The 72,089-nt window shown below is 40.1% G+C and overlaps 1 long non-coding RNA gene across 1 annotated transcript; it reads left to right on the top strand.

Moving 5' to 3' along the window:
- The first annotated feature begins 33,952 nt into the window (after positions 1-33,952).
- Positions 33,953-45,716, top strand: LOC134943868 (uncharacterized). The gene is made up of 4 exons (XR_010181798.1): positions 33,953-34,021; positions 38,569-38,637; positions 41,923-42,020; positions 45,089-45,716. It is a non-coding gene; the product is annotated as an uncharacterized LOC134943868 (long non-coding RNA).
- Positions 45,717-72,089: the final 26,373 nt, after the last annotated feature.

The raw sequence follows: 72,089 nt of genomic DNA, 5'->3' as shown, positions 1-72,089 counted from the left end.
TCCTGTGCCTCCTGCCCGGCACTCGCACCATAGTAACCCACCCACACCCAAAATACTGTCATCAGCAGGGGCAGTACAGGTGGCCGGTGCCCTCCCGGCTCTTGGAGCACATTAGTGTCAGGTAGAGGAGGAGCATAGAGCGGGAGATAGGGTCACAGAGGATCCCCAGTAGCTGCTGGTAACCTCCAATTCTCATGCCCCCGCAGGTAGTGGAAGCCAGTCACTGCAGATCCAGCGGGTTACACAGATCAGGCTACCCGCCGGCGAGCGCATGAATCACTAGTGCACAGCGCTGCTGGGAGCCTGGCCCAGGAACACTCTGCCGAGGTTGTCACTGCTGAGAGGCAGTCGTGATGGGGACAGGGGCGACTAGCTGCCCGCTCTGTCTTCCTGTCACATGTCTTGTGCTGCTGCTACTGTATGGCAGCTTCAGGTGCAGCAGTAACAGGGCGGCCGGCCAGGCAGCAATGTACACAGTCACATAGAGTAGAAGAGCACATTTGAATTTGCCGCCCCATCTGGCATTGCGGCACACACATGAATAAATTAAGTGACGTCATCTAAACTGCCTGGCCACGCTCACAGCATAATACGGATGTAATATATTTTTACTGACACGACACCATAACAAAAAAAAGACTCCGACAGCATCCACTCAGTCCCAAAACACCCCCCAATCATTTTGTATAATACATATAGATCTAATTATTTTTATAATCACAAAATAAATTGGCTATGTGAGGAGTGATCAGCCATATTGCTCCACTCAAGTGAAGCTACTCTCTGTACACCCCCTGCTGGCGGCCACTGCGCAGGCGCAACAAATTGAAAAGCCCTATCTTTAAAATGGGGCATATTTTACTTAATTAAAAAAAAACTATAACTTTCTCAAAAACCACAACCCCAAAAGGCACTACACTGGGACATACTCTGTCTAATAAAACAAACCCCAAGTCTTTCTTTGTCCTCTACCCTGAGTTATGCCTTCCCAAAAATCTCCTCATTCACTCTATAGGAAAACGTTGTCAAAAAGCCATACAGGAAGTTGCAGAAAAAAACTGACAGTTGGAAATTTAGGTTACTCCCAATTCCTCAGTTTTTATTATTTTGCCCTGAAATTTGGCATGCAGCACCGAGTGACGATTCTACGCGTCCATGCCAAATTTCAGCTCGGTACGTCTAATCACGTTTGAGGTGTAGCCCCTCAAACACCATGCCCCCATCTCTGAAGTTCCCTATGGGAGAATTCCGTTTGTTCGATTCAGCCTTAATATAAGGGCACGACCGTGCCCTTATAATATATATATATATATCATGATCTTTCTCTGCGATCAATTTTGTTGTGCCCCATACCCACTCATCTCTACTACAAACACACATACAGTAGCGTTTAATCCCTTACCAGCGCATGTGGATCCCAGATATATATGTGACTCTCCTGGATATAAATACTGCATAAAGTATGAACACTTAGAGGCAGATGTAACAATGAGTGATATTCTTGTTATCACTCGTTACGAATGATAAATGGTGCTCCAGCCAATCAACTGCTGTCATTTTTCAAACAAATGACAGTGATAACAAGAATATCATTCATTGTTAAACGTGTTGAACTTTAGCATTTTTTTAAGTTGGTACTTTTATTAATTGCATATACTGTATGTAAAAGTGTGTCAGTATGCAGCTGATAATAAAAGTGGGTACTCCCATCTGATTGGGGGTACAGATATTTAAAGAGCACTCTGCACTAAAACTAGATGGTCTTGTTTATGGAAAAACAGAATGTAAAAGAAAAAAGAATGTTATTAAAACAATTTTAAAATAAAGGGCCATACTGTAATAGACACTATAACATGTACTGCAGTTTCAGAATATACAATAAAAATACAAAGTACAAAAGTCCCAGTATCATCACCAAGTGTGTTTCTGCTGCTTCATTTTCATTTATTGGTCCGGCCTTTTTCAATTTGATTTGGATATTTGATTGGGTTGTATAAGTTCAGAAGAATGTTTAACATGCTGAATTAGATAAATGCACATTTAATTAAAAGAAATGTTGCAAAATTTGATGACCTCTTTTTGATGTCTTGGCTGTTTCTCTGTCACAAGGCTAACATGGTGGGATGATTTTTCTTTTAGATTTAGCCTTAACACAATGGTAGAACATTACACGTACTGTACATAACTACTGTGGGGCACTCTGGTTGAAGTTGATACCAAATTCAACGGTGCATGAAGTGTTAGGAATGGTTATATATTATCTGTAAAGCATTGCATGATATTGAACTTGTCTATATTTATTATTTATTTATTATTCAGTTATTTATATATAGCGCACACATATTCTACAGCGCTTTACAGAAAATATTTCTGCCCATTCCCAGTGGAGCTTACAATCTATATTCCCTACCGCAGGTACACGCACACACATTCACGCTATGGATAATTTTCTTGGGAGCCTATTAACCTACCAGTATATTTTTGGATTGTGGGAGGAAACCAGAGCATTTGGAGGAAACCCACACAACACAGGGAGAATATACAAACTCCACACAGTTAGGGCCATGGTGGGAAATGAACCCATGACCTCAGTGCTGTCAGACAGTAATGCTAACCATTACACCATCCATGCTGCCATACAGCTTTCAATAAGACAATAAAGGTGATAACTTTTATACGTTGTGCATGCAGTCCAATCATGTTGTATGTTAATAAGTATCTAGTTACTGTGTGATTGTTACATATTCTTTAATTTACAAATCTTTTTTAGACTGTTTTGTTTAATGAGTTTTATTTTTACTTCTACAATTTGCTTCTTTAAAGTAATATATGCGCACTTTGGGCCTTATTCAGCGTCAGTTACAAAATGGCAAAATCACAATTTGTACGATTATCGGCAGACAGCGCATGCGCTGAAAACGCATTACGGATGTGCAAATCCTAAATTGTGATTGCAATTTGATTGACAGGTAATGACCATTTGTGAGTGTGAACATGGTGTTTGTGGGGAGTGGTTAGAAAAATGCAGACAGGTCATGGCTGTTTTCGGGGCTTGTATCTGATGTCAGTTGCAATGGACTGCATTCTCATTATTCTGAGTAGCCCTGGGTCAACCGCAATTTTCGATGGTACTTGATTTCTGCGTATACATAACAATTTTTGGGTGGTTCTTCACATGCGATTTTTAGCTGAAGCAGGATTGAGAAAACCGCAATTTCTATCTCAATAGTGATCCAACCTGAATTAGGCCCTTTGCACTGTATGAGTTGGCTCCAGATGATAAATAACAAAGTACTGTTATAAACTCTTGACTTCTTGAACCACAAACTGAGGTCTATCAGCAACATACTGTAAATCTTCAAAACTGTATCTAATTTTAAAATCTATCAGTATTAAGCAAGGGTATGTCTATATTGTTTCTATAATTATGTTTTTATAATATGCAGACATATATAGTGGCAGATGCTCAATTAGCTTAGTGATATCATTCTGGTACTTGAAAGGGAAGGTTATTTCTAAGCAAGAAAAAAAGGGCATTTTGTTTCCCCCAGCACTCTGAATGATAACAGTAACCAGATTTAAATCCCACACAATATTAGAATTCAGAGATCTCGGTTACATATATTTGCGCAAATGTATAAATAAGCCCCAAAGCCGCATCAGGGCATCTCTGTATATTTGGGGTCCCTAGCGCTATATCTAGGTGCAGGGTGTGGCACCCCAAAACACCAGCATAAACCAGAAAGCCCAGGGAGGGCATACCAGTGAAACAACTATAGTGTTAATAAATCAGTGTTAGGAAGCCAAAGCTAAAAAGAAGGTGATACAAAAATGAGATGTAATTAAAATGGAAAAATAGTGTTGAAGAAATGAGTATGTGAAAAGTGTTAATAGAATGTAAAGGTATGCTACACTAAAGCCATCCAGCTCAGCCAGTCCAGAGGCTCCACACCCCACACCTCCATTACCCCAATCTGGGTCTATGATTAACCAGCAAGGAGCCACATGATAATGGCTCCTTACTTAAATATATATAAGCTAAGAGCTACCTACCTTGGAGCAACCCCATAAGGCTCCATATGGCATGTCAGGGCCTGCACCTCCTCCAAATGCAGGAACCTCTCTGCATCTCACAACAGACATATATAGTGGCAGATGCTCAATTAACTTAGTGATATCATTCAGGTGCTTGAAAGGGAGGGGTATTTCTAAGCAAGAAAAAAAGGGCATTTTGTTTCCCCCAGCACCCTGAATGATAACAGTAACCAGATTTAAGTCCCACACAATATTAGAATTCAGAGATCTCGGTTACATATATTTACGCAAATGTATGAATAAGCCCCAAAGCCGCATCAATGCATCTCTGTATATTTGGGGTCCCTAGTGCTATATCTAGGTGCAGAGGTGTGGAACCCCAAAACATCAGCATAAGCCAGAAAGCCCATGCCGATTTTAAAGATTGATCAGGTTGAGAATTATATGAATTTCCAGTGGGTTTTTGATTCCATAATTTCCACACTTTTATCCCTCCTGATTGGCCAGGCATTATTGGATATGTACTCATAGTGGATGATCCACTTTTTACCGATGTTCATATCCCAGAGCAAATGAAACCATTGATTGTTTGAGGCTTATTACTCAAATAAGATGTACCCCTGATGAAGTCTCTGTGAGAGACGAAACGCGTTGGTTTATCAGATTTGTTGTGATCTGACCTCCAATTTTCAATCCTTGAAGGAGGAGTTTGCAAAATAAATATTTGTACATCTGCTCTTATGTGGACCACCACTGGATCTTAGTGGTGGTTGAAATGTTTTATGGACAGTTATATCAATACAGTATCAGATGATCTTTTATAAATGTTAATACATTTTGTATATTGGAACACATTGTTTGTTTTTCTAAACAAGATTTTATTTGACAATAGGTAATTCTGTCACAAAAATACAGGTGTTATAACAACCCCAATGCGCCAATTACACTAATACTACATATTTGTTTTTTGGTTCCTCATAACAGGGAACCTAGTGTAATTAGGCAGCCAATCTTAATTATTGAATGTGAGCTCCTCCCTATTACTCTATTTTCAATCAGCGCAGAAAGAGGTTTTTTTTGTTATATACATATATATATATATATATATATATAAATATATATATATATATATATATATATCAATTAATACATTACAAAAACAATAGTGCATGTTAACATATTCTCATTTGAGCAAAGTTCTCACCCACTGGCACAATATGTTGAATTAAGTAGTCCTTCTTTTAAATGCCCATTCTTATAGTGCTCACAATTCCATGGATTAGTAGAAGAGTTTATTCCAAGAGCCAATTCACCTTTTATGGTAAGTATTTCCCACCCGAGGATCGCTCTCCTAGGCCAAATGCAGATAATAGGCTGGAGTCCTCAAGTCAATCGCGGTCTGGGCTCTCAATACTGTTTTACAGGATAGTTCAGCAAGTTCTATTTGATGGAGTGCAATCCCTGAAGGTTGATATCGGAGCTGGTTCAGGCAAAAGAGGTAGACAGTAGTCCAGTGGGTAGATATCCAATGCGTTTCGCTGATTCAGATGCAGCTTTATCAAGGTATCAATGCCAGTGACTGGCTACTTAGTCATGCGCATGCGCAATGTCCAATCTGCACATGTGCATGACTCTTTCACCTTGCGGGGACCCAGCAATGCCCAGAAGGCTTCTGTGAAGCCAAAAGGGCAGCGCTGGCTCCCCATTGCTGGCAGTGGGTACCATACCGCTCTCTCCAGCAGTAGCTGGTGAAAGCGGTACAGAGGCAAAGAGTGGTAAACCTAGTTTACAACTGTTTGATGAATACTGAATGGATGACAAAACCCCTTTAGCATCTCCTACAGTGTTTAAGCATTGTTGATAAATGGGGGCCTTAGAGAGGTGTTGGGAGATAAATTCCTTATTAAGCTAATCTTCAATATACAGATGTGTCCACATACATCTTTGCTATATCCCCACAAATACCATGTTCACACCCACAAACAGTCATTAGCTGTCAATCAAATTGCAATCGCATTTTAGCGTTTGCACATTCCATTGCATTTGCAGCGCATGCGCTGTGTGCCGATAATCGTCCGATTTGCGATTTTGCAATTTTGTAACTGAAGCTGTATACGGCCCAAAGTGCACACATATTGCTTTAAATAAGCAAATTGTAGAAGAGAAAATAAAACTCATTAAACAAAATATTCTCTTTATTTTATTCTAATGGTATTTATAGGAGATTGACTATCTCCATATAGCAGCTGCTTAAATAGAAACAATCCATAATAGCACCTGTAATATCTGCAGTACTTGGTAGAAATTGCTTATGTCACTGGCAGTGATAGGCTGCCGTAAGGAGAGCGGAGAACAGCGATGAGGAGTCAGACAGTGCCGGACCTCGCCGGAGAGAGAAGTATTGCTTAATGCCAGCTGCATTTTTGTTTATATCACAGTGCTACTAAATGAAAAATGCAGCTGGTGTTATTTTTCTTTAAAACATGGGTCTGTAAGTAGTTTATCCCACTCTTAAAGATTCACTCTGGACGTAGAAGGTGGCAAGATCCTAAGTGTCCAGAATCAAAAGTAAGACCCAAAATGGAAAGTTTCTTAACATTTCCAGCTCTAACTTAACCCAGAGATTGGCACTAGTGATACCAGTCCAATTGCTAATCTAATTAATTAAACAAGAAATTTGATACAATTCTAAATGAGGTATTCCTCCATATGATCTAGGCAGAATGCAGTAAGGTATTTTTTTGCCAATGTACATCTCTTAGTGTACCGAATATATCCATACACAGATATATAGCATGAAATCTTTGAAACCAGGAGGGAAGAAGATGTCTCAGAATAGAGCAGAAAAAGTACAATATTTTGGGGAGAAAGGACTTTTTAATGACCACCATTTGTCCCATTCAAGAAACCTTTTGATTCATCCCATTTTTCATATAGTCAGTGAGTTGTTGTAGTAACGGGCCATAATTATAGACAAGGAGAGTTTCCTCTGTAGCTGTGAGGGAGATATCCAGATATTTAAGGGAAAGAGATTTTCATGAATAAATACCTATATTTTGCTGTAAGAGACAACAATAATGAGGGTGGGATATTGATAGGGAGCACTTCAGTTTTGGATATGTTTAATTTATAATAAGAGGCTTTAGAGTAGACATCCAGGATATAATAATTGGCTGGGAGAGAGGTTTCTAGATGGAAAAAAAGAAGAGGAGAACATGATCAGAAAGTAAGAACATGCTATGTTGTTATGTGTCCATTTAAGGCAGACAGGGCTGGACCTCAACGGACCTCGCAGGAGAGGTAAGTACTGCTGAATACCAGCTGCCTTTTTTGTTTGTACCACAGTGATACTAAATGAAAAATGCCGCTGGTGTTATTTATCTTTGATAACTGGGGCCCATAGTACAGTATCTGCATCTACATATGGATGGAGGTGTAAAAGCAACTATTATATCAACATCATAACCTGAACTGAATCATAAAATGAATTTCCCTCTGCCAGTAATGTAACAATTGACAGAAACAGAAACATTTTTAATACAAGAAGAAATCTGTTCAATGTACAGTAAGTGATATCCATTGTTCTGCTTTTCTACTACATTCATGTGTGAGAAGCCACGAGGGTTCTATTCAGCACTTAGACAAGTACCTAGGCCAGGACAGTTCCTATTTCACCACAGTTAGATGGTCAGCATACTGTATATGTTGCTCTATTTTTACTTTTTTTTCCTATCTTTATTTTTCTTTTTCTTATTGTCTTTAGACAGGAGAACAAGAGCATGCAGGATGCAAAATTACTAATTTACAACAAAAGTTCTCATCCCTAACCCAACAATATGTCCCCAGCAGAGTAACCACTATAAGTAATACAGTAATAATGATTCTTTGCAGGTTAACCTCAATATAGCATGGAGAACAAGACCTATATTAAAGGATTCAACTTGGTACCATTTTCCGCAATATCTGGATATACATCATTAACTACCAGCATGATATTCTTTATATATATCTTTGAAGTGCTCGTCAATTCTAGTATAATAACAGTGATATGTTTTGATAACAAGTTACACACCCCCATGTATCTATTTCTCTGTAACCTGGCCTTTGTAGATATCTGTTATACAACCACTACTGTACCTAACCTGCTGCACATGTTACTATCTGGAGATAATACAGTGTCCTTCATACAGTGCTTCGCCCAGTTGCACTTTTATATTTTGGTTGGTAGCGTAGAAGAGACTCTAATTTTCATAATGGCATATGACCGACATATTGCTATATGTGATCCTTTACACTATAATGTTATCTTAAGTAGGAAACACTGTATCTTATTGGCATCTGCCACTTGGAGTCTAGGATTCATTAATGCATTTCTGTTTTCAATTCCAGCCTCACATTTGTCCTTCGTCCATTCTCGCACCATACACCAGTTTTTCTGTGAAGCAAAAGCTCTGATTGACATCTCCTGTGCTGGCATTGAGGAGTTTTATATTTTGTTCTATGTTGAATTTTTGTTATATGGATTTTTTTCAGTAATGTTCATTTTGACATCATACATAAAAATTATCAGGGTCATCTTGCAGATAAAATCTAAGGATGGTAGAAAGAAAGCCTTCTCCACCTGCTCATCCCACCTCACCGTTGTCATTATGTACTATATAACGGCTTTGTGTGTGTACATGATGCCACCATCAGAATATTCCGATGTCCTTGAACCAGTATTTACTTTACTGTACTCAGTTGTAACTCCCATGATAAACCCTCTGATCTACAGTCTACGGAATAATGATGTGAAAAGTGCTCTGCTGAGGCTACTGTTGGGAAGACAAAAGGAGAGATTCAATTCTTTTTTCACGTCTAATCTCCCGTTTAAAGTCATGTGAGATCAGAGGCGTGATATTCAATTAATTTTTTAATCTTGCACATCATGCCCAAAAAGACTGGGTTTAGCTACGTTACCCAACTAAACTAATGGGCATGACATGAAAAGTGGCATTTAGGCGCCAAAACGGATCACTTTTCACACATTTAATTTATCTTTCCCCGTGGGGTGCAATCTGAAATGCTGGCGCCAGCAGCTGTTCATGTCCAACAGGATCAACAATTAAATTTCTCTTTCCCATGCCCAGCAGCTGTCAGTGCCACAATACACAATTGAATCCCACCCTAAGTGTTGAACAGTAATGGAGAACGTGAAGATTTTTCTGCTTACCTGATCTCAACATCAGGATCCTCCAATGTCCTAGAGCAGGTGTTTATAGTAGTGGATACAGTTGTCACACCCATGACTAATCTTATAATATACAGTCTATGAAATAAAGAAATGAAAAGTGCTCTGCTAAGACTACTGGATATCAAATGAAGTGTTAATAATGTGATATCACTTTCATTTTGTGCAGCTTTTGTTATTACAAAATTATTAATAAATAATCATTTAGATTTGACACATTTTTCTAAGTTAAAACACATTTTATTTTATATTTGGATACATAAATAAACATAGCTATTTAACTTTCATGAAATGTATAATTTAAAGCAAGTTGATTAATAAACAACAGCATATATGAATATGAGAGATGTGCGGCGGACACTTTTCGTGTTTTGTGTTTTGGTTTTGGATCTGGAACCCCACTCGTGTTTTGGATCTGGATTGGTTTTGCCAAAACCACCCTTTCGGCTTTTGGTTTTGGATCTGGATGAGTTTTGAAAAAAACATTAAAACAGCTAAATCACTGAATTTGGGGGTAATTTTGATCCTATTGGTATTATTAACCTCAATAACATTCATTTCCAGTCTATTCTGAATACCTCACACCTCACAATATGGTTTTTATGCAAAAAGGTTGCACCAAGATCGCTGGATGACTAAGCTAAGCGACAAGAGTGGGTGGCACAACCACCTGGCCCATCTAGGAGTGGCACTGCAGTGGCAAACAGGATGGCAGTTTTAAAAACTAGGCCCCAAAGAGCACATAATGCAAAGAAAAAAAAGATGTGCAAAATGGAATTGCCCTTGGGCCCTCCCACCCACCCTTATGTTGTATAAACAGGACATTCACACTTTAACAAACCAATTATTTCAGCGACAGGGTTTGCCACAAGACTGTGGCTGAAATAATTGGTTTGTTTGGGCCCCCACAAAAAAAGAAACAATTAATCCCCCCACCAAAAAAGAAGCAATTAATCTCTCCTTGCACAAAATGGCTTTACAGAGGCAAGATGTTGTCCTCATCCTCATCTTCTGATTACTCACCCCTTTCAGTGTGTACATCCTCATCCTCACAGAGTATTAATTCGTCCCCATTGGAATCCACCATCACAGGTCCCTGTGTACTTTCTGGAGGCAATTACCGGTAAAGGTTTTCCTGGGGGAATTTATAATTCATTTTGATGAACATCAACTTCTCCACATTTTGTGGAAGTAACCTCTTACGCCGATCGCTGACAAGGTTACCAGCTGCACTAAACACTCTTTCAGAGTACACACTGGAGGGGGGGGGGCAACTTAGGAAAAGCCAGTTTGTGCAAGGGCCTCCAAATTACCTCTTTTTCTATACATACAGACTGTCTGACATGCCTACTTGGATACTGTCACCCTTATAATCCTCCACCATTCTTTCAATGGTGACAGCATCATATGAAGTGACAGTAGACATGTCAGTAATAGTTGGCAGATCCTTCAGTCCAGACCAGATATCAACACTTGCTCCTAATTGCCCTGCATCACCACCAGCGGGTGGGCTCAGAAATGTTATCCTTTTCCTTGCAGCCCCAGTTGCGGGAGAAAATGAAGGAGGAGCTGTTGATGGGTCACGTGCCGCTTGAGTTGACAATCTTCTCACCAGCAGGCCTTTGAACCTCTGCAGACTTGTGTCTGCAGGGAAGAGAGATACAACGTAATCTTTAAACCTAGGATCGAGCACGGTGGCCAAAATGTAGTGCTCTGATTTCAACAGATTGACCACCCTTGAATCCTGGCAAAGAGAATGAAGGGCTCCATCCACAAGTCCCACATACTTAGCGGAATCGCTCCATCTTAGCTCCTCTTCAATTTCTCCAGCTGCTTCTGCAAAAGCCTGATGAGGGGAATGACCTGACTCAAGCTGGCAGTGTCAGAACTGACTTCATGTGTGGCAAGTTCGAAGGGTTGGAGAACCTTGTACAAGACGGAAATCATTCTCCACTGTGCTTAAGTCATTCCTCTTCCTTTGCCTATATCGTAGGTGGGTGTATAGGCTTGAATGGCCTTTTACTTCTCCTTCATTCTCTGAAGCATATAGAGTGTTGAATTCCACCTCGTTACAATCTCTTCCTTCAGGTGAAGGCAGGGCAGGTTCAGGAGTGTTTTATTGCGCTCCAGTCTTCGGCATGCAGTCACTGAATGTCGAAAGTGGGCCGCAGTTTTTTGGGCCACCGACAGCATCTCCTGCACGAATCTGTAATTTAAAAAAAATTCTGCAGTACCAAATTAATTGTATGTGCAAAACATGGGACGTGCTGAAATTTGCCCAGATGTAATGCACACACAGTATTGGTGGCATTGTCAGATATCACAAATCCCCAGGAGAGTCTAAGTGGGGTAAGCCATTGGTGGTAATTCAGACCTGATCATAGCAGAAAATTTGTTAACAGTTGGGCAAAACCATGTGCACTGCACGGGGGGTGGGGCAGATATAACATTTGCAGAGAGAGTTAGATTTGGGTGGGATGTGTTCAAACTGAAATCTAAATTGCAGTGTAGAAATAAAGCAGCCAGTATTTACCCTGCTCAGAAACAATATAGCCCAAACCAAATCTAACTCTCTCTGCGCATGTTATATCTGTCCCCCTGCAGTGCACATGGTTTTGACCAACTGCTAACAAATGTGCTGCTACGATCAGGTCAGAATTACCTCCATTGTGTGATGTTGTCCCTCAATTTCCATAAGAGGTTGTCAGCGGTGGACCTCTTATGAAACAAATGGTGATACACAGATTCTTCCGCTTCCGGTTGCATGCAGAGCACAGCATGATCGTGCTCCTCCGTTCTATACCTGGCTATATCTACCTTTTAAAGGCTTATTTAGCCTCCATTGCCTCGCTATTTAGACTTCCTACCCTCTTGACACCCTGATGGAGAAATTCCTCGCTTCGCCGCCCGCTGCTAAGCCGTCGCAGACCCGTCAGGAGAAGCGCCGCGCGGACCCCATCATGGCGCCGGACACAGAAGCGGCTCACAACATCCCGGCTTCAAAGAAAGCTGCTGCTGAAGCGATAGCAGACGCAAACTCTCCGCAGGTACGACGTCCCCCTGACTCCCCTGCAACATATCAGGACATAGTGGATGCTATTAAGAACACTATGACCCCCCTGTTAACACAAGCTGTGACAGACATTACACAGCAGTTAAATCACCTGCAGGGGAGGGTCACTGACACTGAACATCGAGTAGCCTCAGTCTGCCATGATTTATCTGAAGCACAGCGTGCTATTCTAAAACTGCAAAAAGAAAATCACCAACTGTGGAACAAGGTTGATGATATAGAAAACCGTTCTAGGAGATCAAATATAAGGCTAGTAGGAATACCGGAATCTGTGAAGGGTCCAGCCCTTCTATCTTTTGTGTCTGTCACGCTCCCACAACTGCTGAAAATCGAAGCAGAGTGCAAAGATATAATAATAGAGAGAGTCCACAGAGTCGGTCCTCCTCCTAAACCTCATGATAAGAGACCACGTGTTGTGATCTTTAAATGCCTTAGCTATCTGCACAAGTTAGCCATATGGAAGGCATCTCGTCAGATCCAAGACCTTTCATGGGAAGGCAAACGCATTCATCTATTCCAAGATTTTTCAGTAGAGCTCACTAGAGCAAGAAAGGCCTTCTCTCCAGTTTGCTCAGCATTGGTGTCTGCTAAGCAGAAATTTGCTCTTATGTACCCGGCGCGTCTGCGCATATTCTTCTCAGATAAACATTATGATTTCAACTCACCTGAAGATGCGCAAGCTTTTCTGAACGAGGATCGGCAAACTCAAACTCAAGCTGAAGATATAACCGACACGCCTTCCGACTACTAGTAAATTTCTTTCCCTGTCCCGCTCGCAGCCTATATCCCACTACATTGAGCGGTGCCTTAAAATACGTCCCCTTTGCACAGTTCCACACCTTTTGAAATCTTCACACTGTTATATACCTCGATCTTACCACATGGACTCAGGTTCTCCACCCACCAATAATATGTCTTATATTAGAATAACTACTGTATGTTTGCAATGTGATTAATGTTTATATGGAGCTCCATATAAACATTAATCATATTATCTATATCTAGTGGAGCTGCTGAATTTATAGCGCAGTACCTTTTACCCTTTTTTTATGTTTGCAATGTATTAATATATGTATGGAATGTTCAGACCTTGCACTATCCGATATACATACTTCAGAGGCTTTATTACTATGTTGCTAGGGTAATGGAACGCATGCTATGCCCCGTTATGTAACTATACCACGTTTAAACACTGTGATTAGTGTTTTGTTCTTATATCTTTTTTTCTCCCTTTGGCGAAAGTATTATGCATGCCTGCATGCTAACACAACTGTTTATATGAGATTTGTAACCCTGAGATTCTTATATGCTTTATTGTCTCGTCTTCCCTATCCCTATTGTGTCTCCCTTATGTGTTTCCCCTTCCACTACAGGTTCTACCACATCCTCCTTGGTATGTCCTCCCACCCACAGATCCTCCTATGCCAAGAGCCGAGGTGACTATATTGAGGGTTGGCTCTGTGAACGTTGGGGGTTTTGGCACTCCTGCCAAGTGACGCAAGGTATTAACTTATTTGAACAGACAAAAACTGGATATTGTATTCATCCAGGAGACACACCTTACACCCCCTGAATCACTTAAGCTACAAATGCTTAACTGGCGCTTACTCGCCTCTTCCTCTTTTAACTCAAAATCCAGAGGGGTAGCGATTTTAATCACTAAATCACTCCCAATTGAGGTTATATCAACTGATAGCGATCCAGAGGGCAGGTATATTATCTCCACCATCAAACTATACTCTACTATCTACACTCTTTGCTTGCTCTATGCTCCTAATTCTTATTCTAAACTTTTCTTTCAATCTATTGTACGAAAACTACTACCTTACGCTTCTACCAACCTTATCTTGGGAGGAGACTTTAATTTAATCTCACATCCACATCTTGATAGATCCTACACTAGAAAAACCCCTAACTCCTTACCCAAATTAGGCGTCCCCTCGATTTTATCTATGCTACAACTAATAGATGTATGGAGGGCCTTACACCCTACTGAACGAGGATACACTTGTATGTCCTCAGCACACCACACATTATCCTCTCATAGACTACGTTACTCTATCTAATAATTTATTTACGCAAGTACTAGACTCAAGTATCGAACCAATCTCTATATCAGACCATGCCCTGGTGTGGCTTACACTGAAAACCCAAAATGAGAGATCTACACATAAGTCCTGGAGATTCCAAGCACACTTGACTAATACTCCCAGATTCACTAAACATGTAGAACACTCATGGGTCGAATATCATGAAAATAATAAGCAATATCTTGCCACTAATCCAACGCTATATTGGATGACGACAAAGGCGGTTTTGAGAGGCTCCATCTTGAGCTTTGAATCTGAGGAAAAAAAGAATCACTCCCAGTCCTATTTGTTATTACAACAATCTCTTTCTGAGGCTTATTCAAATTACAGCTTACATCCCACTCCTGCCAACAAATCCATATACCTAATAGCTAAAGTAAAATTTGAAGATATGCTCCAGGTCCTAACTGACAAATCACAGTTTTACTCTAATTACCGCTTTCATAGATACAGTAATAAAACCAGTAAGTTATTAACCAATATCCTTAATGGGTATGTAAACGTTAAAAAAAACGCGCTGAGCCTGGGATTTGAAATGCTTGAGCTGCTCCGTATATGATAGTACTTTTAAATGAATAAACCAAAGCGCTTGAAAATGATGTGAATGTAACAATGAGTGTGGTGGAATGGCTATATTGTAGCCAAATGAATAATGTAACTTAGTGCAATACCTGTGAATAAAACATTGGTTAAAATCAAACAAAAAAAAAAGATGCTGATGTTTACAGCCCTTTTGTGTAAATTGCTGGGATCTCCAAGTGATGTTAAATGATTGCGGGGGTTCCGTAATTAGCCGTGTAGGCCGGTCCGTGTGTTGATTGTCCCGAACACCTGACTCTCCCTATACTACCAACCTTGTTGTAGGTGACGTCCGTCTTCCTCCGGCTGGTTCCCCCGCTCCGACTTGTCCTCTTCTCCGGCCGCCGCTCACTTGCGCTGTGCAGCGCTCAGCGAGTCACCACAGTCCCGGTCTGTCAGGCGGCTGTAACAACGCGTTTCAGGCGCACTGCCCTTAATCATGGATGGATCCATGATTAAGAGCAGTACGCCTGAAACGCGTCAGAGGAAAGACTGGGAAACTAACAAAGAACCAAGCATTTTACTTTATTTGCTTCTCCTCGTCAGCATATAGCTGACCGTCTGGAAGCCGTTGTTACAGCCGCCTGACAGACCGGGACAGTGGTGACTCGCTGAGCGCTGCACAGCGCAAGTGAGCGGCGGCCGGAGAAGAGGACAAGTCGGAGCGGGGGAACCAGCCGGAGGAAGACGGACGTCACCTATAACAAGTTTGGTAGTATAGGGAGAGTCAGGTGTTCGGGACAATCAACACACGGACCGGCCTACACGGCTAATTACGGAACCCCCGCAATCATTTAACATCACTTGGAGATCCCAGCAATTTACACAAAAGGGCTGTAAACAGCAGCATCTTTTTTTTGTTTGATTTTAACCAATGTTTTATTCACAGGTATTGCACTAAGTTACATTGTTCATTTGGCTACAATATAGCCATTCCACCACACTCATTGTTACATTCACATAACTTTTAAGCGCTTTGGTTTATTCAATATCCTTAATGGAACTAGACTCCCTATGACAGTTCACCCCCTACTCCAAGCAGATGGCACACATACTACATCCAATAAATAATAAATAATCCCACATTATGCAACACTATTATGCAAACATATATTCTCACCCACAGGTTCCCTCGACTACTGATTCCTCTATACCTTTTCTTTGGGTGGTCTCCTGTTTGCCGGCGGTCGGGCTCCCGGCGCTCAGTATACCGGCGCCGGGAGCCCGACAGCCGGAATACCGACAATTATTTTCCCTCGTGGGGGTCCACGACCCCCATAGAGGGAGAATAAAATAGTGTGGCGCGCGTAGCGCGCCACCGTGCCCGTAGCGTGGCGAGCGCAGCGAGCCCGCAAGGGGCTCATTTGCGCTCGCCAAGCTGTCGGTAAGCCGGCGGTCGGGCTCCCGGCGCCGGGATGCTGGTCGCCGGGAGCCCGACCGCCGGCCAGCCGTAGTGAACCCCTTCTCTTTCCCTCAATTCCTCCCAATCCTTTTGGTCCTCACTACCTTACCCTCAAATACCGGACGATTATTTTCATGCATTGATACAACCGATCACACTCACAGAAGTCACACGGCCATTAAGTCGTTAAAATCAGCCAAAGCTCCAGGACCAGATGGTTTTAGTGGAGATTTCTATAAATTATTTGAAAATCGTCTTGCCCCAATATTAGTATTTGTCTTAAATTCTATCCTCTTTAATGCAGACCTTCCCTCTTACTTCAATTCGGCAATTATCAAACTAATACTCAAGCCTGGCAGAGATCCTGCTCTCTCTGCCTCATACAGGCCAATTTCCTTATTAAACTCAGATTATAAACTCCTTACAAAAATTTTAGCCACACGTCTCAACCCTATCCTCCCTTCAGTGATACATCACGACCAAACAGGTTTTATCAAGGGCAGGCATTCACTTACAAATATACGCAAAGTCTTAGCAGCAGTGCAGACATGTGGTGGGAGAACAGGTGGGTCCAGTGGAAAAATTATTCTCTCTATAGATGCTGAAAAAGCTTTTGATCTAGTACACTGGACTCACTTGTTCCTCACCATGGAACGATTTGGCTTCCCTCCCACTTTCATTTCGTTTATTAGAACAATATACACCACATCATCCTCACAAGTTTCATGCAATGGATTCTTATCTCCCCCCTTCCCATTTCAGAAAGGTTCGAGACAGGGATGCCCCCTGTCTCCACTTCTCTTTGCCCAAGCAATTGAGCCTCTAGCAATTGCCCTCCGCTCCGCACCTGATTTCATAGGCATTAACATTTCCGCTCTAGAATTAAAGGTCTCTCTTTGCAGACGACATGCTGCTTTTTATTTCAGATCCCGCTAAATCCTTCCCAGTTATTAGAGAAAATTTCATCATTCAGCCAGATAGCAGGATATAAAATTAATGTATCTAAATCAGAAATTCTTCCAATATCTATACAGACTCCCGAATTCCACTCCCTACCGGTTCTTTCCCAATTCCGTATACAATCCTCACAACTTAAATACTTAGGTATACAGATCACTAATAACCCTCACTCCCTGTACTCGGCTAATTTCGCTCCTCTCCTTACAAAAATCTTCTCTCAACTAGACGCTTGGTCAAAACTCCCCTTATCTTTACTAGGCAGAGCAGCCGTATTGAAGAGTGTCATTTTTCCTAAGATCTACTACCCCTTACAAATGCTGCCTTGCGCCCTAACCAAATATGACCTTGGTATTCTTGAGAAACGGATATCGCAGTTCTTGTGGCAGGGTAAACGACCGAGACTAGCTCTAAAGAAATTATACAAAGCAAAGAAAGATGGAGGTCTTAGCATCCCAAACTTTGCATTATATGCAATCACAACTCAATTTAGAATAATTACCGATTGGCTTATGGAAACTTCAAAGTTCACTGATAAATCCCTCGAACAATGCCTGTTCTATCCATTCTCACCTGGAGCACTTTTACACACCCCTGCTAACTTAATTCCTCAACGCCTTTTAAATCACTCCTTATTTCGAGATACCTATAGCAGTTGGATTTGGTTAAGTAAATCCCTCAAATTCCCGCATACATTCTCACCCTTCTCTCCATTATGGGGTAACCCCAATTTCGAACCCTCTCTCACTAACCCAGCTTTCCGCCTATGGTCTCAGAAAGGTCTTAATCTAGCTACAAAGCTCTTCGACCCTGGTGGTCATATACTCCCTTTCTCTTTTCTAAAAGACACCTATGATCTTCCTATTTCTCACTTTTATCTATATTTACAAGCTAGACACTATGCACAATCACTGCCATCCCTAAACTCTTCACCCAAGATGCCTCACCCTCTGGACGCTATCTTTAAATCCTCGAGTTTACCCAAGTTTACAACCAAACCACTATACTCTCTACTTATGGAACCATTAAATGACAACGGTTTAAATAACCTTGCGTCTGCTTGGAGTGCTGATATTCCTGGGGTTACAGGAGCTGACCTTATAATCACTGCACAGTATCAGAAAATAATGAGCGTACTCCACTCATCTTATCTTCAAGAAGTACACTTTAAGTCTATTCATAGAATGTATATATCTCCTGCACAAAGAAAACATATGATTTCCTCAGAATCTGGTTCTTGTTATAAATGCTCTATGGCTAATGCCAAATTTTTTCACTGTTTTTGGTCGTGCACTAAGATATTGAAATTTTGGCGTAAAATTATAGAATTCCTCAACTCGGCATTACAACTGAATCTAGATCTCAACCCACTCGCCTGTTTATGCCTAAACTTCAAAGATTGGAACTCTTCTACATCAGAGAACTTGCCTTCAGCATTTCTTATAAAAGCTCTCACTATGGCAAAGAAGCTCATTCTGGTACATTGGATACAAAAATCTGCCCCGACTATTCGAAAACTTCAGAACAGGATTCTACAATTAATCTATTATGATAAAAGAACTCTCTCGCTTAATCCAGATAGTTCATATGATAATTTTGTCCGAAAATGGGGAAAATATATCTCTTCTTTAGACTATTCTATACGCTCTGACATATGGAGAAATCTTGTGTAATACCAGTAGTTACAGTCAAAGAGGTCAGATATGACCTCATACCCTACGCTTTGATCTCCACTACCCTTCCTTCCTACCCTCACACCTCTGTCATGTCTGTATACCTTTACCCTACCCCCCCCACACCTTTTATTGGTTTATTGTTCAATGTGATATTCGGAAATATCCTCTATACACCTCGATTGGTTCTCACTGTATTATCCGTCAGTGATTATATTTCCTGATATGGATTACTTGCTTTTGTTAAGCGATGTACACATATACTTATATCTTTATGCTTATATTCTGTTTACTGAATCTCATGAACACTTAGTGTTAACAATTGATAAGATATCATATCTTCTTATGTGATGTATTACTTTTTTTGACAAAAATCAAATAAAAATCTTTCAATCAAAAATGGTGATACACAGCGTAGCCTGCCTAGGAACGAGTTGGCATTTGGGAAATGCTTCTACTGGTGCTGCTGCTGTTGTTACTGCGGGAGGCAATACATCTACCCAGTGGGCTGTCACAGTCATGAAGTCCTTAGTTTGGCATCCTCCACTTGTCCACATGTTCATGGTTAAGTGGACAGTGGGTACAACCGCATTTTTCAGTACACTGAGGACACTTTTCTTAATGTCCCTGTTCAGTTCGGGAATTGCTTTCCTAGTGAAGTGGAATCTAGATGGGATTTGGTACCGGGGACACAGTACGTCCATCAACTGTCTAAATCCCTCTGTACTTATGGTGGATACCGGATGCAAGTCTAACACCAGTATAGTTGTTATGGCGTCAGTAATCTGCTTTCAACAGGGTGACTGCTGTCATATTTCATCTTCCTCGCAAAGGACTATTGGACAGTCAAATGTTTAGTTGAAGTAGCACAAGTGGTCTTCCGACTTCCCCTCTGGGATGACAATCAACTCCAAGCAGCAACAACAGCAGTGGCAGCAGCAGTAGGCATAACACTCAAGGATCCTCCGGAGGAATCCCGGTTAGGAGAGTACTCATCAGTCATGCCAGTGACATGGCCTGCAGGACTACATACATTCCTGACTGAGGAGAAAATTTACATTGAGGGAGTTGGTAGGTGTGGCTTGCAGGAGCTTGGGTACAACAGGAAGATGAGATTTACGTGTCAGTGGACTGCTTTCGCTCTTACCCAAAGTTTCTGAACTTGACAATGACTTCTGATGAATGTGCTGCAGGTGACTTATAAGGGAGGATGTTCCTAGGTGGTTAATGTTCTTACCTCTACTTATTACGGATTGACAAAAGCAACACACGTCTTGACACCTGTTGTCCGGATTTGTGGAGAAATAATTCCACACCGAAGAGGTGGCTTTTTTGGTATTTTGCCCAGGCATGAGAATGGGCTTTCTAATCCATGGACAACAACTGTCTCCACTGGTGCCTTATTCAAACAAACCACATCACCATCAGAATCCTGATCGTCAACTTCCTCCTCAGCGTCCACTACACCAATATCCTCGTCATCCTGGTGTACGTCTACAATGACATCCTCAGTCTCAATATCAGCACCTGGTCTGGCGGTGCTTCTCCTAGCACTTGCAGGGGGCATGAAAATAATGGTAGGGGCCTCCTCTTTCCATGCAGTCTTGGCCTAGACATCGCAAAAGCAGACACACTTGGACTCTGCTTGGGAATTTGTGATATCTCTGAACGCACAGTTGTTTTTTCCTGTGCTTTACGAAGCTTAATATTTTACATTTTTTTGAGAGGGAGGAGGGCTTCCATCCTCATGAGAAGCTTAGCCACCAGTCATGAACATAGGCCAAGGCATTAGCCTTTCCTTGCCACTTTGTGTCATGAATGGCATATTGCCAATTTTACGTTTGTCATCAGATAATTTCTTTTTTTTCTGATTTTTAATTTTTGCTTCTTGGATTTTACATGCCCTCTATGACATTGGGCATCGGCCTTAGCAGACTGGTGGCAGCAGCTTCAGCACTAGTACTAGGAACTGGAAGTGGTTCCTGATCTTCCACTATTTTTTCCTCCAAATTGTTGTTCTCCATTTCACAGGACACCACCCCTTTATTATTATTATTATTATAACACACAGAACAGTGCACCTTTATTTTCACAGCACCCCTTTATGCTTACAGCATAAAGGAGAAGTGTACTTTTATTTTATTTTTATTTTTTCAAAATATTTTTATTGAAGCATCATCATGTCAGTTCAACAACATTGTGGTAAGTTGGTTTAACATTTTCGAAAGGTAGGTCCATCAACATGCAGTACCACATATATCAAATTATCGTTGTATCATTGAATAAAACATTTTCACAGTAATGTTGTAGAGCACATTTGTATTTACCTATCCACTTTGGGTGAGAATAAAAGTCAAATCAAATATAATCTATGTGAATGCCTGCCGTGCCACCAGAGCCCCACCCCTCCCCCCCGCCATCTCCCCGAACACAGCATGTTTTGCATAGAACACCCCATCCAAGATCTGATATTAACTAAAATGTAATATCACAGAGGGATTGGAGGGTCGTTAGCGACCACCTGCGACATGTACCAAACTGTATCCTTAAAGCTATTATGGATTTGGGTCCTTAACGGAAGTGACAAGGTAGCTATATATGACTCCCATGTTAGAAAGAACCTCTCAACTTTGTTTTCTCTATCCAGTACCACCTCCACCCACTGCATCCTAAATAGGTAGTGTAGTTTAGCTTTAAAAAGTGCCAACAGTGGCTGAGTGGGTTGTAACCAAGTTTGTAAAATGGTTTTGCAGGCCGCTGCTCCTATAGCCAGCAAGAGCCTCTTGCCCCCATGTGATGTACGAATATTATGGGGAAGCATACCAAACAGGGCCCATTCAGGTGTAATAGGGATGTAGTTGATCAAGCCATCAGTAGAATATTTCCTGACCTGAGTCCAAAAACCTTGAATTACGGGGCAATCCCAAAGACAGTGAAATAAATCTGCTGAGTTAGCTCCACATTTTTAACAGTTGGAATTTGGTGAATTGCCTATCAAGAAACTCCTGTTAGGGGACAAGTAAGCTCTATGCAGTATGTTTAGAAACATAATTGTATATGGAGAGTAAGGCAATTGAGCACATGCTCTGGTGTGAGAACGAAGTATATCGTTTGATGATATATTTGGAAGTCGTGAAAGCCATGGAGCTAGGTTCGTAGAAGATTTGTCTGGTATAAACACTTGTCGTATGCAGTTGTACGTTAAGGAAATGGCTTTTTGTGTCAAGCTTTGATTTTGTAGTAATGTGTCTAGTGGGTTGTTCCAGTCCAACATTGTGAAGGGCCGTATAATAGAGCTAATATAGTGTTGGGCCTGTAAGAATGCAATAGGGTGGGCCGCCATCCAGGGATGGCGTTCCCCAGCATCCCGGAACGTGGAAGGCCTCCTTGCCGATGCACAGACCAAATCTCTCACAGTCCTCACACCCTGGGCCTGCCAACTAGAAAATGAGTGGGAAGCCTGCCCATTCTGAAATTCAGGATTATCTACAAAGGTGAGAAAGAGGGATTTGTATGCATTTAATCCAAATTTGTGTCTTAGTACATGCCAAGTTTTCCTAGTATGCCAGAGCAATGGGTTATCACGTATTTCCGGTGAAATTTCGCAGTCATATACATGAAGAAAACTGGTAAGGTTAATTCCTCCCAAGAATTCCTTTTCTAGTGATGTGTTCGCATAAAGATCTCGGCCATTTAGCCAATCTTTAATGTATCTGGTGTGCGCTGCATATGAGTATAATTGAACGTCAGGAAAGTTTATTCCCCCATTATTTTTCATTTGTTGTAGCTTGTTTAGTCCTATCCTCGGATGTTTGCCCTTCCAAATAAATTGTCTAAAACTGCGGTTAATCGACTTTGCGTCTTTATTCGAGATCACATAAGGGAGTGCCTGTATTAAAAACATTAATTTTGGGAATTAAATCATTTTAATAAGGTTCGCTCTACCTAAGTATGATAACCATAGCCCCTTCCACCCATCTAACTCTGTTGCTATAGAGCGAATAACAGTGGAAAAGTTGAGACTGTAGAGGAGAAAAGGATTATGTGAGATTTTAACCCCAAGGTAAGTGAAGTGTTGATGTGCCCACATTATTGGGATAGTGGATTTAAAAGAAACGCGAGAGGAGGGAGTTCCAAGACGAAACGCCACCGATTTAGACGTATTGACTTCGAAGCCGGACACCCGTCCATACTTAGCCAAAAGAGAGAATATCTTATCCAGGGATTCTGCGGGGTCCCCAACAAACAGCAAAATGTCGTCTGCAAAAGCGGTCAACTTTATTTCCCTTTGACCAATCTGAATTCCCCTAAAGTAGTCTCCACCTTGGAAAAGTCTAAGCAATGGATCTATAGCTAAGTTAAATAATATAGGGGAAAGGGGGCAACCCTGTCTAGTACCCCTAGACATCACTATAGGGTTACTACTGTATCCATTTATTATCAGAGAGGTGGAGGGAGTAGTGTAGATGTATTTTATAAGATTAATGAACACTGGATCAAATTGCCGTGCATGAAGAATTCCAAACAAATGCGGCCATAAAACAGTATCAAACGCTTTGGTCGTATCTAGATTTAAAAGAATATTTTGGGTGTGTGATTCTCCATGAGATTTTACTACCGCTGCTATCATTGTTCGAATTCCTTTGACTAGATGTTTATGGCGAACAAATCCCAGCTGGTGGTCAGTGAGAATCTGCGGGTGCAGCAGCTGGAGTCTATCCGCCACAATTTTGGTTAGTATTTTAATGTCTGTATTAAGTAGCGTAATTGGTCTATACGAGTCAATTTGCTGGGGGTCGCGCTGTGGTTTGGGGATCATGATAGTGTGTGCGTTATTGAAATGAGGAAAGAATGTACTGTTGTGTAGAATTTCGTTAAACAGTTCACCCAAAGCAGGTGCTATGTGTCCCTGAAGTATTTTGTAATATTCGTTGGATAACCCATCTGGGCCTGGTGATTTATGTAATTTCAGCTTCGAAATAGCATTAGTTATTTCTTCAAGTGTGATATCCTGTTTGAATGTTTCATTTTGTGAACTAGACAATTTGGGAAGATTTGCTTCAGACAAAATACGGTCATATAATGTCTGATCAAATGGACGTGCATCGTACAAATTAGAAAAGTATGCTTTGAAGTGTGCTAGGATACGTGAGGTTGTTGTGTCAATTGAAGACGAGTTCGGGTCTTTAATGGCGGTAATCAATCTCTTTGGGGCGCTCAGTTTGGACATGGTGGCTAACAATCGTCCGGTTTTGTTGCCCCACCGAAAGTATTTAGATTTTGAGAAAGTCAGATCACGCTGTGCCTGAGACAGCAGAAAATCATCCAACATCTGTCTTGCATGTGTGTATGTCTGTCTATTATCTGGGGAAGGGGAGTCTATGTATGTTCGCAAAGCATCCGTTAATGAAGCATGAAGAGCTTGGTATTGCGCAGAGACTTTATTTTTCCGTTTGGAGATGTACTCCATTATGCTTCCTCTCATAGTAGCCTTAGATGCTCCCCAGAATATAGTCGGTTTCTCCCAAAAATCAATGTTGTCGTCAGTAAAAGTCATCCAACTATTTGTTAGAAATAGACGAATGTCTTCCGAATTATATAAGTAAGTCGGGAATCTCCAAGGCTTAAAGTTCCCAGCTGACGTAGGTCTGGCGAGATGAAGTGTAATTGGGGCATGGTCGGAGACCAGGATGTTATGAATGTCTACTTTTAGAACACGCGACACCAAGGGATTACTTATGAGAAAGGAGTCTATTCTAGACCATGAGCCATGTACTGCCGAAAAAAAGGTGAAGGAATGGTCGGTTGGGTTAAGGAGCCTCCAAATGTCACTAAGTTGTAGTGTTGTCTTGAGGAAATGCCTTTGTGTATAAGAAGCTGATGAAGGGTTCTGTGGGGCAGGCTGTTTATCAATCGTTGGGTCATCTACTGAATTAAAGTCTCCCGCAAGTACTAGGAGACCATTCTGTCGCTGCGCTAGGGTTTGAGCCAAAGATTGTAAGAACTCCGAGGTTGACACATTAGGTGCATAGATATTAACTAGTGTGTAATTTGTTCCCCATATGATTGCGTCTAAAATTATAAATCTTCCTTTTGAGTCAAGTATAGAATTAGTGATAGAGTATTGAACATCTTTCTGAAATAGGATCGACACTCCCCTGGTTTTATTGCGGAATTTAGATGAAACGCATTCGCCCAACCATGGAGCCCGCAGTGTCGATTCGCCTCCCGCCTCCCAATGGGTCTCCTGCAGAAATATAATGTCTGGATGAAATTTACGTAAGTGGTTCACCACTCTCCTTCTCTTAACGGGAGAATTGAGGCCTCCCACGTTCCAGGATATTAGCTTCAGAGGAGCAGGGGTATTCAAAGGAGGGATGGGTTGAGAATTAGATTGCATTATCCAACACCCAGTTTGGGAAACCGTCTTGCCGTGTGATATGTGCATGTTGGAAAAACCCCTCCATCCCAGCCATCGGAAGGGGTCGAATATCTAGGGGGACAGGGGGAGGGTGTAGGCCCCGGCAGCATCGACCTAACAAACAAACAATGCCTCAATCCACATTTTCTAAATTTTCCGTAACCGAACATCTTAAGAGTAGTCAATACGCTTAGAGCATTGACACCCATGATCCCACACCAAAAAAACATGAGAAATAGAAGAACAAAAACAAAATAAAAACCAAACATCAGATCATCTTGAGTAGCCTTGTAGTGTCTACTGGCATTACATCTTAATGTACATGGTAAAAAGCAACCACTTTATATTTAGCGATCAGATGGTCCCCCTGCATGAAATACCCTGTCAAAGTGTGTTTTAGCCAATGTCGGGTCAGAGAAAAATATGTCGCGGCCATTTTCCTGCACCCGCAGTTTAGCCGGGTACGATAGTTGGAATCGTGTACCGCTGTCATGGAGTAATTTGCATACCTCTACAAATTCCTTCCTTTTTTGGGAAACAGAGGCCGAAAAATCTTGGAAGATTAGAATTTTTGACCCATTTACCTCTAACCGTGAGATCTTACGATAAGCTCCCAGAGTTGCCTCTTTCATGCGGTAGTCTAAATATTTGGCTATGACAGGCCGTGGTCTAACCGCGGAATAGGGTCTTTCTGGTCCCAATCTATGTGCCCGTTCAATATGCACTAGGAACGGGGAATCTTGGGCCCCCAGTTCTTTGGGGAGGTCAACTGTGAGGAACTCAAGAAGTTTAGGGCCCCTAACCGTTTCGGGGATGCCAATGAAACGGAGATTATTTCGTATATGACGATTTTCCATATCATCAACCTTAGCCTGGAGATTTTGGATGGAGGAGGTCTGGGTATCCACTAGTCGTTGTAGTGAATCCGCACGGTCCTCCGAATCACTAGTCCGTTGCTCTAAGGAAGCAATACGGGTAGTATTGGTATCTATTTTAGTTAAGGCTGCATCAAATGCAGTTTGTAAGGTTTCCAGCTTTTTATCAATTAATGGCATAATGATTTTCGAGATTTCCTGGGCCGTTTCTGCGGCCGAGGGAACCTTTGGGACATGAGTGGGAGAGGAGGGGGCGCTTAAAGAATCTTCCTCTTCTGAGTTATGCACCGGAGAAGAAGGAGCAGTAGCTCGTCCTTGGTTGTTTTTGGATTTCCCCGTCCTTGTGTTCACAGAAGAGTGTTGGGACTTTTGGGAATTTGTTCTGTTATAATATTTATCCATTATTCTCTACCTCTGTCACAATTTGCTGTTAATTTGAGCAAAAAGAATATCTGCCTTTGCAGTAAATGTTTGCAGGTTTGAAAAAGGCTACTTGAAAGATTAAAGTTGGCCTACATGCCGCTTGAAGGATACATTGAATAAGAAATAACTCTTAATGAAAAAACTATAAGACTGTAGGATCACACTGCAGTTGCGTTATGTTTCAAACTCAATCAAATAATATACACAGCTATTTGTCAGAGAGACACTAGATGTCGCTGTTGCATAAGCTGTGTGCACTACCTGTTTATCCTATATAGTAAATTTTATAGCACTAGTACAGTTCAAACATGCATCCTTAATATCAGTCCATAATAAGTCAATGAGTGGGTTGTTGAAATTTTAGAGCCCTAGGCACACTGAAAAATCCTTTGTGCACAGTCTCCCAAATAGTGCTATCCTCACGTAACGGCTGAGTCACCATTTACTGTTAATTTGAGCAAAAAGATTATCTGCCTTTGCAATACGTGTGTGCAGGTTTGAAAAAGACCACTCAAAAGATTAAATTAGGCCTACATGCCGGGTGAAGGATACATTGAATAAGAAATAACTCTTAATGGAAAAACAATAAGACTGTAGGATCACACTGCAGTTGTGTTATGTTTCAAAATCAATCAAGCAATATACACAGCTATTTGTCAGAGAGACACTAGATGTCGCTGTTGCATAAGCTGTGTGCACTACCCGCTTATCCTATATAGTAAATTTTATAGCACTAGTACAGTTCAGACATGCATCCTTAATATCAGCCCATAATAAATTAATGAGTGGATTGTTGAAATTTTAAAACGCTAGGCACACTGAAAAATCCTTTGTGCACAGTCTCCCAAGTAGTGCTATCCGCCCATAGCGGCTGAGTCACCATTTACTGTTAATTTGAGCAAAAAGATTATCTGCCTTTGCAGTAAGTGTGTGCAGGTTTGAAAAAGTCTACTCAAAAGATTAAATTAGGCCTACATGCCGCGTGAAGGATACCTTGAATAAGAAATAACTCTTAATGGGAAAACAATAAGACTGTAGGATCACACTGCAGTTGTGTTATGTTTCAAAATTAATCAAGTAATATACACAGCTATTTGTCAGAGAGACACCAGATGTCGCTGTTGCATAAGCTGCGTGCACTACCTATATAACCTATATAGCAAACTTTATAGCACTAGTGAAGTTCAAACATGCATCCTTAATATCAGCTCACAATAAGTCAGTGAGTGGGTTGTTAATATTTAAAACTCTAGGTACACTGAAAAATCCTTTGTGCACAGTCCCCCAAAAAGTGCCATCCACCTGTAACGGCTGAGTGTGAATGAGCAAAGTAAGATATATGCAGTTCAACCTGTACCGAAAATGGGGTTATGTCTCTGTGTAGCACTGAACACCACCGTCACCCGACAGAGAAGGAAATCCAGGCGCATAAGGTGTGTCAAAAAGCCCAACAGTCAAACATGCCCAGATGTAGGTTTGGGCCAGAAGAACTAAAGTTTATGTCCAGGATCCTGAGATAACGGGGAAGGCAGCAGGGAGGGAAGATAGAGTATTTGGTAAGGGGGTATGAGGTGGGGTATGGTAAACACAATAGGTGGGGAGGTTCAAAGAAATGGGAAAGCAGAAAATAAGGGTGTTAGTGAGGAAAGAGATAGGGGTAAACAAACAGTATTAGTACCCTTCAGGAAGAGAGATGCCTCCAAGTGACCAGGGTCCTGCAGCGTCGCGTCAGCTCCCTGATGTCCAGCAGTACGACTCCGGGGGATGGTTCAGACTGAAGCCGATGTAGGAGCCGATGTAGGGACAGGCGGCTCTTCTCCTCCACTCCGATACTCCGTCAGCCCGATGATTTTCACCCAAGGCAGCCCGTCGGGTTGTTAGGGAGCACGGCGCGCACCGCGATCTTCCCAACCCTCTCTCCGGTCGACTCGGTTCCGTTGCCGCTTATCTCCTCCATGAGGCTGCCAGGACAGAGCCGTCCGAGTGTGCCACGTCGTCAGTCCCCCGTATTGGTAGGCCCAGGCCCGCACGCTGAAAACCGCGCGGGGAACAGTTCCAGTGGTTACCCCGACCAAGGCCCCCAGCGGCTCCAGCCAGGCCCCACACTCCCACGGAAGGTGATAGAGGAGCCTTGTGTCGCCTGCCAGCGATCAACTCAGCAGGCTCGGCCACCAACACAGACAGACCGCTGGAAGGCAAGGGCTCCGGTGAGTGGGGATAGGCAGCGTAGGGGAAATTGTCCCGTGGGCAGAGGCGCGAGACCACGCCACCAGGGTCCGGGAAGGCCTGAATCTTTGCAGGCAGGATTCCGGCTTTCGTAGAGCTCCACTCGCCCCAATTTGTATCTCCTCGGATAGAGCGATGTCTCCTTTGTAAAATACAGGCATAGAGTCCCAGTCTAGAGGAGTACAGCCTGGCGATGGGGATGGATTTCACCAGGGGGAGACGGAGCCATTGTAAAATGCTGCCATCGTGATGCGCCGCCCACCGGAAGTCCGTGTACTTTTATTTTAACAACAGCATCCCTGTATTTTTACAGCATACAAGACAGGGCCAGTACCCCTGTATTTTCACAGCATACAGGACCAGTGTGCTTTTATTTTAACAACTGCACCTCTGAATTTTCACAGCATACAGGACCAGTGTACTTTTATTTTAACAACTGCACCCCTGAATTTTTATCGCATATAAGACTGGGCTTGCACCCCTGTATTTTTCCAGCATACAGGACCAGTTTGCATTTATTCTAACAACTGCACCCCTGTATTTTCACAGCATACAGGACCAATGTGCTTTTATTTTAATAACTGCAACCCTAAATTTTTACAGCATGCAGGACCAGTGTGCTTTTATTTTAACAACAGCAGCACCCTAGAATTTTTACAGCATACAAGACTGGACCAGCACCCCTATATATTCACAGCATACAAGACCAACGTGCTTTTATTTTAACCACTGCACCCCTGAATTTTGACAACATACAGGGCCAGTGTACTTTTATTTTAACAACAGCACACCTGCATTTTTACAGCATACAATACTGGGCTAGCACCCCTGTATTTTTAGAGCATATAGGACCAGTGTGCCTTTATTTGAACAACTGCACACCTAAATTTTGACAGCATACAAGACTGGGCCAGTACCCCTGTATTTTCACAGCATACAGGACCAGTGTGCTTTGATTTTAACAACAGCAGCACCCCTGAATTTTAACAGCAGACAAGACTGGGCCAGCTCCCCTGTTTTTTCACACCATACAAAACCAGTGTGCTTTTATTTTAACAACTGCACCCCTGAATTTTTACAGCATGCAGGGCCAGTGTACTTTTATTTTAACAATAGCAGCACCCCTGTATTTTTACAGCATACAGGACCAATGTGCTTTTATTTTAACAACTACACCCCTGAATTTTTACAGCATGCAAGACAGGGCCTTCGCCCATGTATTTTTACAGTATACAGGACCAGTGTGCTTTTATTTTAACAACTGCACCCCTAATTTTTTAGAGCATACAGTTCCAGTGTGATTTTATTTTAACAACAACAGCACCCCTGAATTTTTACAGCATACAAGACTGAGCTAGCACACCTGCATTTTTAGAGCATACAGGACCAGTGTGTCTTTATTTTAACAACTGCACATCTAAATTTTTACAGCATACAAGACAGGACCATCACCCCTGTATTTTCACAGCGTGCAGGACCATGGTGCTTTTATTTTAACAACTGCACCCCTGAATTTTTACAGCATACAGGGCCAGTGTACTTTTATTTGAACAATAACAGCACCCCTAAGTTTTTACAGCATAAAAGACTGGGCCAGCACCCCTGTATTTTAACAGCATATGGACCAGTATGCCTTTATTTTAACAACTGCACTCCTGAATTTTTACCGCATACAAGACAGGGCCTGCACCCCTGTATTTTTACAGTATACATGACCTGTGTACTTTTATTTTAACAACTGCACTCCTGAATTTTTACAGCATACAGGGCCAGTGTACTTTTATTTTAACAACAGTACCTCTGAATTTTTACAGCATACAAGAATTGGCTATCACACCTGTATTTTTACAGCATATAGGACCAGTGTGCCTTTATTTTAACAATTGCACCCCTAAATGTTTACAGCATACAAGACAGGGCCAACACCCCTGTATTTTCAACCCATACAGGACCAGTGTGCTTTTATTTTAACAACTGCACATCTAAATTTTTACAGCATACAAGACAGGACCATCACCCCTGTATTTTCACAGCGTGCAGGACCATGGTGCTTTTATTTTAACAACTGCACCCCTGAATTTTTACAGCATACAGGGCCAGTGTACTTTTATTTGAACAATAACAGCACCCCTAAGTTTTTACAGCATAAAAGACTGGGCCAGCACCCCTGTATTTTAACAGCATATGGACCAGTATGCCTTTATTTTAACAACTGCACTCCTGAATTTTTACCACATACAAGACAGGGCCTGCACCCCTGTATTTTTACAGTATACATGACCTGTGTACTTTTATTTTAACAACTGCACTCCTGAATTTTTACAGCATACAGGGCCAGTGTACTTTTATTTTAACAACAGTACCTCTGAATTTTTACAGCATACAAGAATTGGCTATCACACCTGTATTTTTACAGCATATAGGACCAGTGTGCCTTTATTTTAACAATTGCACCCCTAAATGTTTACAGCATACAAGACAGGGCCAACACCCCTGTATTTTCAACCCATACAGGACCAGTGTGCTTTTATTTTAACAACTGCACATCTAAATTTTTACAGCATACAAGACAGGACCATCACCCCTGTATTTTCACAGCGTGCAGGACCATGGTGCTTTTATTTTAACAACTGCACCCCTGAATTTTTACAGCATACAGGGCCAGTGTACTTTTATTTGAACAATAACAGCACCCCTAAGTTTTTACAGCATAAAAGACTGGGCCAGCACCCCTGTATTTTAACAGCATATGGACCAGTATGCCTTTATTTTAACAACTGCACTCCTGAATTTTTACCACATACAAGACAGGGCCTGCACCCCTGTATTTTTACAGTATACATGACCTGTGTACTTTTATTTTAACAACTGCACTCCTGAATTTTTACAGCATACAGGGCCAGTGTACTTTTATTTTAACAACAGTACCTCTGAATTTTTACAGCATACAAGAATTGGCTATCACACCTGTATTTTTACAGCATATAGGACCAGTGTGCCTTTATTTTAACAATTGCACCCCTAAATGTTTACAGCATACAAGACAGGGCCAACACCCCTGTATTTTCAACCCATACAGGACCAGTGTGCTTTTATTTTAACAACTGCACCCCTGAATTTTTACTGCATACAGGACAAGTGTGCTTTTATTTTAACAACAGCAGCACCCCTGAATTTTTACAGCATACAAAACTTGGCCAGAACCACTGAATTTCACAGCATACAGGACCAGTGTGCTTTTATTTTAACAACTGCACCTCTGTATTTTTACAGCATACAGGGCCAGTGTACTTTTATTTTAACAACAGCAGCACCCCTGAATTTTTACAGTATACAAGACTGTTCCTGTATGCTGTAAAAATACAGGGGTGCTGGCCAGCACCCCTGTATTTTTACAGCAAACAGGAACAGTGGGCCTTTATTTCAATAGCTCCCCTGAATTTTTACAGCATACAAGACAGGGCCAGCACCCATGTATTTTCACAGTATATATGACCAGTGTGCTTTTATTTTAATAACTGCACACCTGAATTTTTACAGCATACAGGGCCAGTGTACTTTTATTTTAACAACAGCACCACTGAATTTTTACAGCATACAAGACTGGGCTAGCACCCCTGTATTTTTACAGCACCCAGTACCAGTGTTCCTTTATTTTAACAACTGCACCCCTGGGATGCCCAGAACCCCCCTTCTCCTGGCAAGTAGCTCAAATTTTGACAATAGCATTGGTATATAATACGATTATTAGAGCTGCTGCCACATCATGAAAGTTAAGAGACAGAGCAGAGCTGCCACACGTGCCCAGTGGTAGCAGCTTCATCTATCAAGTTTGCTGTGTGTGGATCTGAGCACTCAATCAGTGCACTGGACCAGAGAGTAGCTACCCGGAAGAAGAGACAGGAGCCTTATCATGAGGTGGCGGAATGTGCTTAGAAAGTGCAGTACTGGTTCCATTGTGTTAGCGTATTTATTTATTATATGTTTAACCTTTTCATGACCACTTATCTTATTAATATTATTTAAATGTTTGATACAGTCTATACTGTAAACCAGACATGTCCAAACTGCAGCCCTCCAGCTGTTGAGAAACTACACATCCCAGCATGCCCTGACACAGCTTTATCATTCTCTGACAGCAAAACTGTGTCAGGGCTTGCTGGGATATGTAGTTTAACTACAGCTGGAGGGCCGCAGTTTGGACATGCCTGCTCTAGACCATCTATAGTGTTGCATATTAATACTGTATTTCATGTTCTGCAGAGTGGTAGACTGTGGATTACATTTGGAAACCCTCCACCAGAAATTCTGTGTTTACCACAGAACATATCATATAATATACACTTATCCACCCTATTTCCAAAAACGTATTACAGTACCAAATGAGGCATGAAGCATGCATGTGTTTTGAATAAAATTCTCCTCTAATATAATGACTTTTGTTTCACCGCTCTTGTTGAAAACATGTGTGTCATGAAATACATTAAACTAACAGAATAGGAATGTTTTTGTCTAGATAAGTTGAGCCATAATGGTATCCTACGCAAAAAGCCATTGCGTTGCCAAGGACATTTCGGGAGTACTGTACATTGTCAAGTTTAATGGATGCTATAGTTGACCAGGCCAAATGTCATACTTGTTTCCGCCAAGTCTGTGGCATAAGTCTGTTGCATAAGTCTGCTACATAAGATATATGAACTATTTGGGTGGAGTTATGTTATTTTTGCAAGAAAGTATAAAAGTACCAATTCTAATAATAATAATTGTTTTTTTGCATTAAGTGAAGTACATTTCACTTAGTTAAGGGCTTGATCTTTTTATAAACAAATAGTCATTTCTTTATTCAACTTTAATTTACTTATTATTGAATTTGAGCAATAAATCAATTTTAACACTAATTAGGGCTTTCAGCTGTGTGGGTGTGTTAAAAAGGCTGCCAGCCTGATCATTGCTCTCTCACACTGCCTGGGGAAAGATGACAGACTATGGAGTATCATTGAGAGAGAGCTGCTGTTGAAAACCAGTGAGCTCTGCTTGGTAAACTTCTTTTTATTTTTTGTTAGTGAGTTAGGATTATTCTGTGTTTAGTTTGTGCCAGCCGGCAAGGAATTTTATTTTTGATGTTTATTTCTGTTTTGCTGCACAACAAAACTGTCTGAGGCCAGTTGCACCAAACAAACAGACTTGTGTGATCTCTCAGCTGCTGCACAATGCCATCTACTCCATGAGATGATACCTGTTCCCCTGACACTGTTACAGATAATAGTCTTTGAACTTTCTCTTTTTTATCCTTTTATTCTCTGAAATTTTCTCATAGGTTTGTTCTGTCTGCTACATTCTTTTTATTTGCATTTAATTACTAAGGCTGGAATAGATTGGGATTATTTGCTACTTTATTTCTTACTTGCCATTAGAGAGGTTCCCCAATCCTCCACAGGGGGTTTCACCTTTTGATTTGTTGTATGGGAGACACCCAAAGGGATTGCTGGACATTGCTAAGGAGACATGGGTGGGGCAATCCAGTCCTTGTAAAACTGTTATTCAGCATGTTTCTCAGATACAGGAAAGATTGGCTGCAGTGGTGATGATAGTAAGAGAGCACTTTGAACAGACCCAACAGGCACACCAGAGGGTGTACAAATACAATGCCCAGTTGCACATATTTGCTCCTGTGGACAGAGTGCTTGTTTTGGTTCCCACAGTAGAAAGTAAACTCTTGGTGAAGTGGCATGGACACTTTGAAATCCTAGAATAAGTAAAGGATTTTAAGCCTGGGAAAAGAAAGCCAGAGCTGATCTACCATGTAAATCTTATAAAACCATGGATGGATAGAGTAGCTATGTCAGCCACTCCAGTCCCTCCAGTAAACCCCGTACTTTTGTTTTCCAATGTAACAATAGCTAAAACCCTCTCAACTGTTCAAAAGCAGCAGCAACTGTTCAAAGGATGATGGATAGAATTCTACGACCCCATAGTCAGTATGCTACTGCTTATTTGGATGATATAGTCATCTGCCTGATTAGCAGTCTCACTTTTACTGTACTAGAAGGGTTGTTCCCATACAAGATGTTGCCATTTGGGTTACATGGGGCACCTGACACTTTTCAAAGGATGACAGTTGATGTACCAAGGAGAAGAAAGAAAGACCCTTTTGTTGGCGCACTCGTTAAGAACATAAGTAAATTAAAACCTAACTTTTATTAGTAACCATATAAAAATCGTTTTAGCAAAACTATTTAATAAGCCCTTTGTTCAATATACCATGCACAATTACATGTTCATTTTGTTTACTTGTACGTGAAAAACAGACAATCTGAAAATATTGATTAATTAGGGCAGAAATAACCCAATATGCAGCAGGATGCCAGTTAGACCCTGCATTAGGGAACTTAAAGTGTAGCGCCCTCAAAAAATATATGTATATTTTATAAATATAATAATCAGTAGCTTAAAAATTATTAACTGGTTCACAATTAGAACCAACACGTTCTAGTGGTAATAAGTATAAAAATAGAAAAAGACAGAAGTAAGAACATTTATGAATCTGTTGTCAACGTTAGACTGTATTTTAGATTTACATAAGACCTACTACACCAGATATTCTCTGGGGGTCACCCTCCAGGTACTGGTCCCGCCCAGCACTTTATCGCTTCCAAGATCGAAAAAGATTGGGCATTTTAAGTGTGGTTTGCTAGTAGAAACACCTCCCGTATCTTACCCAGGATCGTTGATGAGAGTTCATGATTAAGAGCAAAGGTAAAGTGTTTAGTGGAAGATAAAAAAAAGAGAGGATCTGCTTTTGGCGTTAGACTGTGAGCTGTCTGTCAGTTATCAACCAAACAGAACCTCACTGAGTCAACAATGAGAGTCCTGAATATAGAAAAGTCTGAGAATTTGAGTAAGTGGAAGTGTGTTGCTTCTCTTAATGAGGGAATATATCAGACATAATAGTACTGGTATCCATTTGACAGAATTGTTACCCTGCCAGGGGAATATCACAAAGATGTTTTACCAGACAGAACAACATGGATTACCAATCAAGTTTATAAATAAAACTGACTAAATCAGAGTAATAGATAGTAAAGCCAGCAAAATCGTTTAAGCACACCTGAAACAAATAACCGTGCAGTCACAATAGACATGAGTTGGCTATGAAAATCATGAGATTAAAGAGATATTACCTTCATTTGGCTCAAATTATTACACAGCACATGTATCAGAGATGTAGTATTACTCTTATTGAAGAGAGGATATCAAACAGGATAGTATTAAATATTAAACTGCAAGAATTGTTGCGCAGTTTTAGAAAAATGCCACAAAACACATGGGTTGATAAAGACGGTTTGTGAGTAATGCTGACTGAATCTAAATAATATATTAACCAGCCAATCAAATTATATATGCGCACCTGAGATTATACCAAATGGCACATTTTGAAAGCAAATAACAATATAGATGCAAAAAACATGAATTGACTATGTAGATCGTGAAATTACTGTCTAGCAGTTAGGGAAGTATTGCATCCAACTGGTTAAATTGTTGTATAGCTAGGAATGTTACAACATCATGAATAGAAACATACTGAGGGAGATTTGAAACAATAAATGCACTTGTATCCTTTATTCTAGTAAGATTGACATATAACTTCTTGTCTAAGATTTATAGTCCTGGTTTGGCAAGAAGGGAAGATGCTTCACAACTACTGGTTTTCAGTTAATGTTTCATGCTTATTAATATTTATGCTATGACACCTTATCACTTATTTAATTTCACGCCACTCCAAAATATATCCACATCTATATAATCATAATAGGCAGTGGCTTCAATTGGATCATCAACCTGGTAAATGATTCTTCAGTTATCCCCTATAGACCCTCTTCTTGGGATCTCTGTAATATAAGAGGTTTACTTGAACACCAACTGGCAAATACCTGAAGAATCCAAGACACAGTAGACATGGATTACTGATTTTTTTCTAACCCCACCATCCTCTTTTTAAAAATATTTTTTTCCCCTATTAAGTTGTTGCCATGTTCACCTGTCACATTTGATCCATTATGGGGTTTGACCATGCCTCTATATGGTACTCTGTATGTCAATGCTTTGTTGTGAAAGAAAGGCCTTTGTTAGGTTTGTCAGTTCATGCTGGTCCACTTGGGACTAATTGCTTCCTTACTCTTGTCCATTTATGTAAAACTATGGGCAATCATCTCAGATCATTTGTTATCACAAATTATATAAACTAAGGGTCCACTTTGTCTTCCATGAAATTTATCCTTTGTATGGAAGCAAGTTCTTGGAGACCATTCCTATTTTGTAGTTAACTAATATACTGATATAAACAAATCCAGAGCCTGCAGTTTGCTTTTCAATGACAAATATTAAATACTTAGGCACCTACAGTATGTCACTAAAATTATGGATTGCCTCTTTGGCTCTAAGTCCTCTCCTAAACTTGCTGACATATGAGCATGAAGACAGAATACTTTCTCATGGCTGGATAGAATTAATGTCACAAATATGAAAATCTTACTCAAACTTCTTTGTCTCCAACAAACTCTCCCCCTGAAATTCCTCTTTATTTTTTTCAGGGAAGTGTACACTCAGGTACAGTATTCAACTTTGTTTGGCATGGTCAGAAATATGTTACATACTGTAGATACAGACACCAGTGAGGCCTGCAACAGCCACATTTTCATGTTTACTGCCAGTCAGTCATCCTGGTCAGAGTAATGGAATAGATGCCTCATGCATGTTTACAATAAAATCTGGTCAGGAGTTCAATAGTTAGAATGGCTACACTGTTTTGTCAACAGTGGAATGCAAGTTACAGTTGTAATGTTACTACTAACTAACAGTGTTGAAATCGGGTGTGGTATTGAAGGTCGACAGTAACTAGGTCGACAATGTCTAGGTCGTCCACTATTGGTCGACAGTAACTATGTTGACAGGGTGTCTAGGTCGACAGGGTCTTTAGGTCGACATGTTCTAGGTCGACAGGTCAAAAGGTCGACATGAGTTTTTTATGGGTTTTTTGGTGTCGTTTTATTCGTAGAGTGACCGGAAACCCCAGTTAGTGCACCATGTCCCCTCGCATGGCTCGCTTTGCTCGCCATGCTTTGGCCAAGGTGCCTCGCTCCACTACCGCTTCGCTCGTTACAGATTACCGTTCCAATCGTAGTCCACGTGGATCGCTAAGTATGAAAAGGTTCAAAAAAAGAAAAAAATTGTGAAAAACTCATGTCGACCTTATGACCTGTCAACCTGGAACATGTCGACCTAAAGAACCTGTCGACCTAGACACCCTGTCGACCTAGTTACTGTCGACCAATAGTGGTCGACCTAGACATTGTCGACCTAGTTACTGTTGACTTAGAGACCGGATCCCGTTGAAATCATGAAATGTGACTATGATAGATCATTAAAATATGTTGTGACTCTTTCCTCTATTTGAACTTTAAGAAGTGCCTAACGTCAATATTTGTTATTGTTGGTCTTTAATAGTACGTATTAATAGTTTAAGTGCAAGACACAGGTCACACAGTATTTAAAGTCTGGGGCTTTCTATATTATACATTTTATAGTTATTAGAAGTTACCAGCGAGTCCTGTGACCAGGGATTTGAGCTGCTATACAGATCATCGAAATTTAAGGTAAATGCAAATATATTGACATTTATATCTCTACAGTATATCATTTTTTTATAACATCCTAAAAGGCCAAAATAAACTTTTTGATTCAGTACTAAGCATTGTCCAGCATACTGTATCATAAATTATTGGAAACATTAATAAGATTGAAGAACAAAATGTGAATTATTCTGTGTGAAGTACAGTAGGTGAGATTGAAAGTTATGCTATGCTGAGCCATGGGCCATGTACAGACGCATCCCTAAATCCTGACTTTATGCCACACTCCCCCATAAATTTACCCATTTTCATATGAAATACATAAATCTGCATAAATACTGTTACTGTACATCTGGGGTTCAGTGACATGCAGTGAGGTAAATGGTTGAGGAGGCACCAGCTAGTACCAGAGTCAAAGGGAGCATGTGGGCATTATACACAGGTGCAGCAGTATATACATGTGGGCATTATACACATCTGCAGGAGTATATACATGTGGGCATTATACACAGGTGCAGAGCCGGCCCTAGCCAATATGATGCCCTAGGCAAGATTTTGGCTGGTGCCCCCTAGCACAGGCACTAGTTCCGCCTCTGACCCTGTACCCCTTTCCCAGCAGTATCACCCCTCACCCATAGCAGTCCTCATTTTGGTGCTCCTACCCCTTTTTTTAGGAACAGTGAGCACATTCGGTGCGCAGGCCAAAAACGGGGCGTGTTCTTGCTGGGAAGGGGCACGGCCACACAATAATACCCCAGTTGAAATTACTCTACACAGTACTGCAACTTTATTCACATTATATCATGCAATAGTGTCTCTTATTCACGTTACATCACACAATAGTACCACGTTACTCCTCACAGTAGAGCCCCTTATTCACATTATACCACACCATATTCACATTATACCACACCATATTGCTCTTTATTCACATTAGACCACACATTAGTGCCCTTTCTATACGTTATGCCACAAAGTAGTACACCTTATACACATAATGCCGCACATTAGAAATGCATTTTGTATGCAGATAGAGCCGCAGTCACACACAGAATATAGGCATGCTGCATATCATTTTAATCAGCAGAAGCTGCTTGTGCCCCTGGGCATTTCAAATGCCCTAGGCATTTGCCTAGTTTGCCTATGCCTAGGGCCAGCTCTGCACAGGTGCAGCAGTATATACATGTGGGCATTATACACAAGTGCAGCAGTATATACATGTAGGCATTATACACAGGTGCTGCAGTATATACATGTGGGAATTATACACAGGTGCAGCAGTATATACATGCGGGCATTATACACAGGTGCAGCAGTATATACATGTGGGCATTATACACAGGTGCAGCAGTATATACTTGTGGGCATTATACACAGGTACAGCAGTATATACATGTGAGCATTATACAGGTGCAGCAGTATATACATGTGGGCATTATATACAGGTGCAGCAGTATATACATGTGGGCAGGTGCAGCAGTATATACTGCTAGAAATTTGGTGAGCTTTGATTAGATATGTGCAAAAAGATACCACTGCCTCACCTGCCATAGACTTTTTACTCCAGAGTTTTGACTATAAAAATGTTTCGAATAACACAAAGAATAAATTTCTAATATGTTCTTTGTATTTTTCATGTACTTTTTATACTGTAGTCATAACTCTGGCATATACAATTGTATGACCGGAAAGGCTCTGGCTTACCTGCCTTACCACACCGCGTGTCATTGATGTAGGTGGAGGGGGTTAAAAGTTTGAGCTTTTCAGTGGGTGGCACTGGAGAAGTCAGGTCAGTCCCAGCTACAGTGTAAGTGGGGGACAGGTGAATACATCAAATTGTATCTACATTCAGGGAGAGCACATTTACAAGGCATTAACTGGTTAATTGGCAGATTCAGAAATTTTTCCCCTATGAAGGTGTTTAGGGGGTAAAAGCAATGACATATTGAAGTGAGTTAAATAAATAATCTAGGCAAATAGTGAGTGAAAAATTCACTATTCTACTAGTTTAAAAGAACACAATACAAAATATTAGCAAAAATGTGACAATACCAGAGGGTTCACCATATTACATATTGCACATACAGTTTTGCTCCTATACCACACAGCATCATGATGTGCTCTCTGCACACTTGGTAACAATTAAGAAGGTAATTCGGACCTGATCGCTGCTGTGCGTTTACGTAAAGCGGGTGATCAGGTCTGAATTGCGCATGCGTATGCACCACAATGCGCAGGCGCGATGGAGCGCAGCAACGGGGTTTGTGCGAAAATTATGAACGCACCAGTGAACGCAAGGAGATTGACAGGAAGAGTGCGTTTTTGGGTGGCAACTGACTGTTATCAGGGAGTGTCCGGAAAAACGCAGGAGTGTCCAGGTGTTTGGAGGGAGGGTGTCTGATGTAATCTCCGGCCCCGATTATCGCAGCAGCATAGTAATTCCTGGGCTGTGCAGAAACTGCACAAACTGATGTGCGATTGCACACCAGCACACAGTAAATATACCCTCCTCCTGTAGTCAGCGACTACTTGATCGCAGGGATACAAAAAACACACCCTAGCGATCAGGTCTGAATTACCTCCTAAGTATGATGTACATTATCTTCTTGCATTTAGTGGTTAGACAAACTAACAAGTCCATGGAGGCTCCTCCATACATTTTTAGTAATTTCTCATATTCTGCATCATCCTCCTGGCTGATTTAATTGCCCTTTGCACAGTGCTATCAGAGTCATTACCCTACACTGACATTGAAAAGATTAGGTCTACTGTACAAACCCCCAGCACACTGTGACTACTGTATGTTTTTTTAAAACCCTACTAGTCTTGAAGTGACCTCTTCAGCATTCCTCTTATCATGGTAATCATGTGTGGCCAATATGACTCAATGGTATGCCCACTAAATGAATTAAAGTGAGATGGGGTTGTCCAGTGTGCTAAACTTTTATTCTTAATGCCTCTCACCACAAATTTAAGCATAATAAGACACTGTTCATTTCTTGAAAATATATTGTTTTCTATTAAATTAAATAATTGAATTAACATTTTGAATACTGTCAAAATAAAAAAATGACACAAATAAACAGAATCTGAGGAAATGCACACTATACACTTGTGAAACAATTTAAAGTATCTAAATGTTTTGCAGTTTTCTGACTGAAACCATTGCCACAATGTTATAACATAATCAAAGTGAAAAATAGTAATGTGCAAAAAGAGAAATTAAAAATATTTCTAAAATATTTATAATTAAACTCCAAGGGAAATTTAAAGGTGACTTAATAACATGATGTCTTCTATTCCTCATAGTACTGTGACATTTTAATTAATTGCATAGAGGATTGGAAACCACGCTTTATAAGTAAGATTCTTTCCCCTCCTGTGTTCAGCTTTATGACATTATAAAGGTGAGTTTTGATACATTAGTTTGTGATCCAGCTACTACATTTCAATAAATATTCAATACATTTCTGTTATAACAGATCTCTGTATCTGGTGGTGCACTTTGATGTTAGTGAGATATAAGTTGACATACTGTGGAAAACTGAGAATTTTGCACTGTACAGAAGCTACTTTTTGGTTTTGTCTAGCACACCTAAAAAATACCGTGAATAAGAATCTTAATGGAGATTAAAAAAAATAATAATAATTTTTATTATTATTATTAATAATCAAAATTTGTGGGGGGGTTTCAATCCTTTAGTTAGATACCATATATAAGTATAGTAATCCCCCAATAACTTATTCATTTTGATACTGCATAAATGTAATTAACAGTGTAACAACAACAAGGTGACAAATCAGAGGTAAGTCTATCCATTGTTTTTATTGGTTCTACCATGTAATGGAAAATGACTTGAGTTACTGTAAATATATTACAAAAAAAGCATTTTCTTTGTTGTCAAAATAAATGCTTATAAATTTGTTTAATCAGATATACATTCAGAAAATGTATATGAAAAATGTGTATGATAATAATTTCTACATCGGCTTTTAAAACCATTTATTTATTCAAAACAAAAGTAATAATTTTTGTGTTATGTAAATAAAGTGGACAATTTACTGATACTGACACTAAGCTGCATAAGACGTGAATATGACAGACCATTAGTAAATGGTGTGGGACTTTTTCTATGGGCTGAATTTGAAGATTCCATAAACACAAATTGTTACTGCTTTTTTTAAATTATCATTTGTTATTGTAGGCTTACACATGAAAGAAATGCATGATTATTGAATGAATGCACTTAGATAACATTTTGCATTCTACATATTGTTATATTACCTATAAACTGCCATGTTTGTTGTTTTGTGGTGCACTGCCTTTAATAAATTATGCAGATATCAGAGGTTATCCAGGAGTCCTGGGACCACATGCAAGTGCAAGGATGAGGGCTACTATACAGGACACAAAAACTTATTTGAGTTGGAAGATGTGTTGGTACAATTAAATAGATGTTACTGGTGTAGATTCGTTGATGATATTTTATGATGAGCCACTGCATTCAGAATAGTGGTGAAAGTCTGCTTAGATGAAGATCAGTTAGAAGGGGATTTCAATAGTCAGTGTGAGAGATAATGAGGGTTATCAATCCAGGACAGATGCTTTTCAGAGCAGCTGTCCCAGCACCGTTGGTGGCTCCAGAGGAGGGGCTGCAGGTCAGTTCAAATTTCAAATAGGGGAGCCACACCAGATGTCACCAACTGCCATTTCAAACTGACTGACTGGCAGTTGGTGTAGCTCCCATATTTACATTTTGAACTGAGCTGCAGCCCCACCTCTAGAGTCACCCCTCCCTGGCACCAGAGCCATATAGAATTGCTGCTATAGTTTTCGATATCTTGCCGCAAATCACTGTGAGGAGGATCCTTAACTTGCATGAGACAAATTAAATTTTTAATAACTAGACCCTTAAAGCCAAAGTGTTTAAGATGATAAATGTTTTCTCAAAGACACTGACTTGAGCCCCATTGTTTCCATCAGTTGTACAGTATCTGTACAACATATTACTTGTCTTACCTGCGCTACATCTTTATCACATAAACAAGGGAAATGGCTCTAGACTGCACACCCTAGCTCATGTAATGAGAATAGCTATCTTGCTGAGATTAATAGTGCTACGCATAGAAGAAATGGGTGCAGATGCACTCTGCAATCTTCAATCTCAAAATGTAAATATCTATTACAATAAAATATAATATAAGAGGTTGTTGGCATATATTTGGTCAAAGATATGGCCTGCCCACCAATATCCATGTCACCTCTGTCGAGTAAGTCCCTAACACTCTGGGGTTCATGTTTGGGGTGCATGGCACTCCTAAACAAGCCCAGCCAAACCCCTCCCATAGGGCATCATACTAGTGAAAGATAGCAGTGGAGTGTTACAGAACATCAGGTGCGTGAAAGCCGCTACTCAGTGTTGAGAGTTTTGCAGGAATAAATAATATGCGAAAAATACATGGATACAAAACACAAAGAAAGTGATATAAAATGTTGTATAAGTGGTGATACCCTGAAGTTGCCCAGCCAGAACAGCTCTGGGGGCCCAACAGCCCAACATTAATTCTAAAAACCAAGACTATATAAATATAAAAAAGGTTTACTTTGGATTATGCCTACATCTTCATCACATCTGCATGTGCCAATCCATCTGTCTACCAACATTAACTTTTATTCCATGAGATAAGAAAAACAGAGCTACAGCTGTGTGATTGACCTAATGAGGATATTACCATTACACAGCCATGTACATGGGTTAAAGTAATAATTAAGTTTCTTTCTAGAATACCTTGAATATGACATGGAGAACCAGACTTACATGAAAAAATTCCTCTTGTTGCCGTTTTATGCTAAATCTGATTACACATTATTAGCTGCCAGCATGTTTTTCTCCCTATATATATATTTGGAGTGCTTATCAATTCTATTATAGTTACAGTAATATATGTTGATGCTCAGTTACACACTCCCATGTATCTATTTCTCTGTAACCTGGCCTTAATAGATATCTGTTATACAACCACTACTGTCCCTAAACTGCTTTACATGTTACTATCTGGAGATTATACAATATCCTTAGAAAAGTGCTTTACACAGATGTACTTTTTTCTTTTGGTCGGTCTCACTGAGGATCTTCTAATATTCATTATGGCATATGACCGATATGTTGCTATATGTGACCCTTTACACTATCACTATATCTTAAATAGTAAAAATTGTTTGTTATTTGCAACTGGCATTTGGATAGCAGGAGGTTTAAATTCACTGTTGTTTACAATCCCAGTGTCACTCATGTCCTTCTGTCATTCTCGCACTATACACCAGTTTTTCTGTGATACTAAAGCTCTTATTAACATCTCATGTGGGGTCACTGAAGATTTTTATATTGTTTTCTATATGCAACTATTATTATTTGCATTTTTCCCAGTCGTGTTCAGTTTGACGTCCTATATAAAATTATCAGTCATCTTGCAGATAAAATCTAAAGATGGAAGAAAAAAAGCCTTCTCCACCTGCTCATCCCACCTCATCATTGTCATTATGTACTATACAACAGGGGTGTCTGTGTACATGATGCCACCATCAGAATACTCTGATGTCCTTGAACCCGTCTTTACTGCACTGTACTCAGTTGTTACACCCATGATCAACCCTTTGATATACAGTCTACGGAATAGAGATGTGAAAAGGTCTCTCCAAAAATTACTGGGGGTGAAACATTTTATTATATTGCAACAAAGCATTTGCAAGAAGTTAAAATAACACAATATGTACAATGATATCTGAATTTTGATGATTTGAGACTGTGAATTGCAAAAAAATACTGTACCTCACCAATACAGCAACATAGCAGATTTCTTATAAATCTCTATGGAGAGTGAGGAGAAATCTGGGATTTTCGAAATTCTCAAGGTGCCACAGGAACTTGTGGAATTCCAGCATATTTTGACATTGCAATTATATACACACCTTTGGATCTACTCTTACTGATTTTTAAAATTGTGAAGCTTTTCTTGCTGTCATGCTCTGTCTGCCTACATCCCTTTAATTGACTAATAACATTCATCCTAAAAAAAAGTTTTTATTTTATTTTTTTACTCAAAAGAGCCATTTTCAGTGGTTTTCTCAGTTTATGAAAAATATTATTTGTTTTCATTTTAAATAATTATGTTCTTTGGTGATATGTCCCCACATGTTATCTCTATTAGAACCTAGAGCTTTTGATCCTGATCTTATATGGTTATTTATTTCATTTTTATTTATCACTATTAATAAATTGGGTAATCGGGGAAAGAATTGTAATGGGCAGAGGTATGCACAAGGTGATGCCAGCTTTATTCATTACTTTTCAATCTTTTCCTTTATCCACTTTTGAGGATAACATAGGCTTGATTCCTGTGATATCGGCTTGTGCTGATGATTTTCTCCTTTGTGTACTGTAGCTTGACTCTTACTGTATATTAAATAAAATTCATAAATATGTCAGTGTCTCTGGACTAGTTGTTCTTGCATCTTGCATCTTGCATCAGTTGCATCTTGCATCAGTTGGGATGATGCTAGGCCCAGGTCACTCAATCATTGACTAGCGTGGCTCAGTCCAATACAATGAGCTGCTTCTTCTCATCTGAGTTACCTGGAAATCACTCTTTCTGTAAACCCTTTACATTCTATAGACTGAATGTATCACAAGTAATTAAACAACATTACTGAGGAGCTCAAGGTATGGCATCATCTTACCCTTTCATATCTTGGAAGAGTTCATTTGATCAAGATGGCCACATGCCCCATACTGCTCTACTTATTTTAGGTTTTACATCTTCTCCATTCAAAAAAAGGATGTTAAATTAATGTGCACAATTTCACCATTTTATTTGGCATGGTGTAAGGCATGGGTCTTCAACCTGCGGCCCTCCAGCTGCTGTGGAACTACACATCCCAGCATGCCCTGTCACAGTTTTGCTGTTAAGGCATGCTACAACTGAGGCAGGGCATGCTGGGATGTGTAGTTCCACAACTGCTAGAGGGCCGCAGGTTGAAGACCCATATTATTGATCTAAACTGAGATCAAATGAGGGCATTGATTTTCCTGATTTAGAGCGATAGAACTACATAGCCCAATTGCATTATTTAATTGATTGCCTTCGTTATCTGTGTTTATATGCCAATACCTCACTACTGTGCAATTCCTAATTTTAGACAATGTCAATATTACTTGGTTTATACACTTACATAACCAGACATGATAAAATTTTAAAGATAACCCCCTCCTTTGGTCAAAAATAAAATGTTTGCACATTCTTTGATACCAGTTAAGTTCATTATCCTTTACACTATCACAATATTTTAAACAGGAAACCCTCTTATTGGCACCTGGCACTTGGATATCAGGAAAAATCCATTCGCACGGGCGTTCGCAAGGTGATTGAAAGGAAGAGGCCATTTGTGGGTGGGAACTGAGCGTTTACAGGGAGTGTCCTGAAAAATGCAGGCATTACCAAGTATTTGCAAGGAGGGTGTCAGATGTAAGCTACGGCCCCGATCAGCCTGTTCCCATCGCACTGGAGTAGTTTGTCCTGGGTTGCGCACAGACTGCACACACTGGATTTTCGCAGCTCGACATACACATACCATTGCACATATGCACTGTGAATTTACACTCCCCCTGGAGGCAGCGACTATCTGATTGCAGGACAGCAAAATTAGCAGCCCAGCGATCAGATCTGAATTACCCCCACAGATGTGTCCACTTACACCTTTTTTATTTTGCTCAATTTTGCATTCCATGCATTGCACTACTAATCTTTTTTCTCCAAGTAACAGGTGGATTTATTTTTACGTTTTGGAAAGCCTTGTGTTGTGTACTCCCTTTTTATCTTGTTAAGCTACTTGAAATAGATTTTGCCAATAGGCTGTCATCCAGCCCAGCACCAATACATCAAGGGAGAGAGCGGCTGCCTGGATAAGAGGAGGATATAAGGGGTCTGGGACTCAGGGTCAACACCAATTAGGTTGACATCACTTAGGTCGACACACTTTAGGTTGACATGGACAAGAGGTCGACATGAACAAGGTCAACATAGAAAAAGGTCGACATGAGTTTTTAATGTTTTTTTGGTGTTGTTTTCTCCGTAATGTGACCGGAACCCCAATTAGTACACCGTGTCCCCTAGCATGTCTCGCTTCACTCTCCATGCTTTGGGCAAGGTGCCTTGCTTTGCCCGGCACAGGTTACTATTCCCAATCATAGTCCGTGTGGATCGTTAGGTATGAAAAAGTTCAAAAAATGAAGAAAACAAAATGTGAAAAACTCATGTCGACCTTTTTCCATGTCAACCTTGTTCATATTGACCTTTTGTCCATGTCGACCTAAGGTGTGTCGACCAATTGGTGTCAACCTAAGTTTTATTTTAAAATTAATAAAATAACACAATCGTTAGCAGTGTACCTCACACAGCGGTGTATGATGCACACCAAGTCAGGTTTCTGTACAAAGTTTTTAGTGTACCTCCCTAAATGTCAATCCACCATCTGAGTCCTAGAGTGGGTCAGCTGTCACTGCAAAGTGTCCACACCAATGCATTTTAGCTTCTTAGAGCCTTTCTTAAGGTGTACTGGGCTATGGTACTAGTGGTGATATATACAGTAAAACCCCTCATTAGATCTCACTGGTGGATCCATTAGGGGGAGTGTCCTTCACATTAACAATTGTTTATTTGCAATTTGTATATCTTTACAATATAGATATAACATCCTGTATCAGCTGGCTCCTCAACTTTATTTTTGTTATATTACTGTATTTCTTTACCTGTTTTAAGGAAAGGTGAGTGCTACCATCAGTCCTGTGTCATGCCAACAATAAAGCATCCTGAGACACAGCCAAGGCATTGGGCTTACTCACAATTTTACCTAAGAACACAGCCATGAATAAAGAATGGTGGACAAACAAAAACTCTCACATTCTGACAAACTCCAAGCATAGATAAGGCAAGAATGGGTGGCCATCAGTAAGTATGTGGCCCAGAAGTTGATTGACAGCATGCTAAGCCGAATTGCAGAGGTCTTGAAAAAGAAGGGTCAACACTACAAACTTTGACTCTTTGCATAAACTTGATGTAATTGTCAATAAAAGCATTTGACACTTATGAAATGCTTGCAATTTAACTTCAGCAAATGATAGTAACATGTGACAAAAAGGTGTAAAAACACTGAAACAGCAAACTTTGTGAAAACCAATACTTGTGTCATTCTCAAAACTTTTACCCATGGCTGTTTGGAATAAATTTAGTTTTTCAGATTCATTTTTAATTTGTAATGGAAGTAGACAAGGATGTCCTTTGACCTCAATGATTTACTTTTTCTATATGGATTTACTGGTTAGAGATATAATAGTAAATTGATACATTATAGATATTAAAGTTGTAAAGTGATACATAAAGAATATTAGCTGTATTTGCTGAACAGGTTAACTTTAATTTGAAATCCTGAAATCTCTATCATAGATTTGGACAATTACCTAGTTTTAAAATTAATTATGCAAACAAAATATTTAGGGGATTTTACAACCCAAGATAACATACTGTAGACCTTTATAAAGAAGATGTATAACTAGCCCCAAGAAAACATGACTGGAATTAAAAGAATTGTAAAACCTTATAGTATCATACTGTATATTGGTAGGATGAAGGTAATCCAAATAAATATTCTCCCTAAAATACTATATTTCTTATGAAGCTTATTATCAGTATTGACCCTACCCTACCGGTCTTTCAGTGATTACCTGTGATCTCCCCCAGCATTTATGTTATTGTGATTATCATTTTTGGCCACATACAAGTCAGAAGGATGCCTGTTGAATGCATTCAGGTGGTGTGAATAGGTTGTCCAGTGGGCTAAACTGTTATTCTCAATAAGCTATTATTCTGTACCTTATACACCTTATAAGATACATGTTATAAACTATTTATCCTCCATCAGGCTGCACACAGCATATCTACCTAATCAGGACACGTTTGGAATTAAATCAAAGCTATTACTTATACAGTAAGTGGGATTTGAGTGCTGTATTGAAGACCTATCACTAACAACAATTGGAACTACAGTAATATATCAGTTTGGACATTTTTCTGCCTGTCACTCCAAGTGGTTTGTGACTATAGAATTATATGCTGTCTGATTTTATGAATCCTGATTTTACTTATGGCAATACAGTTGAAGTAATTATATTGTAGATAGCATAAATGCATATCTATTTGATTATATATTCAAAATGGTCACAACTGTTGATGCAAGAAACATCTATGGACTTATTTTGACAATTAATACTACTAAACTTGAGTGCAGGACCTGACACTTCTATCTTATCACTGTTTCATGTGTGCTGTCTCATACTTATAAATATATATATTAGAGATGAGGGGGTTCGGTTCTCAGAGAACCGAATGCCCCCGAACTTTACATTTTGAGTCCAGCTTGGGATTTCTTGCTGGACTTGAAAACCAGAATGAGGCAAAACATCATCATACCGCTGTCAAATGCTCACGAGTTTTGGATTCCATATAAACAACCGCGTGTCATGGACATTTTCAATCCGGACTTGCAGAGTGAGGGAGACAGACCCCTGTCTCTCTCTGTGGGTGGTGGCATTGGGTGGGGTCAGTGTGTGCTCTGTAGGGGTGCTTTTCATGTCACTGTGGTGTCCCTGTGTTGTTAAGAGTGCTGTCCTGGCTGTCACTGGTGTTTCATGTGCAGTTAGGGGTGCTGCAGCAGTACACGGGTGTTTATTTCCTGGCTATCACAGTGTGTTCAGGGGCACTGTCCTCTTGTATGTAGTGAAAATATATGGGTGCTGTCTGTACAAATTCAGGGGTTCTGCTGTTAAAATAAAGTACACTATTCCTGTATGCTGTAAAAATACAGGGGTGAGGCTGTAAAATAAAAGTACACTGGTCCTGTATGCTTTAAAAATACAGAGATGCTGCTGTTAAAATAAAAGTACACTTTCCTGTATGCTGTAAAAATACAGGGGTGCTGCTGTTAAAATAAAAGTACACTGGTCCTGTATGCTGTTAAAATACAGGGTGCTACTGTTTATAATAATAATAATAATTTTATTTATATAGCGCTCTTTCTCCAATAGGACTCAAGGCGCTTAACAGATACATAGCATAATATAGTACAGAAAATAATGAAGTATATTTTTATAAAATACAGAAGCATGAAATACTAAAAGGGACATTATGGAAATGCTTGAGTAAACAGAAAAGTCTTGAGTCTACTTTTGAAGGATTCTATAGTTGGGGCCTCTCACACTGTGCGGGGAAGTGAGTTCCATAGAGTTGGAGCCACATGACTAAATGACTAAAAGCTCGACCCCCAGATGAATTACTGGAGATTCTAGGTACTGCTAAAAGTCCTTCATATACAGATCGCAGTAATCGAGTGGGCAATATGGGGTCAGAAGCTGCTTCAGGTACCTTGGGCCCTGGTCATGTAATGCTTTGAAACTCAGTAAGCCAATCTTGAAGATGATTCGCTATCTTACAGGCAGACAGTGAAGGGAGTAGAGGATGGGTGTTATGTGGCTAGAATGGGGCTGGTTGGTTAATAGCCTGGTAGTTGTGTTTTGCACCAGCTGTAAGCGTTGCAATTCTTTTGCTGGGAGACCAAGGTAGAGGGCATTATAGTAGTCTAATCAAGATGATACAAATGCATGTATGACTTTTGGCTGAACATCTGGGGGAATTAAGTGTTTAATTCTGGCTATGCTCCTTAGGTTAAAGAATGAGGCTTTGATTGTGGCTGATATCTGATGTTTAAGTGTCAAGCCACCATCCAGGCCAACGCTGAGATTTCGCACACGATCAGTGGTCTGTAATTCTGAATCCCCGAGTGTAAGTCTAGTTGGTTAGCTATGCTGCAGTCTTGTCCTTTGATGTTGCAGTCGTATCATAAGGACCTCTGTTTTATCCGGGTTCAGTCGCAGCCAACTGGCGCTCATCCACTCCTGGAGCTCAGCTAGACAGCAATTTAGGGTTGCTAATGGGTTATCAGTGCCCGGAGCAAAGGACAAGTACAGTTGTGGATCATCTGCACAGCAGTGGTAGACCAGGCCATGGTGCCTGATTATTTCACCCAATGGGAGCATGTATACTGCAAAAAGCATGGGGGATAGTATAGAACCTTGTGGGACACCACTTGGCAATGGCACTGATGGTGATGAGTATACTCCAGTTGATACTCTCCGTGACCTGCCAGTGAGAAATTTTATTTGAACCAGCTTAGGACTGTGCCATCCAGACCACAGAAATTTATCAGTCGCTCAATCAGAAGCCCATGGTCCACGGTATCAAATACTGCAGAGAGATCCAGAAGGAATAATATTGAACAGTCACCTCTGTCTCTTGCCATCAGAATATCATTTAACACACACACCAGGGCTGTTTCAGTGCTTTTATCTTCTCCTGAATAATGATTGTAATGGATCATAAATATCATGGGTTGTCAGGCGGGTTTCCAGTTAATTTGCAACCTGTAAACCGGACCCGTATGCTATAAAAATACAGGGGTGCTGCTATTTAAATAAATGTACACTGGTCCTGTATGCTGTAAAAATACAGGAGTGCTGCTGTTAAAGAAAGTACACTGATCCTGTATTCTGTAAAAATACAGAGCTGCTCTTTTTAAAATTAAAGTACACTGGTCCTGTGTGCTGTAAAATTACAGGGGTGTTGTGAAAATACAGGGGTGCTGGCACTGTCTGCGGTTGCGATGTCTAGGCCTGACCTTCACAACACAGTATGGGAAGCGGATGTTCCTACCACCATTTGCACGCCCTCTGCAAGTGCTGGGAGAAGCACCACCAGTGCAGTTGCTGATATTGAGATTGAGGATGTCACTGTAGAAATACACCAGGATGAGGAGAATATTGGTATAGCTGGCACTGACAAGGAAGTTGACGAAGAGGATTCTGATAGTGATGTGGTTTGTTTGAATAAGGCACCAGTGGAGACAGTTGTTGTCCATGGGATGAAAAAGCTCATTGTCGTGCCTGGGCAAAATACCAAAAAAGCCATCTCTTTGGTGTGGAATTATTTCTCCACAAATCCAGAAAACAGGTTTCAAGCCATGTGTTGTCTTTGTCAATTCATAATAAGTAGGGGTGGGGACGCTACCCACCTAAGAACATCCTCCCTTATACGTCACCTGCAGCGCATTCATCATAAGTCATTGTCAAGTTTAGAAACTTTGGGTAATAGCGTAAGCAGTTCACTGACACCTAAATGATGTAGTTTGTTTGAATATTATTTCTCTGTGATGATGAGGATGTAAACACTGAAGGTGGGGGGAACTGAGGATGAGGATGACATCTTGCCTCTGTAGAGCCAGCTTGTGCAAGGAGAGATTAAGTGCTTCTATTTAGAAGGGAGCGCAAACATACCAATCATTTCAGCCACAGACATGTGGCAGACCATGTTGTTGAAATGATTGGTTTGTTAAAGTGTGCATGTCCTGTTTATACAACATAAGGGTGCCCAAGGACAATTCCATCTTGCACATCTTTTCTTTGCCACATCATTACAGGGGTGCTGCCCTATATGGGGTGCTGCCCCTCTGCCCTATCAGTACAGGGGTGCAGCCCCACTGCCGTTTAATTCCAGGGGTACTGTTGACTGTCTGCTGTGCTGTGTTATTCATCAGGAGTGCTTTCTATGCTGTATAAGTCCAGGGGTGCTGCCGTATAATTCCAGGGGTGCTGCTGTACTTTATCCTAGGTTTAAATTACAGTCTAGAGCAGATATAAAACAAGCTTCAACATAACAAACAGATTTGTGAAAACAAAGCCACAAAGGAGGAAATGGAAATTGCCATTTTGACTAAGTGTTTTCCAATGAGACCACATTTCTGGCCAAAGTCAGTCAGACTCAGAAGAGACAGAATCATAATCCAGTGCAACTACCGGATATGTAAAAAAAAGTTTTTCTGCAAGAGCATTAGAGAGAGGTTCTTCTCAATTATGCCATGTCAGGGACTCACTCAAATTAATGGCTCCAATTAGTCAACCTTAATTTTGATTTATTATCAATGTGCCACATTTTGGGATTTTTTATTTACAAGATGTGCATTTGTTGTACAGGGTTCTTTTCCTAAGGGCTGCATAAGGTTATCGCAAGACCTTGCGGTGTTAGAAGAACAGAGTTTCAGTGATCTTGCATTGCATCAGCTTTCCATTGCACTGCAGCACTAGATGGGCCAGGAGCTCCTGTAAGGCATAAACAGTTACTGAATAAGCCCCAGTATGAAGTCTCATGGTGGCTTACAGCCAGGAAGATGTCTGGCTTGCCAGGCTGAGGCATGATGTGGGCACAGAGGTTATCATTGCTTCATCCCATAGTCCTATTTATAGTATGAAATTAGTTTCGACTGTAGAGTGGTTAGCTCCACTGGAATAGGGGCTCAAGAACAAAATATTCACTGCACAGTCCTGCTTAGTAATGTACCAAACCCACCCGAACTCAACTTGCCCCATCCGGGGCTGATGTGGGGGCTCAGGAGGGGCTACTAAAACATTTAAGGGACTTCTTTATTTCAAAATGACATATGAAAAAAATAAACAAGACACCCAGGTATGCTCACATGTGTGTAACTGGGACACACAGGTATGCTCACATGCGTGTAACTGGGAGCTGTGAAAAACAAAAATAAGGCATCTGCCACAAAATATGTAAATAAAAATGCAATAAAAAAATGGAAAAAAAGAAACCCACAAGATTTTCACAAACTATGTCTCCAGTCTCCGTGGAGGGGAAAATATCCAATCTTGATCCTGTTGTATACACCAGTTTATTTGCATCCCAGCATTAAATCCGAGATTATCGTAATCTCTAAAAATGGAGAATGGGGTACAAATTCAGAAGCTTTGGCCCCTAGTTTTTCAGTTTGTCCAGTAATGTAGTAATTATATATTTGCTTGGTTGAAGATCTTTCCATTCCACATCAATATAGGAGTGGAGTTGAAAGCCTGTGTGTTGTTCCTAATTGCGTGTGCCTCTTTAATTTTTAATCACCTTCTTGACACTGTACTCTTCCTCTTGCCTTTTCTCATAATGTGAAAAGTAATAAAAGAAGGAGGTGGTATGTTTGTTGCTAGCTATGATTCAGACAACTTGGCAAGCTTTTTCAGGGGGACCACCTGTCGCTGAAATGATGGGTTTATTAAACTGTGAATGTCCTGTTTAAACAACATAAGGGTGGGTGGGAGGTCCAAGGACAATTCCATCTTGAGCCTCTTTTTTTTCTTTGCATGATGTGCTCTTAGGGGCATATTGTTTAAAACTGCCATCCTGTCTGCAACTGCAGTGCCACTCCTAGATGGGCCAGCTGTTTGTGCCACCCACTTGTGTCACTTAACTTAGTCATCCAGCTACCTCGGTGCAGCCTTTTGGCCTAAAAACTATATTGTGAGGTGTTCAGAATAGTCTGGAAATGAGTGGAAATTAATGTTATTGAAGTTAATAATACCGTAGGATCAAAATTACCCCCAAATTCTGTGATTTTAGCTGTTTTTATCATTTAAAAAAAAACAACCTTCCAGATCCAAAACCAAAACCCAAAAGGGTTGTTTTGGCAAAACCAATCCAGATCCAAAAAAAGAACAGAGATCCAAATAAAAAAAAAAACAAAACCTGAAAAGTGTCCGCCTCACATCTCTAATATATATATATATATATATATATACAGTATAGTCAGTATATTAGAGATGAGTGAGTTCGGATTTAATGCCAGAATTAACGCCAGTTCAGTTTTATCCGGATTTTTCTTATTGGCTGTTTAAAACACGTGACATCCGTGAACCAATAAGATGCCATTTTGAGATCCGGGCAAATCCAACTAACAACGAGTAACACTGAACCCACTTATCTCTCCACTGTATATATATATATATATATATATATATATATATGTACTGTATATATATATATACAATATAGTTATCAGTATGAAGGTAAATTGTATTGCTGACACATGTTCAGAGTGTGGCAGGTGCGATCGGCCCACAATGAAGAAAAGGGAGGTGTTACCACACCTAATGTCTGCAGAGAGGAGACAGTAAGGGTGGGAGTGTACAGACATGTGAAGCTGCTGCCTGAGTTTCCATTCCAAGTGGGATTGTGTGTGTCACCCTTGTGGAAGTGGTTCAATCAGAGTGGGACAGGCCCAGTTACCAAGGTCAGACCTGGATGATACAGGTAGATCCCTAATCCTCTGACATATATGTATAATAATTGTGTGTGTGTGTGTATATATATATATATATATATATATATAAATATATATATATATATATATATATATATATATATATATATAAAATGTATGTTAGTATAATACATTTCTGGTTATTTAAAGAAAAGGCATTTCTTGGCCACCATTTCTGTGAACAAACCTACTATTGTTCCAAATATTAAATATTTTTAGCTATCACTGATGCAACCTATTTTTAAGGCAGTTTTATAGTATTTTAAATATTGTCAAAATTTAAAAACTATAGAAACTATAGAAACACACAGCATATCACAAAATGTTGAATATCTGCCTGTGAAACAGTTTGAAGTATCTAAATATTTTGCTGTATTTTGACTAAAATATTGCCACAATGCTATAACATAAAAACACTTTATTACTTAAAGCATTATGATCAATCTCCAAGGGAAATTTAAGAATAACTTAACAACATAATTTATTTTCTTCCACATACAGTAGTAACATCCTAATTAATTGCACATGGAATTGGGATCCACCTAATATAAATATGATTTGTTTTTTCCTACTGTGTACTGTTTATGACAAGCTAAAGGTAAATTGTGATCTATCTGCCACATTACAATATACAATGTTATATAATTGTAACAAATGGATAGTTTGGAGGTGATCTATTGAACCACATTTTGTGGATTTCTTTTCTTTTTGCATTATTGCTTCAGTTATTTATTTTTTTATTTTTAGAAAAAGAAAAACAATTTATCTGCACCTTTTGATAAGACCAAATTTCTAAAATAAACATCTAAAAATATCAGGAAGTTTTAATTCAATATAATATTGTGTCTCTGGGGGAAGAACATTACCCTCTTTTAGTTTTATGAGGATCTCTGTAGGTCTTGAATTAGTACTGTATAAGATAGAATACACAGAATATGGGATGGGATGTTATGCATTCTGTGTTTGCCAAAGGTGCAGGATTCCAGCCGAATTCAAAAGTTTTTTTAAAAGCAGCAATTATTAACAAGGCAAAACCATGCTTTGTAAATGAGAGTTGCTTTAAAAAAATGTCCAAGTTCGGCTGGCATCCCGCACCTCCAGCCAACTCAGATGGCATTTCATCCAGCTCATTATGTTTGCACTAAACTGCACAGTGAAAGTAAATCAAATTATGCCAAATGCATTTTTATTCTAAAATTCTAATTATACTATATATATATATATATATATATATATATATATAATGTGCACACAATTATATAATATACTTATTGAATTCTTTTAATTTCCACAATACACTTTAGACAAAAAATATTTGATGTTTATACAGGAATTTTCTCAGCAGTAATTTCTTCATCACATATTATAACATAGTTCAACATCTGGCTTAAATCTTGAGGGCTTGATAAACATACTCTATACATCAGAACATAAATACATAATGTGGTTTTAGTTCATGGATAGTACAATGCATTTAAGCTTCCAGCCCAACTTCATGGGACCCCATCTCACTGCATGTCCTACTCTATCACCTTGACTTTTAAAACCTGGCCATTGCTATCATATCAGTGACAAATTAAAATTGTGGTTCCAAGTTTTAAGCTCACCTGCCAACTAACTTATGGCTTTTAAAGTTGAGTCATTCACCTACACAGCTTACAAATTACCACTAGGGAAGCAACCCCATTATTTATTAATTTTCTGATTTATAGAGGTGAATGAGCTTACTAAGGTGAGTGCTGGGCTCTGGTGTAATATTATTTAAGCAATGTGATCACAGACCATTGCACCCCGGCCTGCAGTTGGTGAGTGCAGGTGTGCACCTAATTTCTGGGTATGGCGAGTTTGGTGGTTTCCTGTATATGTGGTCAATTATATATAATATTATATATAATATGAATTCCGGTCCCGGCATGGGAGAGTGAGCAGCATCTCCCGACAGCTCCGCTCCTCAACTCACCCGACACTGCCGTAACCCTGTTTGCCAAGGGAAGACACCGCTCCCGATCCCCACGTAGGATAGAGGGGACGATGGACAAGTTCCTGAGCACATCCTCCTCTCCTAAGGTGCTCCCGCCGCCACAGCCGCCGCGACAAGAGAAGCGCCGGGGAGACCACAACATGGCGCCGGACGGCGATAATGCGCCGGGGACGCCGGAACATAAGAAACCTATAGCAGAACCTGTGTCGGACTCATCTCTGGCTACGGGCTGTTCAGATACTTTCTCTTCCTCTTATGAGGATATGGTTCTTGCTATTCAGTCCACTATGGTGCCTTTGCTACAAAAGGCAGTATCTGATATCACGTCTCGGTTGCAAGCTCTATCCAGCCGTGTCTCAGACACAGAAAGGCATTTAAGTGATACTATGGATGATGTTACTATTTTACAAAAATCTGTTCGGGCCCTGGAGATTGATAATAAACGCTTGGCAGAAAAGCTTGATAGTTTTGAAAACAGAGCCAGACGGAAAAACCTAAGAATTACAGGTTTCCCTGAATCACTTAAAGGAATCCCTTTGGAACAATTTGTCCGTACTACCCTTCCTAAGTTGTTGCACGTGGAAGCAGCATGTGCTGATATTTCTATAGAATGTGTTCACAGAGTGGGTGATATTTCGAAAGCCACTGCACAGAAACCAAGAGTGGTTGTTTTTAAAACCCTAAATTTCCTGCATAAGCAAGTTATTTGGAAAGCATCGCGTAAACGTCATTCTATTCAGTAGAGATGAGCGGGTTCGGTTTCTCTGAAACCGAACCCGCACGAACTTCATGTTTTTTTCACGGGTCCGAGCAGACTCGGATCCTCCCGCCTTGCTCGGTTAACCCGAGCGCGCCCGAACGTCATCATGACGCTGTCGGATTCTCGCGAGACTCGGATTCTATATAAGGAGCCGCGCGTCGCCGCCATTTTCACACGTGCATTGAGATTGATAGGGAGAGGACGTGGCTGGCGTCCTCTCCATTAGAAATTAGATTAGAAGAGAGAGAGAGATTGTGCAGAGTCAGACAGAGTTTACCACAGTGACCAGTGCAGTTGTTGTTAGTTAACTTTTATTTATTTTAATATAATATATCCGTTCTCTGCTATATCCGTTCTCTGCCTGAAAAAAAACGATACACAGCAGCAGCCAGTCACACAGTGTGACTCAGTCTGTGTGCACTCAGCTCAGCCCAGTGTGCTGCACATCAATGTATAAAAGGCAAAGCTTATAATAATTGTGGGGGAGACTGGGGAGCACTGCAGGTTGTTATAGCAGGAGCCCCCAGGAGTACATAATATTATATTAATTTAAAATTAAACAGTGCACACTTTTGCTGCAGGAGTGCCACTGCCAGTGTGACTAGTGGTGACCAGTGCCTGACCACCAGTATAGTAGTATATTGTTGTATGTATTGTATACTATCTCTTTATCAACCAGTCTATATTAGCAGCAGACACAGTACAGTGCGGTAGTTCACGGCTGTGGCTACCTCTGTGTCGGCAGTCGGAACTCGGCAGGCAGTCCGTCCATCCATAATTGTATTACAATATATACCACCTAACCGTGGTATTTTTTTTTCTTTCTTTATACCGTCGTCATAGTGTCATACTTGTTACGAGTATACTACTATCTCTTTATCAACCAGTGTACAGTGCGGTAGTTCACGGCTGTGGCTACCTCTGTGTCGGCAGTCGGCAGGCAGTCCGTCCATCCATAATTGTATTATTATTATAATATATACCACCTAACCGTGGTTTTTTTTTCATTCTTTATACCGTCATAGTGTCATACTAGTTGTTACGAGTATACTACTATCTCTTTATCAACCAGTGTACAGTGCGGTAGTTCACGGCTGTGGCTACCTCTGTGTCGGCAGTCGGCAGGCAGTCCGTCCATCCATAATTGTATTATTATTATAATATATACCACCTAACCGTGGTTTTTTTTTCATTCTTTATACCGTCGTCATAGTGTCATACTAGTTGTTACGAGTATACTACTATCTCTTTATCAACCAGTGTACAGTGCGGTAGTTCACGGCTGTGGCTACCTCTGTGTCGGCAGTCGGCAGGCAGTCCGTCCATCCATAATTGTATTATTATTATAATATATACCACCTAACTGTGGTATTTTTTTTTCTTTCTTTATACCGTCGTCATAGTGTCATACTAGTTGTTACGAGTATACTACTATCTCTTTATCAACCAGTGTACAGTGCGGTAGTTCACGGCTGTGGCTACCTCTGTGTCGGCAGTCGGCAGGCAGTCCGTCCATCCATAATTGTATTATTATTATAATACATACCACCTAACCGTGGTTTTTTTTTCATTCTTTATACCGTCGTCATAGTGTCATACTAGTTGTTACGAGTATACTACTATCTCTTTATCAACCAGTGTACAGTGCGGTAGTTCACGGCTGTGGCTACCTCTGTGTCGGCAGTCGGCAGGCAGTCCGTCCATCCATAATTGTATTATTATTATAATATATACCACCTAACCGTGGTTTTTTTTTCATTCTTTATACCGTCGTCATAGTGTCATACTAGTTGTTACGAGTATACTACTATCTCTTTATCAACCAGTGTACAGTGCGGTAGTTCACGGCTGTGGCTACCTCTGTGTCGGCAGTCGGCAGGCAGTCCGTCCATCCATAATTGTATTATTATTATAATATATACCACCTAACCGTGGTTTTTTTTTCATTCTTTATACCGTCGTCATAGTGTCATACTAGTTGTTACGAGTATACTACTATCTCTTTATCAACCAGTGTACAGTGCGGTAGTTCACGGCTGTGGCTACCTCTGTGTCGGAACTCGGCAGGCAGTCCGTCCATCCATAATTGTATTATATACCACCTAACCGTGGTTTTTTTATACCACCTAACCGTGGCAGTCCGTCCATAATTGTATACTAGTATCCAATCCATCCATCTCCATTGTTTACCTGAGGTGCCTTTTAGTTCTGCCTATAAAATATGGAGATCAAAAAAGTTGAGGTTCCAAAATTAGGGAAAGATCAAGATCCACTTCCACCTCGTGCTGAAGCTGCTGCCACTAGTCATGGCCGAGACGATGAAATGCCAGCAACGTCGTCTGCCAAGGCCGATGCCCAATGTCATAGTACAGAGCATGTCAAATCCAAAACACCAAATATCAGAAAAAAAAGGACTCCAAAACCTAAAATAAAATTGTCGGAGGAGAAGCGTAAACTTGCCAATATGCCATTTACCACACGGAGTGGCAAGGAACGGCTGAGGCCCTGGCCTATGTTCATGGCTAGTGGTTCAGCTTCACATGAGGATGGAAGCACTCAGCCTCTCGCTAGAAAAATGAAAAGACTCAAGCTGGCAAAAGCAGCACAGCAAAGAACTGTGCATTCTTCGAAATCCCAAATCCGAATTCCGAGCCCACCCGCTGGCGGTGATGCAGGGCAGTCTGGAGCGACTGCTGATGCTGACATCTGGTCCGGACTGAAGGACCTGACAACCATTACGGACATGTCGTCTACTGTCACTGCATATGATTCTCTCACCATTGATAGAATGGTGGAGGATTATATGAGTGACCGCATCCAAGTAGGCACGTCACACAGTCCGTACTTATACTGGCAGGAAAAAGAGGCAATTTGGAGGCCCTTGCACAAACTGGCTTTATTCTACCTAAGTTGCCCTCCCACAAGTGTGTACTCCGAAAGAGTGTTTAGTGCCGCCGCTCACCTTGTCAGCAATCGGCGTACGAGGTTACATCCAGAAAATGTGGAGAAGATGATGTTCATTAAAATGAATTATAATCAATTCCTCCGCGGAGACATTGACCAGCAGCAATTGCCTCCACAAAGTACACAGGGAGCTGACATGGTGGATTCCAGTGGGGACGAATTGATAATCTGTGAGGAGGGGGATGTACACGGTGATATATCGGAGGATGATGATGAGGTGGACATCTTGCCTCTGTAGAGCCAGTTTGTGCAAGGAGAGATTAATTGCTTCTTTTTTGGTGGGGGTCCAAACCAACCCGTCATTTCAGTCACAGTCGTGTGGCAGACCCTGTCACTGAAATGATGGGTTGGTTAAAGTGTGCATGTCCTGTTTTGTTTATACAACATAAGGGTGGGTGGGAAGGGCCCAAGGACAATTCCATCTTGCACCTCTTTTTTCTTTTATTTTTCTTTGCGTCATGTGCTGTTTGGGGAGGGTTTTTTGGAAGGGACATCCTGCGTGACACTGCAGTGCCACTCCTAGATGGGCCCGGTGTTTGTGTCGGCCACTAGGGTCGCTTATCTTTCTCACACAGTCAGCTACCTCATTGCGCCTCTTTTTTTCTTTGCGTCATGTGCTGTTTGGGGAGGGTTTTTTGGAAGGGACATCCTGCGTGACACTGCAGTGCCACTCCTAGATGGGCCAGGTGTTTGTGTCGGCCACTAGGGTCGCTAATCTTACTCACACAGCTACCTCATTGCGCCTCTTTTTTTCTTTGCGTCATGTGCTGTTTGGGGAGGGTTTTTTGGAAGGGACATCCTGCGTGACACTGCAGTGCCACTCCTAGATGGGCCCGGTGTTTGTGTCGGCCACTAGGGTCGCTTATCTTTCTCACACAGTCAGCTACCTCATTGCGCCTCTTTTTTTCTTTGCGTCATGTGCTGTTTGGGGAGGGTTTTTTGGAAGGGACATCCTGCGTGACACTGCAGTGCCACTCCTAGATGGGCCCGGTGTTTGTGTCGGCCACTAGGGTCGCTAATCTTACTCACACAGCTACCTCATTGCGCCTCTTTTTTTCTTTGCGTCATGTGCTGTTTGGGGAGGGTTTTTTGGAAGGGACATCCTGCGTGACACTGCAGTGCCACTCCTAGATGGGCCCGGTGTTTGTGTCGGCCACTAGGGTCGCTGAGCTTAGTCATCCAGCGACCTCGGTGCAAATTTTAGGACTAAAAATAATATTGTGAGGTGTAAGGTGTTCAGAATAGACTGAAAATGAGTGTTAATTATGGTTATTGAGGTTAATAATACTATGGGATCAAAATGACCCCCAAATTCAATGTTTTAAGATGTTTTTTAGGGTTTTTTGAAAAAACCACCCGAATCCAAAACACACCCGAATCCGACAAAAAAAATTCGGTGAGGTTTTGCCAAAACGCGGTCGAACCCAAAACACGGCCGCGGAACCGAACCCAAAACCAAAACACAAAACCCGAAAAATTTCAGGCGCTCATCTCTACTATTCAGTGGGAAGGACATAACATTCGTATTTATCAAGACTTTTCGGTTGAACTTTCTAGACTGCGACATTCTTTCTCTGATGTCTACACTACCCTGGTTCGAGCAAATAGGAAATGTATCATGTTTTTCCCCGTGCACCTCCGCATATTTACAGGTGCATCGTACTTTGATTTTACGACTCCGGAAGATGCCGCAGCATTTCTTAAGGAAGAGTCCTCTGCAAAGGAAGACGGTGACATTGCTGATGCTGTGGATGAGTGAGAATGGGACTGCCCTGATTATTTATGTTAATATATGTATATATGAGGTGTCTTTCTCGCTCAGGGGGTCCTATATTCCATACCGCACTTCTGTGGCATCTTTGAGGCTATTAGGCTATAGTATTCTTGATATCTCTTTTTAGAATATATTTTGTAGTTTATTTGTAAAAACTACCATCTGTTTAATGTGTAATGAAGAAGCGGAGCTGTGCCATTTCTTATCTTTTCGTTGATTAACCATGTTACTAGGTCTGCTATTTGTGACCTTAGTGTTGCAGATGGCAGTCAATTACTGGAAGTCCAGTTTGGTTAAAATTAGTACTGCTCATAGTATTCGGTTATATATGTCTGTCTATTTTATATTTATTTTTTCCACATGTGTTTACCTTCCCCCTTTACCCTCTTTCTATGGATTTGAACAATATCAGATGATTTATAGACCTGTATGTGATAATGCCTCTCAGGATAGGATCACTTAATACTAGGGGTATCCATACGCCTGCGAAAAGACGTAGACTACTTATGTATCTCAACAAGTTATCTATAGATTTGATATGTCTACAGGAGACCCATTTAAAAGCTCCGGAAGCGAATAAACTAAAAATGCTAGGTTGGGATTTACTAGCTGCAGCCTCTTATAATACTAAATCGCGAGGTGTAATTATTCTAGGGAAAAAAACATTGAACAGTCAAGTTTTATCTGTTTCCTCTGATCCAGAAGGCAGATTTGTGGTGCTCACTGTGGATATACAGGGAATCACTTTTTCTATATGTAATGTATATTCCCCAAATCAATATAGTAAATCTTTTTTTGCTTCATTACTAGCTAAACTTCATACTTACGACCCTGCTTCTTTAATAGTTTGTGGTGATTTTAACTTAATTTCATCCTCCTTTCTTGATCGTTCCCCTGCTCCAAAGTCTCCGATTGCCATTCCGAAAATAGGGGTCCCATTTTTTATTAAAACTGTCAATCTAGTGGATACATGGCCAGCAGTTTACCCGGTTGAGAGAGAGTTTACATGCTTCTCCATGACTCATAATACCTGCTCTAGGATCGATTATGTTTTAATTGCGGAACCTTTATTCACTAAAATTTCTTCTGTAACTATTGAGCCTCCTACATTGTCAGATCACGGTATGGTATGGATTACTTTAGATCTTAAGAAGTCTGTTGATAATAAGCCTTTCTGGAAATTCCCATTGCATTTTATCAAAGCTAAAGTTTTTAAAGTACTGTTAGAAAATATGTGGAAAAAATATCAATCGCATAATTCTGGCTGTGCTTTATCTAATCCTTCTACTTTTTGGATGGCGGCAAAAGCTGTGTTGCGTGGTGAATTGATAGAATATTCTTCCCGAATTAACCGACAACGGAATGCTTCCTACTTGGATCTACAATGTAAGCTTTCCAGCGCTTTTCAATTATTTAAACAGGCTCCTTCCTTGGAGAACAAAATTCGCTATAATACTGCTAAGACCCACTTTTCAGAGCTCTTACAAACAAGTGGCGATAAATATTATTTTAATGTAAACTCCAAATATTATAAATTTGCTAATAAGAATGGTAGACTCTTACTAATTTATTACATGGATCTAGGAAGCGAACAGTGATTAGGCCTTTATTGAAGTCAGACGGTACTTTTACTGATTCTGACTCTCACATAATTGATGTAATGAAGTCATTTTATGAGGATCTTTATTCTGTTCCTACACACCCTATAAATGCTTCCTCTGTCTCGGGTATTTCGGAAACCACCCCTTCTACACCTGCCTCTCTCTCTTCTTCTTCCTCTACTTTCTGGGATCTACTTCAACTTCCTCAACTCCCAGTTTCCTTTTTTCCTGCTTTGATGGCTCCTGTAACCCCGTTAGAGGTGAAAGGGGTTATCAAACAGTTGAAATTGTTTAAAGCTCCGGGCCTTGATGGGTTTTCCAATGAATGTTTTCGTATTTTATCTACACATATTGCTGATCCATTAGCCACATGTTTTAATTCAATTATGGATGGGGGGACTCTCCCTGCTTACTTCTCAGATGCCATTATTAAAGTCTTGCCAAAAGAAGGACATAATCTTAATCTTCCGGGGTCTTATAGACCAATTTCACTCCTAAATACTGATTATAAAATTTTTACCAAAATTCTAGCGGAAAGATTGAAGGCTATTCTTCCGGTTTTGATACATAAAGATCAAACCGGCTTTATAATAGGATGGCACTCGGGGGTGAATGTACGGAGAGTTCTCACAGCTATATTTCATGTAACATCTAATCACACTTTGCGGTCAGCCCCTCATATGATAATGACGTTAGACGCTGAAAAAGCATTTGATTTAGTTATATGGCCCCATTTATTTCGTACTTTAGAGAAATTTGGCTTTCCTACCCACTTTATTAATATTCTACGCACTTTATATTCTTCCCCACAGTCACAAATAGCATGTAATGGGCTTTTATCATCTGCTTTTATGCTAGAGAGGGGGACTTGTCAAGGATGTCCCTTATCTCCTCTCCTTTTCGCCATTGGTATAGAGCCCCTTGCTGTAGCTGTACGTGCTTCTCCTTTGATTCATGGGATTAAAATTGGAGGGGAGGAGCTGAAAATTGGATTATTCGCTGATGATACTCTTCTATTTCTTTCTGAACCTAAACACTCTCTACCTTCTCTGTTGTATTTACTTGATTCTTTTGGGGTGTTTTCCGGATATAAAATTAATAGATCCAAGTTTGAGGTGTTATTGCTGGGAAATTCTAATCCGGACTTCTTGAAATCTATACAAATGCCATTTTCCATAGCTCCATCTAGGTTTAAGTATTTTGGGGTTCATATATGTTCGGATTTATCCCAATTGTATTTGACAAATTTTTCTACTACAATCACCAAAATTGCCACAAAACTTGAGTCATGGAGAGATCTGCCTCTCTCTCTCTTGGGACGCTTAGCTATAATCCGGTCTATTATTTTTCCGAAAATATTTTACTGTATGCAACAATTACCGATTATGATACTTAAATCGGATATTAAGAGATTGGATGCATTATTTTCTAACTTTATTTGGCAGAATAAGCGTCCGAGAATATCACGGGCTAAACTAATTACCCCTAAAAGTGAAGATGGACTGGGATACCCTGATTTGGAAGCTTATTCTCAAGCAGTTTTTTTTCCATTATATAAGTGCTTGGTTACTTAATAAAGACCAATACATAGATCTGTCTTTGGATTTAGCAGTTTTCTCCTTTTATTCATATTTTATTTGCAGATAAATACAAAGCTTGGCTTGGGTTAAATAAGCGCTGTAAATCCAATCCTTATGTACCCCTTTTATTCCCCTATGGGGAAATCCATCATTTCCTCCATCACTCTCGAACTCATTGTTTGATGTTTGGAGAGCAAAGGGGTTGGATTTATCGTGTAAGGTTTTTGATCCAGGTGGCTCTTTGTTTACCTTTCAGGAGCTATGCCTTAAATTTTCTCTGCCAAGTTCACATAGGTTTATGCATTTTCAAATGCGGCATTTCTTACTTTCTATTAATGTACCTAAACCCCTTACTAGGACTCGAAAGGTTACTGTGGCTCAGATTAAATCTATTGATACAATGTCATATTTTCTTCTTGAGAAGAACTACAGAGTGAAATATTTATACAATGGTATAATCAGTTCTGTGGAGCATGTACAATGGCAGGCGTTGTTACAGAAATGGACTCAGGATGTTCCATTACTAGCTGATATTCATGATTTAACTGAGTTATATTCTTATTCACTTAAGGTGTTACAGTCAGCTTATTTACAAGAAGTTCATATCCGAACATTACATAGAGCATATATAACTCCATATCAAAGAAGGTATATGATTAAGGATGAGCTGGGACATTGTATAAAATGTAGAACTGTAGTTGCAGATTATTACCACTGTATCTGGGATTGCTTTAAATTGCGTAAATTCTGGTGCAAGATACTGAATTTTATTAACAAAATGTTTGGTCTCGCTTTACAACCTGATCCTCTGGCCTGTTTAGGGTTCAGTCTTAAAAACTGGACTTTAGCAGGAAAAAAAAGACATATTCTCCCATTGTTGATCACAATTCTCGCGGTATGTAAAAAATGTATTTTATGTCATTGGATCAAGAAATTGGTACCTAGTTTTATGGAAGTCAAACAAAAATTACTTCAGACACTGTATTATGAGCAGAAGTATGCAGACGTTGATTTACTCTTGGGGGCTCAAAGGTTTTATTGTAAATGGGCTCCATTTGTTAGTACTTTGGACAGAGAAACTCGATTGCATATATATAACTCTTTTGAAAATTTTAATTTTGATGAGCATAAGGTATCTTCTACTACATGAGCTTTGAACTGGGTGTATTCTGAGAGTCATGTATTTCATGCCTTTTTGCCTTAATATTTCGGTACTGTGTCAAGGTATATGATGAATATTATTTATCTCTTCTTTTCCTATTCCCTCCTTCCCTTACCTCCCTCCTTTGTCTTTGTCTTTTGCCCCTTTTTAATTTTTATTCTTATATAGGTATTCCTGTATCACTTTAACTTGTTTTATCTCAGTGAGACTATGTTGATATATATTGACGACTATGTTTGTGATATTTGGGATTACTGTTTTATTGTATATTGTTTTTCCTTTTTTCTGTATGTGGAAAATCTTTAATAAATACATTTAAAAAAATATTATATATAATATACAGTGTAAATACCACAAGCATCAGTTTATTTACAATAAGTAAACACATGCATTATCCACAATTGTAATAATAAATATATGGGATATGTATATTTTATGTTATATAGCTATGTATTTGGAACTACAATCACCTGCAGTAGCGGTCTATGATTATTTGGCTAATTCACAAGCCTTACATTTACAGCCTCTTTGAATGAAAATTTCTAGCATAAGATCCAGTTGTTTCATTGTTTCAATGGATTCACTGGTAATAGGACGTACTGTGAGAAATTGTGAAAAATCTAAGCCATGTTGTAATAATAGGGTAACATTTTTGAATGTAGAAATGTATTTTTATCAGTGGGTTTCATGGAAAGGGAAGTTTGTATATGTTTATCATTTACAGTTATATATACTCATGTCAGTGTTGCCCGCTGCTGTAGCTATATTCACACTGTACTTGTCCTCTATTATCTTCAACTGTACGTCACTATCTTCCTGTTTTGATTATTTTGTTTATGTGCTCTGTAATTGGGAGCTGCAGATCCCTTGTTGAACCATATAAATAAAGTATAATAATAAATATATACTGGACTGTTAGTGGCGTTATGTGTTTCAATCAAATCAATGAGACTACTTTTTTAGCCTGTTCAAAGGATAAGCAAGTCGTCAATATAACATTAGCACAAAATATTATGACTTACGTCTCATCAACCAAACATGTCAACTTCAAATATGTACATAGAGGTGTTGGCATACAATGGAGCCAACAGTATATATAAATAACCATCATAATTGTAACCCTTATTACTGTGGTACTTTGTATGCAATGTAAATTATAATAAGTGCTTCCACCCAAGAGTGTATAGTGACACAGTAGTATTATATATGGTTGAGTGAAGGCTAGGGAATACCCTTAGGATACAAAGCTTCATAATAAAATCTTTAACAATTTTTCTTTTTTGTGTATCACAGGTATATTATCGGGTTACCTAAATTCTCCCCTCTTCACAACTTCCGCCATTAACCAGGTAAGTAATTCACATGAGGATAGTATAACATATGTTGTTATTTTTTTTTTACTCAAACTAGCTTAGGTAATACCAACAACTTTTAGCACATATAGAGATAATTTGCAAACTGAATATATAGATTACAATATTCCATATGTTACCAACTTTAAGTTAAGACACACAATATTTTGAACAACTAAATAAATATACAATAAAAATGCTATATTAATATCCCAACAAGGGTGACTTTTAATTTAAGTATGACTTCAGTCAGTGTTTGCATACAAGTGTGTGTGTGTGTGTGTGTGTGTGTGTGTATATATATATATATATATATATATATATATAGACAATGTATATATGTGTAGCAAATACCACTGAGTCATCAGAAATCTCCTGAACCACAAAGACTGGGAACTTGAAAGTTGGACAGTAAACATAGAAACATAGAATTTGACGGCAGATAAGAACCACTTGGCCCATCTAGTCTGCCCCTTTTACTTTTTATCCCCTAGGCAATCTCAACCCTTTTTGAACCTTAATTCTTTGTAAGGATATTCATATGCCTATCCCAAGCATGTTTAAATTGCTCTACAGTCTTAGCCTCTACCACCTCTGATGGGAGGATATTCCACTTATCCACTATGCTTTCTGTGAAGTAATTTTTCCGCAAATTTCCCCTGAACCTGCCTCCCTCCAGTTTCAGTGTATGTCCTCGAGTTCTAATACTTCTCTTCCTTTGAAGAATGTTTCCCTCCTGAACTTTGTTAAAACCTTTGGTATATTTGAAAGTTTCTATCATGTCTACCCTTTCCCTTCCCTCCTCCATACTATACATGTTAAGATCTTTTAGCCTTTCTGGGTAAGTTTTGTGATGTAGGCCATGCACCATTTTAGTTTCCCTTCTTTGTACACTCTCTAATGTATTTATATCCTTCTGGAGATATGGTCTCCAGAACTGGACACAGTATTCTAGATGAGGCAGCACCAATGACCTATACAGTGGCATTATTACTTCTCTTTTCCTGCTTCTGATTCCTCTTCCTATGCAACCAAGCATCTGACTTGCCTTTCTCATTGCTTTGTTGCATTGCTTTCCTGCCTTTAAGTCACTTGAAATAGTGACTCCTAAATCCCTTTCCTCCTCATTAGTTTCCATTATAGTACCCTTGACACTATATTTAGCCTTTGGGTTTTTGAGACCTAAGTGCATGATTTTTTTTTTTTTTTTAGCATTAAACTGTAGTTGCCATGTTCTTGACCATTTTTCAAGTCTAGCTAGGTCATCAATCATTTGTTTTACACCTCCTGGTGTGTCTACCGTGTTGCATATCTTCGTATCATCTGCAAAAAGGCATACTTTCCCTTCAATACCATTTGCAATGTCACCAACAAAGATATTAAAGAGAACTGGTCTGAGTACAGATCCCTGGGGTACTCCACTGGTAATATTTCCCTCTATAGACTGCACTCCATTTACTCCAACTGTCTGTTTCCTATCCTGCAACCAGTTTCTTATCCATTTAACTATTTTATAATCCACCCCCACACTTTCAAGTTTATTTAGAAGTCTGTGATGTGGGACAGTGTCAAATGCCTTACTAAAGTCTAGATATGCTTCATCTACAGCTCCCCCTTGATCTATTATTTTCATCACAGAGTCAAAAAAGTTAATAAGATTTGTTTGGCATGATCCCCCACCAGTAAATCCATGCTGTTTTGGATCCTGTAAGTTGTTTGATTTAAGATATTCCACAACTCTTTCTTTTAGTAGTTTTTCCATTACTTTCCCTTACTGGTCAGTAGTTACTTGCTTCTTCCTTGCTTCCACTTTTGTACAGTGGAACTACATGTGCTCTTTTCCAGTCTTCTGGAATGGCACCTGTATTTAGTGACTGGTTAAATAATTATGTTAATGGTGCCACCAGCACATCTTTTAGCTCTTTTAGTATCCTTGGGTGTATCCCATCTGGCCCCATTGATTTATCCACTTTTAGTTTTGAAAGTTCAGTTAGGACCTTCTCCTCTGTAAATGTACTTTAATCTACCTTATTTTTATGAATGTCCTTGCAACTTAACTCTGGTCCCTTTCCTTCTTCTGTAGTTAGTACTGAGCAAAAATAATTATTTAGGTGATCTGCTATTGCCTTGTCTCCCTCCACCAAATTCTCACACTCTGTCTTAAGTCTTATTATTCCTCCATTTGATTTTCTCCTTTCATTTATATACTTAAAAAAAGTTTTGCCCCCTTTATCTACTGACTGGGCCATATTCTCCTCAGCTTCTGCCATTGCACGTCTGATCACTTTCTTAGTATATATCCGTCTGTCAAGATACACCTCTTTGTCATTATTATTCTGAGTCTGTTTGCATTTCCTAAAAGCCATCTTTTTTTATTTCACACTAGTTGATACTCCTTCTGTGAACCACACTGGCTTCCTTTTCCTGGTGCTTTTCCTAACCCTTTTGATACAAAGGTCTGTTGACCTTAGTATTGCACTTTTCAGTTTTTCCCACCTCTCCTGCACCCCTTCCAAGTTCCTCCAGTCCACCAATGAATCACTTAAACATCTCCCCATTTTTGCAAAGTTAGCATTTTTAAAAACCAACACCTTTGTTTTTGTGTGACAGGAGTTGGATCCTGTCTTTATACTGCTTGATGATCACTGGATCCCAGGTGCTCTACCACATATATGTCTGATATCCTGTCACCATTTGTAAGAATTCAATCTAATATTGAGTCTTTGCGAGTGGGCTCCCTCACCAATTGCTTGAGATATGCTCCTTGTAAGGAATTAAAACATTTGCTACTTGCAGCTGAACATGCAAATGACCCCTACCAATTTACATCAGGTAAATTAAAGTCTCCCATGATTATAACTTCTCCCTTTAAAGCCATTTTAGAGATGTCCAACAATAGGTTCCTGTCCAAATCCTGCACCTGGCCTGGTGGTCTATAGATCAACCCAATGCGAATAATGTCCTTCTCCCCGGTTTCTGTGGTGACCCAAAAGGCCTCAGTTTTGTCCTCAACATTTTGTATTAAAGTAGCATTTATGCTTTTTT

This window comes from Pseudophryne corroboree, chromosome 7 (assembly GCF_028390025.1).
Source record: "Pseudophryne corroboree isolate aPseCor3 chromosome 7, aPseCor3.hap2, whole genome shotgun sequence".
Lineage (NCBI taxonomy): Eukaryota > Metazoa > Chordata > Amphibia > Anura > Myobatrachidae > Pseudophryne > Pseudophryne corroboree.
This window is presented reverse-complemented; position numbering and strand designations above follow the sequence as displayed.